The 71,453-nt window shown below is 33.3% G+C and overlaps 6 protein-coding genes and 1 pseudogene across 9 annotated transcripts; 3 read left to right on the forward strand and 4 right to left on the reverse strand.

The window, feature by feature from the left end:
* Positions 1-3,315: 3,315 nt before the first annotated feature.
* LOC146909552 (protein NRT1/ PTR FAMILY 3.1-like) lies at positions 3,316-8,145 on the reverse strand. Its single transcript, XM_085722421.1, has 4 exons — positions 7,948-8,145; positions 5,835-6,052; positions 4,879-5,438; positions 3,316-4,423 (listed from the first exon to the last, which is right to left on the reverse strand). Exons 1-4 carry the CDS (start codon positions 8,066-8,068, stop codon positions 3,481-3,483), a joined length of 1,842 nt encoding a protein of 613 aa, XP_085578547.1. The 5' UTR covers positions 8,069-8,145; the 3' UTR covers positions 3,316-3,480.
* Positions 8,146-15,230: 7,085 nt separating this feature from the next.
* Positions 15,231-20,180, reverse strand: LOC146909553 (protein NRT1/ PTR FAMILY 3.1-like). Its single transcript, XM_085727832.1, has 4 exons — positions 19,997-20,180; positions 17,732-17,949; positions 17,049-17,608; positions 15,231-16,302 (listed from the first exon to the last, which is right to left on the reverse strand). The coding sequence occupies exons 1-4, from the start codon at positions 20,121-20,123 to the stop codon at positions 15,399-15,401; spliced, it is 1,809 nt and encodes a 602-aa protein (XP_085583958.1). The 5' UTR covers positions 20,124-20,180; the 3' UTR covers positions 15,231-15,398.
* Positions 20,181-21,689: 1,509 nt separating this feature from the next.
* On the reverse strand, positions 21,690-26,140 carry LOC146909554 (protein NRT1/ PTR FAMILY 3.1-like; annotated as a pseudogene). Its single transcript, XR_015019877.1, has 4 exons — positions 26,015-26,140; positions 24,926-25,143; positions 23,304-23,863; positions 21,690-22,806 (listed from the first exon to the last, which is right to left on the reverse strand). The product of XR_015019877.1 is annotated as a protein NRT1/ PTR FAMILY 3.1-like (transcript).
* Positions 26,141-29,775: 3,635 nt separating this feature from the next.
* On the forward strand, positions 29,776-44,751 carry LOC146909555 (calmodulin-interacting protein 111-like). Of its 2 annotated transcripts, XM_085727834.1 has the most exons (11): positions 29,776-30,158; positions 30,475-30,642; positions 31,576-32,378; positions 35,184-35,379; positions 37,560-37,770; positions 41,361-41,633; positions 41,724-41,821; positions 42,498-42,924; positions 43,038-43,118; positions 43,730-43,920; positions 44,000-44,751. In XM_085727834.1, the coding sequence occupies exons 1-11, from the start codon at positions 29,844-29,846 to the stop codon at positions 44,234-44,236; spliced, it is 3,000 nt and encodes a 999-aa protein (XP_085583960.1). In that variant the 5' UTR covers positions 29,776-29,843; the 3' UTR covers positions 44,237-44,751. The 2 variants fall into 2 exon arrangements, with proteins under 2 accessions (XP_085583960.1, XP_085583959.1); XM_085727833.1 differs by having other exon boundaries at positions 41,361-41,821.
* Positions 44,752-47,827: 3,076 nt separating this feature from the next.
* Positions 47,828-53,241, forward strand: LOC146909556 (cell division control protein 48 homolog B-like). 2 transcript variants are annotated; one of them, XM_085727837.1, is made up of 12 exons: positions 47,828-48,082; positions 48,172-48,216; positions 49,142-49,197; positions 49,296-49,442; positions 49,779-49,880; positions 49,998-50,097; positions 50,480-50,761; positions 50,848-51,017; positions 51,819-51,947; positions 52,318-52,405; positions 52,534-52,611; positions 52,780-53,241. In XM_085727837.1, the coding sequence occupies exons 1-12, from the start codon at positions 47,927-47,929 to the stop codon at positions 53,122-53,124; spliced, it is 1,698 nt and encodes a 565-aa protein (XP_085583963.1). In that variant the 5' UTR covers positions 47,828-47,926; the 3' UTR covers positions 53,125-53,241. The 2 variants fall into 2 exon arrangements, with proteins under 2 accessions (XP_085583963.1, XP_085583964.1); XM_085727838.1 differs by lacking the exons at positions 47,828-48,082; positions 48,172-48,216 and adding an exon at positions 48,453-48,791.
* An 871-nt stretch (positions 53,242-54,112) lies between these two features.
* Positions 54,113-55,916, forward strand: PPD6 (thylakoid lumenal protein (Mog1/PsbP/DUF1795-like photosystem II reaction center PsbP family protein)). Its single transcript, XM_085727839.1, has 3 exons — positions 54,113-54,453; positions 54,536-54,852; positions 55,574-55,916. The coding sequence occupies exons 1-3, from the start codon at positions 54,138-54,140 to the stop codon at positions 55,742-55,744; spliced, it is 804 nt and encodes a 267-aa protein (XP_085583965.1). The 5' UTR covers positions 54,113-54,137; the 3' UTR covers positions 55,745-55,916.
* An 861-nt stretch (positions 55,917-56,777) lies between these two features.
* On the reverse strand, positions 56,778-60,078 carry LOC146909558 (bZIP transcription factor 17-like). The gene is made up of 2 exons (XM_085727836.1): positions 58,048-60,078; positions 56,778-57,449 (listed from the first exon to the last, which is right to left on the reverse strand). The coding sequence occupies exons 1-2, from the start codon at positions 59,912-59,914 to the stop codon at positions 57,016-57,018; spliced, it is 2,301 nt and encodes a 766-aa protein (XP_085583962.1). The 5' UTR covers positions 59,915-60,078; the 3' UTR covers positions 56,778-57,015.
* Positions 60,079-71,453: the final 11,375 nt, after the last annotated feature.

Here is a 71,453-nt window from a genome sequence, read left to right on the forward strand (position 1 = left end):
CAAAGTTAAGAAATCACTTTATGATTTGAAACTTCGAAAACATAGTATGATAGAGTGAGTAATTTCGTTCTTAAAAATTAATTTGAAAGAGATACTTTATTAAATTGGCTTACAAAGTTTACCAAAATATACTGGCAAGCGGAAGAGGAGTTCAACAACAAAATACGTCACAAATCTATTTCTCTAAAAGTTGCGGCAATTGTTTGGCGATTCGTCAAAATCAGATACTCCCTCTTTAATGAAATATGAACAAAAAATGTAGGTGATAAATTGATGTATATGAACTTATTTTTTAACCACATACATTGACTTTTCAACTATCACTTATGTTTATATTCATTAGAGGCGGTGGCTTTGAAGGATAATTTATTAACAAAAGGGGATAGGATCAAATGACACCAAGGTGTCAAATTAAATTTGACACCAAATCCTAGGCATGAATACAGTTTTAATCTAACGGCTCCCATCATTTCATTAAGTGCTCACATGCTTGATCAAGTGACCCACCTTTTATTTTTAGAAATAATTTATTCTTTCTTCTTTTGGTTAATTCCTTACCAAAAATTCTAATATTCTATAATTTTTTTTGAAGGATTCTATATCATTTATTCTTAGGGCTCTCTTGCACATGATTTACCTCTATTTCATTACTTCAAAACCTAATCGCCTTTTTTTTATGCTTCACTTACGGATTGAGGTCGTCACGCTATGAATTACTCACAACATTGCATAAAAAACTTAAATTAGAGAATTAGTCATTATTCACTTTGTTCATGTTTTTGGCCTCCCCGGCCCTTCTTTAAAACAATTTTTTAAGGCTCTTCTAAAAAATAGTTAATAGGAATAACCTCAATAAAGAAATAAGGTTGTTATAAGATGAGAAAAACGACAATTAAGTTTTGGACGGCGGCCACAAAATTTAAGTTTTCGACTAGTATAGGAAAAGAGAAGATGGAAGTTGTGATGGTGAATAGCTTGGGAAGTGAAGCATAAAATAGTGGTATAGCAAAAAAAAACGGCAATTAGGTTTTGGAGTAATGAAATAGGGTTAAGTCATGTGCGAGAGCCCTAAGAATAAACGATGTAGAATCCTTAAAAAAAATATAAATTATAATTTTTGGAAAGGAATTAACCAAAAGATGAAAAAATAAATCATTTCTAAAAATAAAAGGTGGGTCACTTGATCAAGCATGTGAGCACTTAATGAAATGATGGGAGCCATTAGATTAAAAGCTGTATTAATGGTTAGGATTTGGTGTCAAATTTAATTTGACACCATGGTGTCATTTGATCCTATCCCTAACAAAAGATATCATTGGGGTTAATGCTTTAGAATGTGTAGGCACCGGCAGTTATGGCGAGCAAGAGACACTGTGTCATTTATTCTTTGAATGTTTTATTTCTTTCTTCCCTAAAATATTGATAAACATCGCCAAAAGATCGAGGTATTTTAGTTCTCATCTCAATTATTTCTCCGGACTCTTAAAAAAGAAAAAGATAATTTGGTTTGCATGGTTGTGGAGCATTTGGAAATTTAGAAATGGGAAAAACTCCATGATAAAATTGTTTTGAACGAGATCATATATATTAAGACAAGGTGAAAATACTTTCTTAGAATTTGTTAAAGTCAAAATCAATACATTGAATGAATCCTCTTTGCTTGTTTAAGATTGGTAGTAAAAAAAGTGAGAGTGGTGGGTGTTTCTAAGCCTTTCTATTAGGCATGGCAATGGGGCGGGGTGGGGACGGGTTTTACCTTCCCCGTCCCCATACCCGATTCTCATATACTTACCCGTTATCCTACCCATACCCAACGGGGATGAGAAATTGAATCACATCCCCGTCCCCGACGGGTTCGGGTATCCCCACCCCATCTCCATCCCCGCATTGAATAATTTTCTTTATTAAAAAATAGAAGTTTTTTGGCATCCCCAAGAGCAATGTTGTAATACATTATCCAACAATGCGCTCACTTTAACATTTGTTAGACAAATGATTTAGTTGATCTTTAAATATCAATGGTAGTTTTTATTAACATGACAATTATCAAACAAAATAACATGACATATCAACATAAAGTAATTTTTTACATTTGGGACGGGTTTGGGTATGGGTTTGGGATGGGTACCTATATACCCGTTACCCATCCCATACCCGTGTTTTGAAATCGGGGAAAACCCATACCCATACCCAAACCCGGTCAAAACGGGGAAAACCCGTCAAATTGGGTTTGGTTCGGGCGGGTAACCGTGGGTATGGGTTTTGTTGCCATGCCTACTTTCTATTGATATATGTATTTCTGTTGGAGATTGATTTGGGGCTGTCATGGAGACAATGGGTGTGTTAAAATCAAAAAAATATATGAGCATTTTGTAATCCATCAATATCCTTAATAAGAACTCAACATATTGTCCACTTTACACATTGACCGTTCCTAGAGTTTTACGGGCCTTAGACATAATATGATAAAAGGGCCCTTTACATAATACATCGAAATTTTTTTAGTTCATTGTTGTGTTTTTATCGGCTATTCATTTTGTTTTTTTATTTCGCTTTTCACTACCAAATAAATGTTTTGTTAGACAACATCTGAAAACAAATCAAATACTTTATAGACACCAAAACAAAATATAGAAGTAGAGAACAATAGCACATGCGATATTTTTAACTAAAATAGAATTTGTTTTGTTATGAAAATTATCCCAATTTCTTGGATAATAAATATCACGGATATTTTTACTATTAGTGAGACACATTATTAGGAACAAAGGGTCCAAAAAAATATCATCAATATCTTCGATAATAAATTTTTGAGCACATTATTAACAACAACCAAAATTTTTATAGGAGGGCGTATGAAGAAATTTTTGTGATACATGAGGTATATATAGCAAATCAAGCCAAAAGGGCCAAAAACATTAACGATTTCAGCCAAGTCCTTCATCATGTCAATGTTTGAGGACTTTTTAGAGAATTTTGTTATATATATCCCGCAAAAACAATATATTTCTCTATACACCCTCCACCTTAAAAAAATTTATGGGCCCCTTACCGGCATGGGCCCTAGGCCTTCGCACTCCCGGCCTATGCCCTAGGGCCGGCCACTGTTTACACTCAAAAATGAGTTGTCCACTTTAGATGAGCCGGATCCCTTTTAATGAGTTGTACATTCCTTTATGGAGAATCCATTAATTTTATGGCATGGCAGGAAACTTTGATAATTAGAATTACCTTACCTAAAATAAGGGTAAGTTTTGATAACTTAAATATGTAAGCAAAGTGCTCTTTAATATCAAATGATGATAGAAGTAAATGTGAAAATAAAATAAAACTTCACACTATTTCCATTTCTTAAACATTTAACTTGCATATAGGAGTTGAACGAACATTCACTAGATTTTTTTTTAACAAAAGCTAAAAACATTCACTAAAGTTTAACCAAGCTTATTTATACTGAATAATATCAACCGCACCATAATTTCATTCATCTTTAGTAAACCCTTTCTTCTCTTCCTCCTTACCATCTTTTAAATTCTCAATTGATATGTTTGCACTTGCTAGTTCCAAATCTTCTTCCTTGCTCCTTTCACAAATTTCTCCAACTGGCTTGTAAGTGTAAAACCAAGCACATACTATATAATAAATGAGATTTATTACTTGAATGCCACTAATAAGATAATAATAGTAGTCCAATCTACCCCTATTAAGGTTTCTATCAGGAAGCCAATTATTTTCCTTACCAGTATACTTATGGACTATTGATACCAATAATGTACCAGAATAATTACCAATGGCTGTAGTTATGCAATACAAAGCAGTAGCACTACTTCTCATACTTTCAGGTGATTGATCAAAGAGAAATTCCAAATGTCCAACAGACATGAAAACTTCAGCCACACCATGAAGACAATATTGAGGTACTAACCAAAATACACTTATAGGGATTATTGCTTTTGGATCATCCAATAAGTTAAACTTTGCAGCAACTGTTTTTCTTTTCATTTCCACTAGTGCTGAAACTATAGTAGCTATAATGTTAACCACAAACCCTACTCCCATTCTTTGTAAACATGTGATTCCAGCAGGATTCTTTGTGAATCTACGGGCGAATGGGACGAAAAAGCGTTCGTATAGCATAACTCCTATCATCATGGTTAGGACACCAAAAATTGACATATTGGCTGGTGCAATTTGGAATGAATGAGTGAGGTGACGGTCCATCGAACGAGCTTGTTGAATGACAAAACTACCTAAATGTGATGAAGACATTATGAGCAAAATTCCTGAAGCCCAAATTGGAAGCATTCTAATGATAGCTTTCAGTTCCTCAACTCTATGGACAGTGACTAAATTCCAAAGGTTTGGTGGTGCATTTGAATCTTTGGCCTCTTCTTCTGTGACAATTGCAGCTTTGTCCAACCATCTACAGAGACACCATAGAGGAATTAAGGAATATAATAAACTTTATACGTTGAAATTGACACAAGGTACTATTGCAAGTATTGTGCAGTAATATATTTTATGTTAATTTGAAATTGATGCAGTCATTGTTAAACAGTTCATTAGATAGTTAAGCCTATTCATTCAAATAAAACAAGAAAGTGAAATAACCAACTCAACCCCTTTATTCAAATTCGAATTCTTTGTAGAAATTTGTCAAAAAGACTCGTCACACTCATGCACGCAGTTAGCATTTTGGAACTATTGGATTAAGATTAGATGACTAAATTTTCATTTTCATACCTCACCTAATTTTATGAGTTAAAAATCGAAGTCATCTGAACTTGATCCAATGGTTCTAAGATACTATATGCCTAAATGCGCGAAATATATAAAAAAAAAATTGGTTTGTAAAAAGAGAATTAAAATTTGACTTACTTATATTGATTTGAGTGTAAAAGACTTCCTTCTAAAGAAATAGCAGCATCAAGCTCCCTATTGTGGTATAGAAATTTAGGGTCATCAGGTAATGTCTCCTTCCTTTTCTTTACAGCAGCCACAACCACTTGAGCCAAACGAGTCAAAGGACTTCCTTCTGGTTTCACAGTCTTATACAATGGTGAGCCCAACACAAATGAAATTACTGATATCATCATAGCAATGGTTGGAATGCCAAGTCCCCAACCCCAACCCACATTATCTTGAACATAAACCACAATGGTCAAAGCACTTAGAGAAGCAAAACCCATGATGAAAAAGTACCAATTGAAGAGGTTCCATTTCCTAGAAGCTACACCGTCTTTTGTCATGTCGAATTGGTCTGCTGAAAAAGGAACAACACAAGGTCTAATGCCACCTGATCCAAGAGATGTGAGGAGGAGAGACATGTAGAGTGGTAATAATTGTGAAGATGTGGCTTCTTTGCAATTTACTTGTGTTGGACATGGTGGAGGACGGAAATGTGGTAGTATAGTTGATACAGTGATACTAATCAATCCCTGTTTCAAGCAAAATAACATGGTAACTTGATTAACAAGTAATGCAATACTATGTTATGTAGTATTAAAATGAAAACACTAATGTTTCAAATCAATTATTACAATTGACACTAATGATTATATTGCAGTTGTTCCAGTGGGATTCGAACTCTGTCCTTTCAAGTTATAAAGTCAAACCCTAACCACCGATTTGAAACCATTTATTTGGATTTAAAAGATTGGACAAATAAAGCAATCTTCGGGACATTGCCACATACAAGTAGAAAATGACAATCTTAGTTTGGACTTTGATTCATTTAAAATAGTTTTTGATCTTGAGGTTCATGAGTGTAATCAAATACAGTAAGTAAAATAAACTAGAGAAAAATTTAAAATATGAGAGAGAGGGTAAGAAACCAGTTCATAGATGAGGCATCCAACAGTGATGGTCCAAAATCGTCCAGCAAATGAGTCTGCAAATAGTGCCCCAATAAGAGGGGTGAAGCTAGATGTTCCACCAAAGTTTGTGAGTGTATTTGAAGCTGCTACCAATGGCATATTCAACTCTTGGGTTAGGTAACTTATCAAGTTACTGTGAAATCCAACGCCCGCAAATCTATCACATACTTCATTTGCTGCATGTACATAAAATATTTGTGATTGATTCATAATATAAAATAATTTACACTAACAGGACACTACAATTAAAGTGGTTAATTATTAAACTAATGAAGTTTGAATTTTTTTTAATTAATTATTTTTAGAAAATTTTTTAAAAAATAATTAATTATTTATATAGATTTGCGTGATACATAATTTGAAATATTTAGCAGCTTAATTAATAAAGTAATTTTTTTAAGGAATAATAAAGTAAATTATTTATAAATTATTTCGAAACTTCATCAAACAAACAAGGATTAAATATGTTTTTAGTCCATATAAATATCCAAACTTTTTGTTTTAGTTTTCCTAAAAAAAATTCCGACTTTTTGTTGCCACAAAAAAATTTGTCTACACTTTTGGTCTAATTTAATATGTTAAATTCATATTTAATTCATTCTTTTAAAAAATTCTAATATTTCGGATTCATTTTTATAATATTTTAATCATTGATGTAAAAAAAAAAATCAAAATTACAAATAATACACGTGAGTTTTCTTAAAAGCAGGAACTAAAAAATTATTGAGAGATTAAAAGTCAAATAAAATATTTAAAGGATCAAAATAAAAAGTTAAATTATTTATATAACTGGCAACTGGACAAAAACTATAAAATCGATGGCTACAATTAAGAGGCCCTGTGGCTGTGTGACTCGATTGACATGAACATAACCAACTCAAGTAGTAACAACTGGCAACTGGACAATGGACACCAGGGCAATTTTTGGGCACATCATTCATTTTTTTTAAGGAATTAATGATCTTCCCAATCAGTCAAGTGATATACACGTAGACACTGGCCAAACCACATTTTTTTTTTGGGTAGGATAGCCAAACCATTCTTTAATTTCTGTGGTTACGCAATGAATTTGCATTTGCAGTGTGGACACATTCTTTTTAACAATAGAACACCACTTCATTATACAGTATGGACAAACTATGTCGATACATATATGGACAAAAGTTACAGAATATTTGCACGTGGAAACTGTTCACCGCAAAATGTTACTCCCTTCACTTTTTCATTCTCTCGTTCTTTCAGCTCAGATTTTGGTTTGTCAAGAGTCTACATCTAGTTGGTTCACCTTCACTTACATATATGTCTCCTTTCACCAAGTTTGAGATGAGTATAACACTAAATATGTGTTTCAGCTCAGATTTTGGTTTGTCAAGAGTCTACATCTAGTTGGTTCCCTTCACTTATTTTTCTTTTTGCGTTAACTCTCTAATTCATAGGAAAATGAGTTTTGATAATGTGGAGTTTGGTTGGGAAGTAAATAAAGCATGATCACCAAGAATTGTGTATATTCTATATTGATACTTCAAAAAATATGCATTCTACAATGTTGTAATTTTGCATAAAAAGAGTATATTCTATAGTTATTTTCCATGCAAGTGAATGTATTAGAATTAGTCTTGGAATGACTCCATGATATGCAAGTTAAAACTCCATTGATTTTAACAATTTAAATGTACAATTTTCATTGATATTAGATATTAGTAGAGTCATTTATTTTTTATAAGCAGATCGATGTAGTACTTAAAATATACTATATGGCATAAGGTTATATGAGCAATCACAACCTTGTAATTATTTTGTGCACTTTACTATCTTACAATATTTATACATTAAATTTAAACTTTTTAATTTCAAGTAAGTAATTAAATACTTCCTTATAGTTTTAACACCTATAAAATATAAGTTAATAAAAAAAGTTGCTAAGGACATTGAAGCCTAAACTTTTTCAAAGCTATGAAAAAAAAACCATGAATGAGAAGGGGAATTAGGAGAAGTAATAGACAATAAATATGGGAAATGAATATGAAGAAATTAGTTCAACATAAAGAGATTAAGATGAAATTAAGCTCACCAAGAATGAAAGGTAATGTTCGGATTCCTCCTCGTCGAGGGTGGTTCATTTTCTTGCTGTCTGTCTCCACTTCTTTTTCTACCATTTCCATATTGTTCTTAATCCCCTTCTCTATCTCCATTTCTCCTCAATCATGGATACTTGACACTTTGTGGTAGTGTCTCTATATATACCACTCCTCCAACTATATCCTTAGCTGGTTTGTGATATAATTGGCACTCAATATATAGATAGAGATGGAATGATTTTCATCCGTCTAAGAATTTAATTTAATAATATTTATTTGAAGGATTAATTTAATAATAATCTTATAATAAGTCTTTTTTGACAATATATCTTTATCTTTAAGCTATAGTACAATTGATTCTAGTCAAAAATAAAAAGTTATACGATTATAATTTTTATTGACTGTTTTTGAAAGAAAAAAATATGCATTTATTTTAATGACAATGGGTGTGATTTCTTTTTTGTTGAGGGAAATGCGTGAGTTTTGTTAAACGGCTAAACAATAATTTTAATTAAATTTCTTCAAAAATTGGCATCCTTAACATTTTATTTCCATGGTTTAAAAAAATTGGCATCCTTAACAAAAAAATTCGCAAATGCCCCTCAGAGCATAACTTAGTTGGTATATATATACATTGCATAAGATATGCGGATGAGAGTTCGAAACCTGACACCATACATGTTCACTTTTAAAGAAGTGAATTTCTAGCCAATTAGCTTTTTTCTTTACAAGCCAAAATGATATATACTACCACAATAAAAACAACTCCCTAGCACAAGGTGTGCAAGGTAGAGCAAAACAGTATTTCAACAAAAGCATCCGAAAGAAACATAGACAGAATGATAGTCAACCGAGACCCAAACATGCAAAGGGTTGGAAAACCAGCATTTTGAGCTTTCAGCCATCAATAGGTAGAGACTTTTCACTTTTTTCATCAGTTGTGGAATTAATTTTGCTTTATTATTAAAGAGCCTATTATTCCTTTCAGTTCACAACACCCAAACACAACAAAGGCAAATTAGTTGCAGAAAGGATTGATGACGCTTTAAACCTCTTGTAGAATGAGCAAACTTAGTAAAATGATTGAAAATATTTCCTGGAGGATACATCAATCCAATCCTTAACAACCTACTTGACAAAAAAAAATTGGCGGACTATATAAACATTCTAGCAAAACTCCAAATTATTAAGGATTCATTCCTTAAAAACTAGAGGATTAAGGAAAAAGAATACAGCGAATGTCCTACCACTCATTTGATAGTGTTTAACAACAAACATACTATATTGGTAAAACAAACAAACATGCATTGAATGAATGGAGAACATTTTTCAGAGTCACTATCTATTTTATGATGTTATATAACGTTTTCTAGAAAATGTGCTATACAATATTAGCCAAAAATAAAATAAAGTAATGCATAATATACATTATTATGGAGTTTTTTCATATGCAAACTTTTATTAAGATAACTAGCACAAGATGTGCAAAGTCACTCCAAAATTAACCAACGTATAACCAAAGTTTACAAAGAAATTAGTGCCACAGCCAAATTAGAATTCATAATGGACAAAACTAAGTATTCTGCTCTTTACCTAAATAGATTTGCTCATTCCCAAAGTAAATGATCAAAATGCCCCTGCGTGAGTTAACTTCCGCAACATGAGTTAACTCACGCTAGTGCAAATCTCTGCGTGACTTAACTCACATAGCGTGAATTAACTCATGCGGGGGCATTTTGATCATTTACTTTAGGAATGAGCAAATCCATTTGAGTAAAGAGCAGAATTCCAAAACTAATTGGCAGCCGCATCATTGCTCCCATCCAACATATAACAGAACCAGAAAAGCATAATGATACCCCCATTGTTACTAACAACGATAAAATCTGAGAGTCCACAAATTTTGAGTGGTTGATTGATATGATGTATTCCAATCCCACCTGACCAATATGGTTTCTATGAACAAAAAATATTTTGATTGTTAGTTTTTAAAATCCATTTACGAATCAAGTTTAAAAAAAAAGAGAGAGAAAAAACAAATATGAATATTGTGTTACGAGGATTGATTTTGTCATCTAAAAGTCTAACGACACGGTTGTTGTCCGCGTGTCTTCTATTATGTGTAATTATTCATTAATATATAAAATAAGATTAGTATGATGATCCAAAATCTAATTTTTGGAAACTTCTAAAGCGATGCAAGAGAATGAAACCTTTTTTTGTTAAATTTATTTCAAAATATGGGTGATTCTAGGGTGAGGGTTCAGTTAAGTCCCTCACCGGTGTACCACTTTATTTAACCATTGGATTTAATTAGGCCATATGATATCATTATTTGTGACCTTGCTTTGTATCTAATCCCTCTTCTACGCAACCAATTCTATCTCGCCTAACAAATCTACTTTCACCGAAGCACAACCACGATGCGGAGATCTGTTTGCTCCTCCGCTACATCTAAATATTTACTCCGAGTTCACACAATAAACCCCACAAATGCCTATCGTTTTGTATGATTCATCATTAAAAGCCATCAAAAAGACTTAATTGATTATTTAACAACGATTCTCCTTGGCCATTGGTAACCATGCTCTGGTAGTGTGTATCAATTTCACGTGATAAACAACAACAATTCATATGGGACTAATACTCAAAAACTACACTGGAATTATTTACTCTTATCGCTAATTCTTACAAACACTCATTTCAAATTAAATTCCTACTTGAATTCGTGTTATGTCAAAATCCTTTTCCTTCCTCAAATTTTTTCTTTTCTTAACATTTCCCTAAACTTGTTTTAATTTTATTTTCGATTCGGTGTGCGGCGGTGAAATAATCGCGCAAGAGAGATAATTGGTTGGAGAGAGGAGTTATTAAATTTAGATCATGTGTAGTCAAGTATAATGAAACAATATGATCTAATTAAATCCAACGGTTAAATAAAGTGGTACACCGGTGAGGGACTTAAATGAACCCTCACCCTAGAATCCACCTCAAAATATATATGTTTTGAAAACTAATTTTTTTTTTTGTTCAATATATAAATTTGAAAAGGACTGCAGTTGTAATAACACTCTTAAAATATCAATCCATTGAACGACTAATTTGATAAAAAAAAAAAAAAAACTATATATGTGACTACTTTTGATAGAACATATAAATGATATGTAATAAATGTTGTGTATGTCTTCCTGGTTTTAACTCTTTTCTTTTAGTGGATCTCCATCTATTTGATGATCATCCCTCTAATAATCATTGTTGATTGAGGAAATAATATTATGATGATGATGACGTCGCCGCTTACGTGAAGTGAATTGGAATTAATATGGGTGTCAATATCAACATGGTGGTGTTGCTAATTGCAATGGTTCAAAGTTAACAAGTTTGAATCCCCAACCCAACCATCCATCAAGGACAGTAGTGTATCACAGCCTCACAGGAGACATCAATTTTGTACTGTACTGCTTTCGGCATACTCATGCCCGTGACACTCAGCAGCTACACTTTCATTTCTTTATATAAATTATAAACTTTTTTTAATGAATATTTTTTTGAATTACTATGTTCCTCAATATAGTTTTATCGTCATCATTTAATGATGATTAATCTTTATTAAAAAACATGTAAACACATAAGATGAGTCATCTTCTTTCAATCGAATATTCTTTATTTGCAAAAGATAAATATCAAAATTCTCACCACTTTTTAATTTTAATAAGTCCATTTCTCTTACCATCTAAAAACTAACCTTTAAAAATGACTGAAATCTATTTAAATAGTTGATACATTCAAACAAATATTTTTATGCACCTAAAAAAATTATATTCTTCGAATATGAATCAAACTCTTAATTCAAATAGTTAAGAGATAAGTTTGTAGTACGCATTGCCACTAACACTTGACTTAGCAAGTAGCTAGCTAGTCTCCTCCACTTTTCTACACCCACCACGTCACACACAGAGCTTACATTCTATCCGCGTGAGTGGGTCTTCTTATGCATAACGAACAACATTCGGTTAAATTGCTTAGTATTACTCTATTCGTCTCAAAAGAAGAAAAAGATTGTCCAAAATTATAAGTTAATAAAACGTGTAAAATGTCCAAAACGTCATATATTACTACTGTTAATGTACCATATAGTTTCTCCTATACTATATTTTCCCCCTTAACTACTAGTATTATTAGTTTTTTTTTGTTACCATGATATTTGTACAAAGTTTCCACTGTCGCTTATCTTCGTCGAAAACATATGGGACACACAAGGGAGATTCTCCCCTTTCAATCGGAGTTTTTTCATAAGCATGAATCAAAAATCGAACCCATTTTCCCAGAATCCAAATCCCTTACCACTTGGACCAATCTATTTGTTGTTGGTTTAATTTTATTATTAGTACTCAATTCGGTTATTTTTATAAGAAGCAAAAATGTCAAACTTTTTTGTCCTTTTTAAAAGAAACATTGGTCATTTTTCAAGAGTGTTAGCTGTTAAGTTTCATTTGTACCCCTATTTACTATGAGAGAGAATATTAAAACTAAGCAAATTAGTTGAATTATGAGTAATTAATATATGGGTATGCAGATAATACTTTTAAATTTATAGAAATATTAAATGTGAATAACCATTTTCAAGATGTTTCTCCAGTTTTGATGAATAATGTGTTTTGTTTCTCATAATTAATTTGTTTTATTAGTATTGGGAAATACCTGATAAACGAGTCACATATAAGGACGAAACATTAAAATTGTGTATTTTTAGTTATTTCAATATTATTTATTTATTTTTTTTGCAAAAAATTCATTTATAATCAAAGTTATCTAAAAATATATTTTCAATAGAATTAATCAAAACGAATTTAAAAAAAATATGGTGCCCTGGGTGCCGCACCTCCCGCCCATGTTAGGGCCACCCCCTGCATATAAGAGCGGGGTGTTGTACATCCATATACTTAGCGATACAACCACCTCCCCCTGCAGTAAAGTGGTTATATGACATTTTGATTTAGTCAAATATATGCTGCAGCCACTTGGACCACGATTAAACATTATCATGACTCTAATAAGACCAATAACAAACGGCATCCAAGCTTACTAAGCATATTCAAACTTCGTGATCATGTTTAGCCATAAGTCGATAGCTGATTTAGCTTTCACCCGATTTTAAATGATCGGTTGATTAGACGTCAACTAATTTTGATGCAATTGATATGCAATCACTTTCAATAAGGCATGTAAGACCATCCACAATGGAGCTCCCTATTCGGGTGCTTAAGTGGGTTCCACATGTACACATCATTCATTTTACAATTTTTTAATGTCAATACCTAATAAGCACCCAATATTGTGGATGGTCTAACATCCCATAAGTTTATTTAAATTTAGTAGCCATGATCAACCATCGGTTGACAAGCAATTAAGTTGTTGGTTGATTTTTCATCAACTGGTTTCAACATGTGTTGATTGTGATGCAACCGATAGCAGTGACGGTTCTTGGTGGGAGCCCATGGTAGCCAGAACCCCCCACCAAAAAAATAAAATATAGAGGAAATGATCAAAATGTCCCCTGATATATTTGGATATTTTATCTCTGCCAACCCCGGTCTCACATGACACCCCACCCCAGTACTCTCTTTTCAGTTAGGTTGGTTTTGATTCTATAAGGCTAAGATAGACCATCTAGTTGGTAGATAGTACTTCACTCCGGTCATTAATATAGCGAAAATCAACTTTTTAGGTTCATTCATTAAATGATGTATTTTGTCAATATTATTGACTAGATACATCATTTAATGAATAAACCTAAAAAGTTAATTTTTGCTTATATTAGTGACCGGAGGAGTAATTTGAAGCGTTAGTCTTATGTTGGAGTTGTTGCGGTGACGCTTTTTAGATGAAATTTTATATGACTTTCATGAATTTCAATTATAATATTTAGTTAATACTCATCCGTCCCATATTACTTGGACCTATTTAGAATATTTGAATTATTCATGTAACATGCTTTAACTCTATTTTTCTAATAATATATAAAAACAAAATATAGCATATAAGATGTTAGATTCGTCTCGATTAATATTTTCAAAATATCAAATTTTCGTAATTTTTTCTACTAGATTATTAAAGAAATTTAAGTTTAAAATTGTACGTTGGCGTACGTGACGAGTATTAAGTCAAGTAATATGGGACGGATGAAGTATTAAGCTGCTCCCCCAATATTTTGGGTTAGATATGCTACTCGATAGCCAAATCATTACCTTAATAATTGCTTTAACTACTTATTTTGTTGGTATAAACATATCTAACCGCAAATCTTATATATAATATTGTTTTGACAAAACAGTATGTGAATATGAATTGTGTTCATATTGAATCCATGCAATCACTCAATTGGTCGTAGAGTTGTGAAAGGCCGTCGCATATATATGGACCATGAATATTTACATCATTACAATGGTCAACATCCCAAGGACCAGTTGCTGGACAATTCAACTTCGCATGAATAAAATTCAAATCATTAATGCATTGAATGGGACATTGTTACCCTACTTAACCATAAAATATTTATCGCATTAAATTAAATCAACTAGTACTTCAAGAGACGGACAAAGATAGGGACCATAAACTGTGTTGTGGTGTAGCATGCGGATTGTTGATGTATGTATCCACCCATTTTTGACTTGTGGGCAAACAGTAACAGATTTAATAACACTGCCACGTATAAGCTAATTTGTTTACGAGTCTTGGTTGTTGTCCCACCTTAGACACCTTCATAATTCCACTACATGAATTTTTAGGTGAGATAGGTCTCGCAAACTCATCGACATTAGTAGAATCCAAAAGCTTTTGTTAGGATTGTCTCTATTTGCTCAAAATAACGGAAGATGTAATTTAAAGAGTTATGAACACAGAAAATAGATGGTGGTTTATCTATATAAGTGGACTTCGTTTACACCGTGACAATCATAGTGTATCACGTCAAATCAAACATATTGATATTATATTTCAAAAGAACAAAGAGTTTCTTGTATTTGCACATATATTTACTTGAAAACATTTGAACATGATAAGCTAAGAAAAAAATTGATCATAGACATGTTCTCTTTCTCAAGGTTTTAAACTTTTGTCTGCTTTGCACTTTTTTTTATCTTCACAAGAGTTTTTGTCTTTGGCCTAGTCCTCCAATATTTGTAATTTCTCTTATTTTATTTTGATTAAATAAAAATACCCTTGGAGCCACACAAGAAAGATAATGTTCATTGATGCAAGAATATAGAATGTTGTATTTAAGAAAATAAAACCACTCATTAAATTTGAATTAAAAAAGGACATATGAAAATAAAAAAAACAAATACTCTCGACTCTAGCATGTTCTTCTTATTACAGAGGCATTGAACATTCAAAGAGTCCAATAATACAAATCAACCACTCTTACAATTTTTTTCTAAACTTTCTATTCTAAATTGGCAGCGAAGTTTTTTGTATCAACTTGTTCCAAATCTTCTTCTTCCTTGTTAATTTCAGCAATTTCTTCCAAGGGCTTGTAAGTGTAAAACCAAAAACAAATTCCAAAATAAATGAGATTTAGAACTTGAACACCACTAACAAGATAATAATAATATTCCAATTTACCCCTATTAAGGTTCCTATCAGGTAACCAATTATTTTCCTTGCCACTATATTTATGCACAAGTGTCACTATAAATGTACCAACATAGCTCCCAATAGCTATAATTATGCAATAGATAGCTGTAGCAGTACTTCTCATACTTTCAGGTGCTTGATCAAAGAGAAATTCAAAAAGTCCAACAGACATAAAAACATCAGCAAGTCCATGAAAGAAATATTGAGGTACCAACCAAAATACACTTATAGGAATAATTGCTTTTGGATCATCCAATAAATTGTACTTAGCAGCAACTTCTTTTCTTTTGATTTCTACAGGTGCTGAAATTAATGTAGCTATAATGTTGATTATAAATCCAATTCCCATTCTTTGTATGCATGTGATTCCGACGGGATTATTTGTGAATTTACGGACGATGGGGACAAATACGCGTTCATAAAGAATGACTCCTGTCATCATGGTTATAACACTGAAAACGGACATATTGGCCGGTGAAATTTGAAATGTAGGTGAAAGGTGACGGTCCATTGTTCGAGCTTGTTCGATGACGAAGCTAGGAAGGTGAGCTGAAGCAGCTATAAGTAAAATTCCTGATGCTGAAATTGGAAGGATTCTGATGATGGATTTTAACTCCTCAACCCTATGGACAGTTGCTAATTTCCAAAAGTTTGGTGGTGCATTTGGTTCTGTGCTTTCTTCCCCTGTGATGATTGCAGCCTTGTCCAACCATCTGTAGATATAACTCAAGAGAAACAAAATAAATATTAGAGGCAAATGAAAGTTCAACCCATTAGCCACTAAATTATGAAATTATACTTACAAATATGACATAGATGAATCCAACTTACTTCATGGTATGTTTGTGGTTCAGGCAAGTAATCTTAAATCAAGTAGAATGTGTTTGAGTAAAATAATTACAAAATTAGTGAATTAGAATTAGGCAATCCTTGCTTCAATTGATTTCTCTTTATTTTCTAAAAAATATTTTTGTTTCATCGGAGCGATTAAATTCTTCATTCTTAAATTTTGTCGAACTATTTTCATGGAATATCAAAAGTTGAAGACCAATTTAAAATAAGGACCAATATGAAAACTTTGAAAGTTTAGGAACCAATCTGCCATTTTTGAAATTTTACAAGGACCAATTTGTAAAATTTGAGAAATATAGAGACAAATTTGCAAAATTTGAAACAATTATTAAGATCAATTTGAGATTCACATTGTTTATATATAGTAAGGAAGGAATTTAAAATTTTTAGTTTTTAAGTGGTATTTGAAATCCCCTAAATTTAACTTTGACAAAATACTTCACAAAACCCTTTCATTTTAAAAATTCTTCAAATTTGTCATTCAAACAATGAATTTCAAATATAAGAATTTAGAACACCATCTAAAATTGCATTACCTAAAAAATAATCATTCACTAAGAGTTTCAAAAGAAGTATAAAAAAAAAAAAACCTAAATATTTGACTTACTTGTAGTCATTTGTGTGTAAAAGCCTTCCTTCCAAGGCAATAGCGGCATCAATCTCCCTATTTTGGTACAAAAATTTGGGATCATTTGGTAAAGTATGTTTCCTCTTTTTCACGGCTGCCACAATCACTTGTGCCAAACGAACCATAGGGCTCCCTTTAGGTTTTTCAGTCTTATAGAATGGTGAACCAAACACAAAGGCCACAATGGACAATAGCATGACAATTGTTGGTATGCCAAATCCCCATCCCCAACCAGTATTGTCTTGAATGTAAACCACAATGGTCAAAGCACTTAGAGAAGCTATACCCATGAAGAAAAAATACCAATTGAAAATGTTCCATTTTCTTGATGCTACACCTTTTTTTGACATATCAAATTGTTCTCCTAAAAATGGCACAACACAAGGTCTAATACCACCTGATCCAAGAGATATGAGAACAAGAGAGATGAAAAATATTGATAATTGTGAGGAGTTGGCTTTTTGGCAATTCACTTGTGTAGGACATGGTGGAGGACGCATGTGTGGGAGTATAGTTGATAATGTTATGCTTATCATTCCCTATATTGAGCAAAGTAGGGCAAAATATTTAGCATGATATATGAAATATGCTAAGTATTAAAATCATAATCTAATTTGGATATGCTAAGTAGTATGAGTGAAAGAGTATAGAGAGAAATGAACCAGTTCATAAATGATGGAAGCAATGGTAATGGTCCAGAAGTGACCAGCAAAGGACTCTGAAATGAGAGCACCAATGAGAGGTGTGAAGCTAGCAGTTCCACCAAAGATTGTGAGTGTGTTTGCAGCTGATACCAATGGCATATTCAACTCTTGAGTTAGGTAACTTATCAAGTTACCATTAAAACCAGTCACCGCAAATCTATCACATACCTCATTAGCTGCACATATGATGAATGCACTCCCAATTAGTTAGACTACATAATAGTAAAATAGTATATAATATGAAAATGAATAGTTTTTTTAAACCTATTTTCTAAGGTTGAAGAGTATCGAACTTAGGTCACTAAGGTTGAAGAGCAGGGCCGGATGCATGTTGTTCCGTGTGTGGGTTTGTGCCCACACAAATTTTTTAGAAACTTATTTTAGTAGTATAATGTTTCAATAGTTGACATTTTGATCATATGACCCACACTTACCATAAATCATTTCTCTCTTGACCCACACCTATCATTATATATAAATTTTTTAATATTATCAATAATTAGATGCGAAATCGAATAAGAGAAAACCAATATATTTTATGTCAAACTCGAACTAACCCAACCCATTGATGAGAATGTTAGTTTAGGTTGCTCCGAAGAGTTGTTAAACAATTAAAATAAATCAAAAATATTATGTAATTAAATTAAAGGACAACTAATAGTGAAGAATCATAAAATTGTATATGAAATCTGTATTAGTAGACGTACAAGTCAAAGGTCACACAATTAATCATAAGATTGCTGAGTCATTTTGTGAATTACTTAGGTCACAACTTGTGACTTACAAATTAAAGTAATGGCTAATTAATATTAGTTTTTTTCTAGGAATATTGGCCAAACTATTACCAGTTCATGATTCATGGTCATCTATAATAAAATACAATTCACTTGGCTTACACTATAAGATATTGTTTTAGAGGAATTACCCAATAACATATTAACATTGATGAGTCATTCTGATAATTAATTAAGTCACAACTTGACTTACAAAGAAATGGCTAAAGTATTACTCCTACTTGCACATGGTTCATAGTGTTTTTTATTTTAAAAACTAAAATGTCTTTTATGTGCATTTTGTGGAGATTAATTTTTTAAAATTATTGAGATTTATTTAAAAAGTTGATCTCACAAAAGATATGTTTTCCATGCACACCGACCAAATATTAACTTATAAACCAAATAATTAATATACTCAAATATCTACTACTTCTGTCACATTATATTGGTATTATTCATGGTCTTCTATATAACATACTATTTCCACCGTGTCCCACAATATAAATCATTCTTCTAAAAAATGTGTCATTTATATGTCCTTTTAACTATAAATCAAATATTAATTTTGTTTTCTCGTTTTATCCCTAATTATTTATTGCTCACTTTTTTCTTAATTCTTGTAATTAAATTTTGTTAACATTGGCTTAAGAGGAGGGACGGATGCATGTGCACAAGTCTGTAGGTTGGCGCCTGCACTAAATTTTGAGGAATTTTTTTAGGTGGTAGAAATATAGTAATATATAGTAATAGTTGAAATGTTGACTAAATGGCCCACACAAACCACACAACACTTTTATCTTAGCCCACACATAAACACACACCTTGACACAACATCACAGCCTTTTCCAAATATAAATGGTTAAACAATTGTATAGTTACTTATATAGAAAAAGATACTTTTGTTGGTATTGAAAATGAGAAAATCATTCAATGTTTAATTACTTATATTTATGCTTTGAAATTTATATATATATATATGGTGCCCCCACTTTCCAAAATTTCTGGATCCGTCATGTTAAGAGCACTTGTTATTATTTGTCATTGCAGTATTATTTTTATATTATTAATAATGAATATATATTTTGTAAAAGAAGTCATGATTTTTTTTACATAAGATTATTAGTACTCTAGTAAAGGGAACTCATTTTATGATAGAAATTAGTGCACTCAATATTTGACTTGAAAATAATTCTTCAAAATAAACTTTCACAAAGCTAGAAAGTCAACTCATTGTGAATTACTGTAATATAATATCTCTCTCCAACAAATTCATCATCGAACGTAACTAAGGAATAAGCCCAAGACAAAAAGGAGAAGGATATGGTTAAGGAGAAGATTCAAAAGGAAGTCATAACTCTAAGAAAACGAAAAAGCAAGCAAATAAATTGCAGAAACTACATAATAATGAGAATAAAAATGAAAGTGAATAGAAAGTGAGAACACTGACCAAGGATGAAAGGCAGTGTCCGGATACCTCCTCGTCGCCGCGGGGGTTTGCTCTTGTTGTCGAGTAGTTCTTCTTTCACCATCACCACTTCCTCACTTCCCATGGCCATACACTTCCCTATCTCCATACGCAGATCTTAAATGTGCTACATATACTTCTATTATGTCTCTAGCTTAATTAGTATCCATTTGCATTTTTGAACTTACCAATATATAGATACTATGACATAATGATTATATTAATAACAGTTGCAATAAAAAAATCAGTACAGAGTGGCTTCAATTCACACTAATTGGCTTTAGTGAGGTAAACGTTTAAATATGGTTTTAGTCTTTAAAAAATATTATTTTATTTTCATCCCTAAAAATGTATCATTTTTTTTAATTTGTCATTTATGTTTTGTTTTAGTCTTGTAAGTTTTGTTCATATTGGTTTATGTAATTTTAATTTTAATCCTTATTTTGAAAGACTAAAATTAAATATTCTACGTATCTTCGTATTACATAGACCAATTTCATTTTTTTTCAAGTACTAAACAAAGAGTGACATTTTCTTATAATCGATTATAAGAGATACTCAACTCGCGAACAAAAGATTTTCCATAAAAAAGACTGATATATATAGAAGCTTACATAAATTCCCTAAAAAAGAAAGTACTAAAACAAATAAATTTTTAAATGATCTTGCTAACAAGTATTTTTAGAAATTTCAGAGTTAGACCCTTAATTATAAAATTTAGCTCACTAACCCGAAATATTGCAATAGGGAACACTAGAACAAGATGCTAAAGTCTCCTCAATCATAATCTAAGAAGCAACTGATGCAGACAGATAACATCGTACAAGTAGATGTTCTGTTAAACACCAAATAAGGATGACATGTTTTTTTATTTCAGAGAAGCAACTAGCCATTATTTCATTAAGAAAATCAAAATCCATATACCCCAGTGAAAGCTGGCATTGAATTATGTGAATCCCACACAAGTCAAGTAGAAAGTACTAGTATTTTGCATAATTATTAACGCACCAGTTGTTTCCATTAATTATTAAGACCATTTAGTTTGATTTGAAGCATATACACAGGGGAGGTTTAACCAGCAATATGAGTTATTTTACAATGGACACCAGTTTGGCAGTTCATGACATAAAGAGCAATCAACTCATATAGTTTGCTTTACAAACACTGATTGGGAGGTGTTGGAAAATACACAGTTGAGAGAGTGTTAAATGTAAGATTTTTCATCAGATCCGTAGCAAATTAGGATCTAGGGTCTCGAAATTTTAATTTTTTATGAGAAAATTTGAATCAGCATGGTCGGAATCATCAATCATCTGAGACGGTTATAATGTGATTGTACACGTGATTGAAGATCATGCCTCAATGGTGGTGCGATGCCATTGTGGAGGCTAGCGCAACAACAATATTGTGGCCGCAATTTGAAACCATACTCATTAGTACCAAGAACATCCTTATTGTGAAAATCAGGTTGAGAGGGCTAAAGCTCATACTCAATTGCAAGGTAATAGCTATTTCTAACCAATATATGTAACCAACTCCAATTGACACTAAATAATTTTTTTCTAACTAACTTTAAACTGATATTCGTAACACTTTTCACCATATAAATCAGAAGAGAATTGCTCTTTGAGGTTATTCTTGGACATCATTTTTAGCTAATGCAAGTAGATCAAAATTTAGACTTATAATCATAACTTTATTCATATATTTTCTAATAATAGTTCTTTATGTTTAAGAAAATGAAATCACTTATTGGCATCAAAAGACTAAAGTTAATTTAAAAATGAATAATAAACTATGACATGTACTTACATTTTCATCTAAGTACAATACTAATACCAACAAGATCATAATTCATTCATCCTTTGCAAATTCTCTTTTCTCGTCCACCTTACTCTCTTTCAAACTAACCAATGAGACTTCTCCATTGATCTGTTCCAAATCTCCTTGATTATTTTCACTAATTTCTTCCAAGGGCTTGTAATTGTAAATCCATGCACATATTACATAATAAATGAAATTTATGACTTGAATCCCACCAACAAGAAAATAATAGTACTCCAATCTACCCCTATTCAGGTTCCTATCAGGTAACCAATTCCTCTCCTTACCAGTATACTTATGCACAAGTGATACCAGTAATGTACCAATAAAGTGTCCAATAGCTATAGCTATGCAGTACAATGCAGTAGCACTACTTCTCATACTTTCAGGTGATTGATCATAGAGAAATTCTAAATGTCCAACATTCATGAAAACTTCAGCCACTCCATGCAAAAATACTGAGGTACCAACCAAAACACACTTATAGGGATAATTGCTTTTGGACTATCCAATAAGTGGTATTTGGAAGCAACTTTTTTCTTTTGATTTCCACCAATGCTGAAACTATAGTGGCTATAATGTTAATCACAAAGCCTATTCCCATTCTTTGCAAACATGTGATTCCAGCAGGATTCTTTGTGAATCTACGGATGAATGGAACAAATAAGCGTTCGTATAGAATAACACCTGTCATCATGGTTAGCACGCTGAAAATTGCCATACTGGCCGGTGAAATTTCGAATGAGTGAGAGAGATGACGATCCATTGTGCGAGCTTGTACAATCACAAAACTATGTTGAGATGATGATGCAGTTATGAGTAAAATTCCTGATGCCCAAATTGGAAGCATTCTAACCAGGCATTTTAACTCTTCAACTCTATGAACAGTGGCTAAGTTCCATAAGTTTGGTAGTTTATTCGAATTTTTGGCTTCTTCGTCTGTTACAATTGCAGCCTTGTCTAGCCACCTACAAATATAAATTAACTTGAGAATAATCAATTTACTGGTATTAAGTTTGCATATGCAAATTCCTCTTCCACCATTGATTTTTATCAAGAATATACTTGCAAATATGTGTCAATAGAACCTAATCGTCTCAAAATAAGTGTCTCATTTCTGATATGCGTACTTTTTAAGAAAATGATTTCTTATATCATCTTGCAAAACAAAATAATGTGTTAAAATTAAAATATCCTAGTACTTGAGTTTAAATCTACTCTTGTTTGAGTAAGAAATGCACAATTTTGCTGGAAAGTTCGAAGGAAAGCAACAACGACCTAATGCTCTAAGATCACAAAAAAGGGAAACGCCACATTTTTACTCAAAACATAAATGCATTAGGTATATGACTCAAATCTTTTATATAGTCAATATTTAATCCATTCATAATCAATGCGAGACAAATCATTCACACTTGAATTGGACGAGTTTTTCTCAAACAAAAAAATTGTGAGTTAGACTTACTTAAATTGATCTGTGTGGGAAAGCCTTCCTTCCAAAGATATAGAAGAATCAAGTTCCACATTATGGTACAAAAGCTTAGGATCATTTGGCAAAACCTCATTCCTCTTTCTAAATGCTGCCACAATCACTTGTGCCAATCTTAGAAATGGACTTCCACTTGGTTTCAAAGTCTTGTAGAGTCTTGATCCCAACAGAAAAGCAATGATAGCTATAAACATAGCAATGGTTGGAATACCAAGACCCCAACCCCATCCCATATGATCTTGAATGTAAACCACAATGGTCAAAGCACTTAATGAAGCAAATCCCATACAAAAAAAGTACCAATTGAAGAGGTTCCATTTTCTAGATTCAACACCTTTTTTGGTCATGTCAAATTGATCTCCTGAAAAAGGTACAACACATGATCTAATGCCACCTGATCCAAGAGATGTGAGAAAGAGTGCTAGATAGAGTATCCATAGTTGTGAGGATTTGGCTTCTTGACAGTTCACTTGTGTTGGGCAGGGTGGAGGACGAAAATGAGGCACTATAGCTGATGTTGTTATAGTGATTAGTCCCTGCAATAATCAGAAAAGTACTTTTAGTCTTTTAGTAGGAATTGGTGTAGAACTGAAATGAAAAGGTTCATCCTTTTACTTATGCTTAATTACTATAAAATATCAAATTAGTGATACAAATTTGAGATAATGAAATGAAGGTTTAAATTTGTGACTTGCATAAATAAAATTTTACTCATTTGCCACGTGGATGTCATGCCAATAAAATGTATAAGTGACAGTGCTAATTAGGACTAGGACTTTTGTTAGTCCGGTCAACAAAAAATCAACATTATATAATATATAATTGAAGTTTTTGTTTTATAGAAAGGTTTCAATTTTACGAGGACTAATAATATATTTAATCAAAAAATTGAATATGTCTCTACTTTTATTTTATATACTTTTTTCATCTCTATATTTCTTTGCTCATTCATTTTTTTCTTTCTATTGTCATTTGGATTGAAATTGTTTCAAATCAAAATGATCAATTAGTGTCTGAAACAAAAAATTAGTTTAATCTTGAAGACAGTTTTTTTAAAAAACAAAAAAATACTTGTTAGAGACATTATATTAAATTATTAATGTGTAGTCACGGGTCACCTAACACCTTAGACTTTGGGAATAATTCAATGCAAGCACACAGATATATATTACTAGTATGGACACTGTGCCAAACACGGGCTAGAATATCGTTATACTTTATGGAGAGAATATTATGATATATCATGTGTCTAGTAAAGTCTAGCATTGGATAAAAGAGTCGAGGTTAACCAACAAATAATCCACTCCATCTAGAATGAAATATATGTAAAGATCTAAAAAGTTTAATGTATTCGGTTTAAGATTCAAATCAAATAGTACATTTGACTGTTTGAATTATTTTCTTAAATTTCATTCCAGAAGAAGTAACTGTTATATTTGTTTTATATAACATCAGTTATTTAGAAAAAAAGTAGTATATTTATGTACTAAAAAAAGTATATTTTGACCAACAAATTGAAAAGGCTTTTATTTTGAACAGTAGGTAACTAGGAAAGTGATGACATGGAGTTTGATAAGTGGAGAGTGTAAAAAATGAACCAGTTCATAGATGAGAGTTGCAAAAACAATAGTCCAAAATCTTCCTGCAAAAGAATCAGCAATGAAAGCACCAAGAAGAGGAGTCAAGCTAGACAATCCACTAAAGTTGCTGAGAGTGTTGGAAGCTGAAACCAATGGCATATTCAATTGTTGTGTAAGGTAGGTTATCATGTTTGCATGAAAACCAGCGCTCGCAAATCTATCACACACTTCATTTGCTGCATTTCAAATAATCATCCAAATTAACTTTATTACTTTATGCAGAATACTATGCAACTAGACAGCAATATACTACTAACTCATATGATTAGTATTAAATTAAGATTAGAGTAAAAGTACAAAATGATCCTTGAGAATAAGAAATACACGGACTTATAATTGGTCTCTGAGAAATAAAAATATTAACTTATTAGTCCTCAAAAATATCAAATACGTATCAGTCAAATTAATTCCTTTTAGGACAACTTTTAGAAATATTTTTGACTCAAAAAACTATTTTAATTGAGATTTGAAATATTTGATGACTCAAAATCTTTTTAAATAATGCTAGCAACGCACTTTTAGACACACATTCAACACACTAATTTTTAGAGTATTGGTTAAAATTTATCTTGATCCCATCATATACACACATGATTTCGTGAGTGTTTGGAAAAACGCAAAGTCACGTTTATGATGTGCGTTTTTTCGAACTCTATTGTTACTAGCTTCTGAAAAGAAAAAATAACGTTTATGACGTGCTTTTTCAAAAATAACATCAAAATAAAATGTGTCTAGGGACATGTTATATTTCCCCTTTCACTGCGAAACCAAACAAGCTATTAGTGTGTGTTAAAGAGTGTTTGCTAGCACTCTTCAATCTCATTGACATATCTAATTTCAGCCAAACAAACTGATTGAACAGCTAACACAAGATCGTTGGTTGGACAATAAAGGGGAGAAAATGAATCTGCAGAAGTTAAAAGCTACTGGTAGCAACTAAGTTTTTTTTTTTTTTTTTTGAGGGATGGTAGCAACTAAGTTTATAAGCAGAAGTATATACAATAATTAATGGAAATTAAGAGTTTAATATTGTGAGGGAGGACTGACCAAGGATGAAAGGTAATGTTCGGATGCCTCCTCGTTGCTGCCGCTTGCTCTCTTTCTCCACCATCTTGCCATTCCCTCTAATGCCTTTCTCTTCCTCCATATCTAACATGTCTTAAATCTAATAATGCTACACACCGATATTGTCTATGTATATATATACATCTTGCACTATGCTAATTAATCATACTTTCATATATAAATAAAATTCACATTTATATAAAATAAAAAATAAAAAAATGGTCTTACTCGGAAATCTCAAGAGTTTGACTTTTTTGATTAATTATATAGTTGATCAATATTAATAGTATTATTTTTGGGACATAAACTTTATATGAAAATGGTAAAAAAAATTATACGAAATATTTTTAAGGAATATGAAAACTTAATAAAAATACTTGGTACATCATAAGAAATGTTCACACTAAATTTCGACGGACTAAAATTTGGAGCAAACATTATGAAACTTATTAATATACTAATAGAAATATTTAGCATAGGGAAAAATATATTTGTTCAACTCAATAACATTTTTTTTAAGGAACAACCCAATAACATTTGAATGATATATTCTGTAAAAAAAAAATTGAATGATATATAAACAATATCTTACGACTTAACTAGAGGGTTTAGGTTTAAATCTAACCTTGAAAACGCAGCGGTGTAAAAATTTGGAGGGAGAGTTTTTTCAGCCGTATTTGACTTAAAGGGTTGATCTATATAGTTGCACGTAAAATATATTTTGACCACAAAAGCACGAGAAGTCACGGATGCGATAAATCAACCTATAGTAAGACTTTACTTACGCCTCATAGTCGAACTTCGGATGTATGACTTCTCGACTTTAGCTCCTAAAATTATAGGAAACTAACTTTTTCCACTAGAACTAACTTTCTTGATTAAAATTCTAGGAAACTCGTAAAGAAAAAAATCCTCTTGATTAAAATTCACCTAAGTTAATAATGCCAAATATGATGACGCCCTCCGTTACGCCATGCGAGAACTTTTATTGTAATCAATACTAAGTTGTTTAGCCATGGCTCTCTCAAGGGGACGAATCCAACAAAAAAAATCCTCAAATCTTCACATAAAAGGACAGGTTTTTCTACTATACACACACACTATACACAGCACAATCTTGTAGGTCCTTCGGCATAGTGTGATGTCCGTGACACTTAGCTGATTAATTTATAGTTTATTTTATTCATGCCATATTTTATATCATTAGATTTCCAGTAGATAAGGATTCCAGTTAATTACTGGACGATCGGTCGATTTTCAATGATAAATTTAGGAACGAGATTTTCAATGATAAATTATTCTCACGATGTCAGTGTTCATTACAATTAACATGCCACAGCCATATGAGTACCAATGAAAGAATGTGAATTATAACAGCTACCATCATAGTGTGTTTGAATAAAGCAAATTATTTTTTATATTACAGAATACCATATAACAATGTTTTTTTTTTCTAAAAAAAATCAAACTAGTCCACCAAAATTGACATCGGTAAAAATCGGGTATTAAGAAGAACTCACTCCAAGATCTCAAACTAATACCAACGAACCAACCCAAATAGATTACCATAAAGCAATTAATGAGAAATTTTATTCAAAGTAAGCCGATCTCTTTTCGAATAACCACCTAAAGCACCAAAATACACGAGATGCTCATAAAGAAAACTGTGAGACACTATTTCAAGTCCTAACCAATTTGCCACCAAAGACCATAACCTACCAAACAAATCGCATCGAAGAAATAAGTGACCCCTATCTTTATTCATATCACACCCTCTTGTACAAGTTTGGTCGTTGTTATTAATAACCCCTCCTCATCCTGCAAGTTGTCTTTAGTAGGAATGCGGTTGAGAAGCGTACGCCAACATAAAAAGAGAAACTTTCAACAATGAAGGAAGGGATCGGTTTGGTGGCGAATATCAATAAGATCGGAGAGGGTGTTGTAAAGGGAGTGGGGAGTTGGTTGGTTGGTTGATAGTATCAAGCGTGTGGTGGGAGATTGGTCTTCTACCTTGTTTTAGAAGGACCCTTGGTTGGAGGGAATTCTATTTTATGATAGGTACAACAAGTTATATGAGTTGGTAGAGAGCAAAATGACGACGATGGCTAATCTGCATTCTTTCGGTTGAGGAGTGAATGGTGAGGCGCATAAGTGGCGTAGGCGTCTGTTTGATTAGGAGGAAGAACAAGTGGGAGAACTTAGTGGGTTGGTAACGTCTTTTGTTTTACGGGATGTAGAGGAGGATAGGTGGATTTGGCCGTTAATTTCTTCCAAACGTTATTCGATGAGCGGCGCTTATCACCAAGGCCGTCCATAAGAATTCGGAGGCTCGGCTGCAGGAATGAAAAGAGGTCAATGATAAAATCAAAACGTATTTTTTTTTAAAAGAGCAATGTTCTATTTATATTTTTTAAAAAATAAATATAAGGTGCCGTATATATACGGTACACCCAAAGTGAAAATGACTACCGTATACATGAGGAACCCCCACCTAACACCAAAAGCAAGAGGACTTAATTCTAATAGGCCTAAAAGGCTAAAACAAGGGGACGAGAAAATGGCTGGGGGTATTAAAAAAAAATTGGAGGGCAGTAGTACTAGTGGGTATTAATTTTTTTGAGGCCCATGACTGAGGGAGGCCCAGCTCTGTTGAGCTGTTTGCACCCCCTCAGGGGCCGGGCCTGCTTATCACTACTTGATATATGCGAACCTTAATACTACTTTGGACATCAGTTACATTGTTGGGTTAAAGGCAGTTTCGTTGAAAGTTTCTCTTTTTGTTTGTCATCTGCTTCTCAACCGCATCCCTGCTAAATACAACTTACACAAAAGGGGAGTTACTAATAACAACGACCAAACTTGTGGAGGAAGGTGTGATATGAATGAAGATAGGGATCACTTATTTATCTGATGCAATTTTTTTGGCAGGTTATGGTCTTAAGTAGCAAATTGGTTAGGATTTGAAATAATGTCTCACGGTTTTCTTTATGAGCATCTCATGCATTTTGGTGTTTTAGGTGGTTATTTGAAAAAAGATCGGCGTTCTTTGAATATTATTTGGTTTTCGACTGTGTGAATAATTTGGAAAGTGCGCAATGCATGTATTTTTAAGCACAAAGAGGAAAGTTTGCAAACTTTATGTTCAATCTTTTTTGTGGTTGAAAAAAATCGAAATACATTATATTTGTCACTTATTTCTATTTGTTGATCCATTGAGTCATGGTCACAAAGTTGTTGTGCACATGGATGTTAAAATCAACAAATGAAATTACACTTTTGGTTCAACGTTATGTCTTAGTGGTCCTCAAATTGATTGAAAATCATTCTTTTATTGATTATAAGTGTGATTTTTTTAACTGAAACATTATATGGCTACTAGAATTAATATCGATATTGTCCCATGATTAAACAAGTTTGTTAATTAATTATTTTTCAAAAAAAAAAAAGAGTTTATATATTTGTGATTTGTGTTAGGATCAATCTAATTTTTTCTTGATATTGTCTCGTCATAATTGAACCCGAACCTCATCGACTTCGATCAAAAATTTAGAGTCAAATTTAGGTCTAAAAATTGGCTCAAATTAATGTTAAAGTCGACTTTGAGTCACATACAACATGTCCTAACGCGTCATTAGGACACCCTACTATAAGAAAAAGTCACATATAAACATTTGCGAGCCAAATCTAGTTGAATCCAGTTAGTTGTTGGGTTTTATAAAACCCTAACTTGGGAGTAAAGACTCACCTCACTAACATATACCTCTCTCTCTCTCTCTCTCCAAAATTCTCTGTAAAAAACGCACACTCAACCATGCCTTCTTTGAGTTCAAATCACAGTAGCAGCAACAAGAAGCAATCAAAAACAAATTCAAAGTTATCATCATCGTCAATTCCGGACGATGCCACCGCCGCTCCACCATGCACCACCGCCGCCGAACCACAACATTTCGCCTCTCTCTGCCAACAAGCTTCCCGAATCTTCCCTTCTTTCATTTCACAATCTGCTTTCGTCGCCAAAATCACCGATATCGAATCCACCGATTCTCTTTCCAAAGGCGCCGCCAAAATTTGGCTTTCTGAGTCTTCTATGGTTGCTTCTTCACTCGCTCCGGGTTCACTTGTCTCTGTAATCAACTTTCCCTTTTTTCCTCAACTTCTTTTGTTTTTTGTCTCATTTGATTAGGGTTTGTTTGAATTAACTTAGTTTAACTTATTTACTAGTACAACAGCTTATTTCCATAAGTTCTCACATATAGCTTATAAAAACAACCTATAGCTTATACGAAAATAACTTAACTTTATTTCATCTTTTGCTATAGAAATAGCCTGTACATAAGCGCTTATGTATAAGCTGAAAATTAACCTGTTTACCCAAAGAGGTCCTTATGCTACTATGGTGATTTATGATATGCCTGTTTCATATATTTTGATCGATTTTGTAGGTTTCTATTCCTTCTTCAAGTAAAGGGATTGCGGAATCGCATAACTTTCCTCTCACTTCATTGACTGCTGAGTGTGTCAAATGCTACGGGTTGGAAACTTGTAAGGCATTGGGTGATGGTGCCGCAGGAAACTACTTTGCTATTGCAACGGTTTTTCCTGCCAAAAAGGTTAGTCTCTCCTCTCCTACTGTTTTTATTTTGTTATTTTATTCATTGTGTTTAACGGATATGTACTTTGACCGTGGAAAAAAGTGTTACATTGTGTAAATGTTTTAGGAAGTAATATAATGAAGTGACATAACTGTGAAATATGATTGGGCGACACTATCAATGTATATTCATTAAACTCGTATTCATTTCGTATTGTGGAGGGGAATTTAGAAGGGGAAAAAGAATGATAGATACATTATTAGTAATACTATAATTGTTGTTGTAGTAGGAGTAGTAACACCAGTAGTGAGGACATGTCAATAATCAGATTTTATTTCACCACAATAGAACAAGCAGGAACTGACCTACTAATAGTATAAGCAATAGGCAGGAAATGGAAAAATGATATAAGATGATTTTGCTTATGTAGATACCTTAGTTGGGAGTCCCAATTAATTGGAAAGTCACAATTTTCACTCACAATAGAATAATGGAGTACCACGAGTACCGTACGTGTACTCGGTACGGACAAGTACACAGTACTAGTATGCTTCAGAGGTTGGTTGGGACTTTGGAACTTTTTTTTCCTTTCATTAATCACATTTGGTTCTTTAATCAAAACTGGAAGTAGCACGATATACTGTACACATTGTAGACTAAACTTGCTGAAGAACAAAAAACAAAAGAAAACTACCTCATACACCCTCAACAAAGGATGCTTTCTCAAACACCCTTACCTTCTAGTTCTAATTCGGTCTCAATTTAGAATACTACTATGAAAACTTGTAATTGACATAAGGCTAAGATTAACAAATAGCTCATTGAAGCAGATGCTATTTTGCTCATTTGAAATACGATTGATTGATACTAGATAATGACTTCTTTTTTATAATCATGTATAACAATTTATCTATCATTACCAAAATCCTATATTTTATGACATTTGTGTAGGTATTGAAGAATGCTGCACGTCTGTCATCAATTCTTTCCTTTTCTATGGGATGTCCTCCTTTGGGCACATGTGTGTTTGTTCACCCATTACGGAAACAATCATTAGTAGATAATTGCAAAGAATTATATCTTCAACTGGCTCCTTGTAAGATTGAACCAACGTTGAAAGTTAATAATTTCCCCTCGTTGGATTTGTCTAATTCAAAATCTCGTGCCCAATCTGAGAATGATATTGTTGCATCTCCTAAGACACCTTCTTATGGATCAAATTTTTCAAATGACAGTGTTTATTCTTCCCCCGTAATAAAAGATTTAGCATCAAGTGTAGCCAATTACAATGGGCAATCGGTTGTTTCATGTGATGTTAGCAAGGCATTAGGAAATGAATCTTCCAAAAAATTACTAGAAACTTGTGCAACTGCATTGTTACGCTCTCGTTGTTTATTGTTAGGGAATCTTGTCACTGTCCCAATGTTGTCTGAGTTTTTCGTTTTCCACGTGACGGACATTAGAATGTCAACTACCATACCTGACTATTGTCCATTAAACGGGCGCAGTTATTTGAATTTTGATGATTCTGATATGGTAGAGAATGTGAATGTGGCTTTCACTGTCAATTGGGAAACAAAGGTATTTTTATCTTTGCCATCGAATTCAGCATTTGAAGAGTCAATTCAAAAGGATTTATCGTGTCTGAAATTTGATAACAGACATGATAAAATTTCTAAACTAGGTGGTCTATCTAAAGAAGAAATGGTTTTAAAGGACTTAATATTTTGTTCAAAGAACAATATTTTATCAAGGTATGTCTTTTTTGAATATTTTTACTTGTATGTCATGCAAAGTTGAAGAGTTATATTTATTAATTTCCTTGCCATATATTTTGAGTTGTTTAATGCACCATTTTATGTTTACTGAATTCAAGCAGTGTTGACTGTAGACTATGGTTCTTACAGCAAACTCCATCTAGTGTTTGAGATGAAGGCTTGACATATTCTTTATCTGGGTTTTGTGTTTTATATGTCACATTAATATGTATCCTTTGTAATTTCATAAGGATGTGGCTTAGACTAGTGTACTGTTGGATGTTAGGTAGCACTAGCGTCCTTACGTGTTGGCACCACTCCACACAAAATCTCAGCTCTCTATTCATGTATGTTGGGCGTAAAGCAAATACCCAATAATATCCCCCACCTCCAAACACAGTAACTCTATTGACTAAATCGCTGGAATTAAGAAAATTGGTAATAATATTAAAATTATGGATTAAGTGTGTTTTTAATCCCTATAAAATTATGGCTTTGTAAGTAGTCCCGACATAAATTTTAGCCCATATTTTTATTATTTTTTATAAAGAAAAAATAGTGCTTTTATTCCCTGCGCTTTGTTTGTCTCTATAGGCCAACCTGGTGCACTAAAGTTCCCGCATACGGAGAATCCGGGAAGGGATTTGGTATATTATACGCAGTCGACCTGTTTTACACAAGAGGTTGTTTCCGGGACTTGAACCCGTGACCTTTCGGTCACATGACAACAACTTTACCGTTGCGCCAATGCTCCCCCTCATTTTGTCCCGATAAAAGAAAAATAAATACTACATTGGACAAAATTTATGTAGGTACTACACTTTAAAAATCATGAATTTTGTAGGGACTAGAAACACATTTAACCCTAAACTTATCAACAATTGACATTATTTATCCAAGTTTGCCTTTTAGAAGTCATGAATTTTATAGGGACTAGAAACACATTTAACTCTAAACTTATCAACAATTGATATTATTTATCCAAGTTTACCTTTTAGGAGAGAAGATTAATTTATTTTCATCATCATAATATTTATTGGTGGTTATGAAAATGTTGTAAAATAATTCGGGGTATTATGGTAAAAAAAAATAATGTACTTGTTTGAAGGGGGTCTTAGAAAAAGCACAACGAAATTTCTTAAGGTCACATATTTAGAGATGAGGTAGCATGATTATTTTGCATTGACTTTCAATGTAATCTAATAACTCGAGCATAATATTCGTAGTAAAAAAATTGATTAGAATGTGCAGAATTCCAAAGACAGACTAGTGCCAGTTATTTTCCAACGGTCTAACTATCTTAGCCATTAAGCTTCCCAATATTGTCAATCCTCATAAATTTTCCAAGAGAGATATCCAAGGCACGCTTCACCTGAATTAAGCTACATTTGGGAGTTTGGAAGGAAAGAAAGGGGATAGTTTTGAGAATAAAGGAAAGGGTAAAGGGAATGAGAAGGATTGTAGCCCCGTCTTGCATGATATTTTATTTTATTTTCATTGGACGAGAAACTAAAAAATGCATTGGGGGAGTGTTTTGGAGGATTTTAAATAAAGGAAAGAGAGGGGAGAATTTCTGAGGATAAAGGAAAGGGTAAAGGGAATGAGAAGGATGGGTAGCCCCCCATCTTGCATGAGATTTTATTCTATTTTCATTGGAGGAGAAACTAAAAAAATGCATTAGGGGAGTGTTTTGGATGATTTTATTAAATTTTCAAATTAATTAATTCTGTTGATAATACTCAAAACAAAAAACAAAAAAAATACTATCAAGTATTTTCATCTTATTTCCATCAAAACACTCAAAGAAGTGAAGGATGGCTCTACTTTTTCATTTCTCCCATTCCCTCCAAAACCCTCTCCTCCTTTCCCTTATATCTCCCGAACAAACTCTTAAGACACAAAGGCATGCTCATCACCAAAGGTGCTGCATCTCAACTAGAAAGTGGTATTGAGCACCTTATAGAAACTCTGTGCCTTTTGGCTCCTTTTACTGCACTGATTTACATGCTTTTCATTTCATATTCCCATGGAAGAGAGTATTTAACACTTCTGCTTCAGAACACTATGGAATATCTTCTTGTTATGTATTTGTTTGCTTATATTTTCTAATGGATTATTTCATAGAAAATCTGGTTGGAAAGGGTCATTTAATTTATGGTTGTGCATTTAGATATTTTACCCTTTTTTTGTTTAAATATTTGAGATTTTTTACTCTTTTAAAATTAAATATAAAAGAATTTTCTAAGTATTTCCCTTCTCCGCCATTTTTGTTAATTTTTAGTATGATTTAAGTAATCTCTGACTGGAAATGAAGAACAATCCTTTGTCATTTATCATCTTTCTCTCTGCTAATGGATGGTCATTAGATTTGTACTCGTAAGTGGAAAGGCAAGCCCTCCGAGTAGGGACCAGTGCCTCATCTATATATATATATATATTGGTAATTTTTATGAATATAAGGTTCAGGTAGTATATCTGGTGATCTTATCAGAAATAATTTGCAAATGTTATGCCTTTTTTTTTCTTTTTCTTGTAAACATGACATCATTCGGTAAATTTTTTGTTAAATGTCAAAATGAGTTGAACTGCATGTTTGGTCTTAACATGGTCACTTTATTATAAGTATGGATGTTGAGATAATTTTTTTTGGAAAGCAATTATATAAGTTTCTGCAAGTCAATTATTGAATTTGTAGTAAAAACCTCAAATCTCATGGCAATGTGTCCTCGGATACTTCTATGCACATGTGTAAACAATTCCACACATTTATGTGCTTATGTTTCTTGTTTTCGCAATATGTAGATTTAGTCAACAGAATACCGGAGTCCTTCTTCATGGTCCACCAGGTACGGGAAAGACCTCCCTGGCTCGATTATCTGCTCATGATGCCGGGGTCAATTTTTTCTCTATTGGACCTGAAATTGTTACCCAGTATGAGGAAAATGAGAACGCATTGCATGAAGTTTTTGATTCCGCCCTTCAAGCTGCACCTGCCGTGGTTAGATATTTTGTCAAGAGAATGTGTTTTAGTGTTTTCATATTTTGTGTTCAAATGAATAATTTATGCTCTTAGTGTTTTCACATTTTGTGTTTAAATGAATAATTTATGCTCTTACATTGGTGTATCACGAGTTACATATCACAACAAAAATAGTTGATTAAGTTTCTCATTGAAGTTGAAGTGTTTTAATATTAACCTTAATATTGGACTTGACAAACTAGGTAGTTTTACTTATGTAGGAAACACTCGCATGATACTCACTTCTATTAAAACACATAATTCCCCTCAACTTCTCACACAACATTCATTTAAGTTACTCTCTTTAACTCCCTATTTACATGCATAATTAAATCCAGAGCGTCGTTTCGTTCATCTGATATAAACTTTTGACGGGTTTGGGTTCCGGCCACACAAAGGCTAGTCTCGTCATATTGGACTGCCCTATCACTGCCACGTGGCTCAAGGCTGAAGTGAGGAAATTGATCCTTGATCATTGCCACATTTCCCAAGTAACCTCAATAACTGGTTGAGAGGTTTGTTTAAGAAGAGCTTGCAACATGTGCTGACCATATCCAAAGACTGGTTCATCACTTTAAGGTCATTTGCTAATTGGATGAACAATATGTTGTCCAAACAGCTCTCTTTAAGTGAGACACACGGAAAATGGGATGAGTTCTCGTCCTCTCCTCTTGGCCAAGCTTTGAACAGTTCCAAAATATCTGCAGGCTCGCAGCTACTTTAGGATTTATATGTTGGACCTCTTACTAGAGAACAATATAAGAGGAGAGGGCCGAAATAAAATACAACAGTTATGGTCATTTATGTTATTGCCTGTTATGTTATGTATTTTTAGGAATAAATAGAGAAAAGAAAAGGGAAAGTGGTTATTGTGTGGTTATGTGAGGGAGAGACCAAGCTCTCTAATTCTTGGAAGGGGATATTCTGGTAACCGCAGACCAATCTGTTTTTAGTCTCTGTCAGTTGTCTGTGTCAGTATCTGGTGATAATGTCTGATTGTAATATCACTTCTATCTCTTTCATACATGTTCTCACATGTATGATTCCATCAACATATTTACAATGAGATCTTTTGTGAAAGCATCATGTCATAAGAATCGTGGTATACGTGTGGTGCTTGCTTGTAGAATTACTGAAACACCCAACATTTTGAAGCTTCATGACAGATATAAGAATTGTTCAGCTGCCATGTTTGGTCTTGATTAATCAAGAGAAGCCTAAAAGTGGTTTACACTGGATGGCTGAGGAATATTAGGTATTTAATAAAAAATATTGTTAATTGTGAAAATGAATAAAATTTGAAGGCATTATTAGTACTGTATAAAATGAAAATGTAAGCATTTTATCGTCAGTCAATGACCCTGTTTTTGTATTTCAAATTCTGATTTGATTTAAGAGGTAAAAATGCTAAAAAAGTATTGAAAGAATGTTTTGTTTGATTCTCTTGTATGATTCAAAAGTCCTTGAACTTGCCTGAATTATCTTGAAATTTATTCCAAACAAATTCTTTATTTCCTTTAACTTTTGGGAGTGATGGTAGAAGATTTCAATTCTTTCAATGTAAAAAGACAGTCTATTGTTGTCTTGTACTCCCTCCGGTCCTATATATAAGAGAAAGTTGGGTCAACAAAAGTTCATGTATCTGGTCCGAATTTTGTTCCACATACATCAATTTTTGTTGACCGAACTTTCTCTTACATGTAGAACCGGAGGGAGTTCTTATATTTTTTCTGCTGTGAGTATTAGACAAAACATAGAGGTGAGACTTAGGAGTTTTTATATTTTTTCTGCTGTGAGTATTAGACAAAACATAGAGGTGAGACTTACATTTTTAAGCAGATGTAATTTAAATGAATGATAATTTCCTTTTGACCATCATTAGAATTTCTTAAACTAAACTTAGAACAAAAAAAAAAAAAAATTCTTAAACTGGCTAGTGTGACCTATAGGAGGACTGCTCTCTATCAATGTTCCTACAATCTTGACATTTTTCTTCAAGATTTCATTGCTTTAGGTTGCATAGTTAATTATTTTCAAGGCTTTGCACCTGATTTGCTGGGAATAGTCTCACTTATACCGAAATTTATATTCTTATGTTCTAAGTTCTTCTAAGTTGCTGAACCTCAATGATTGGATTACTTTCACTGTGTCACATACAGATATTTATTGATAAAATAGATAAAATTGCCCCTACAAGGAAAGATGGTGGGGGTGAAGAGCTATATAAAAGATTGGTTGTAACTTTATTGGATCTGATGGATGGAATTAGAAGAAATGGAGGGTTACTTGTAATTGCTGCTACTAATAAGCTTGACCTTATTGATCCAGCTCTCAGACAACCTGGAAGATTTGACGAGGAAATTGACTTTGGTAAGGTTTGAATTAATAGATCCTTATGAAAAGTATGTTTATCTTGAAATGCATACCTATTCTTGTAACTGTGATTTCTCTCCTAACTTCTGCCCGCATATTTTACTATTGTAAAAAATACTCCCTCCGTTTCAAAATGAGTGACGCTTTAGCCAAAAAAATTTGTTTCAAAATGAGTGTCGCTTTCAGTTTCCAATGCAATAATAACTTTTTCTTTTCAATTGTACCCTCCAATTAATACTTTGCACACTACTTCCAAAATATTACTTTTAAAACTAACCAATAGTTAATAAGGATAATTTGGTAAAATAACTATTCTCTTTCTCTTAATCATTGCATTTCTTAATATGTGTGTAAACACCTAAAACGACACTCATTTTGAAACGGAGGGAGTATTACCTATATCACACCCTATGGGTTCATAAGCTCTAGATACTAAACTCTCCTTTGTTGTGTTCTATTATAATGTATCTAAATTATTATTGTAAAATACTACTCCGGTCCGAACTCAATTATAAAGATAAAGTGTCTAAATTCAAGAGGCCTAGAAGAGGTAGTTAATGTTATTTTAGCTTATCCTTCGTTCTTGAATTTCAATATTTCATTAAATTGGAGCTCATTTCTCTTGGTTAACAAAGCAACAAGATCATTTCCATTTTTTTAGACCGGACCATAGAATTTCTTACTTTAGAATACAATTTCATATTCTGAATTTTATCTTCATTTTCTCTCTCTCACTCTCATTACTTATGTTAGAATATATAAAATATCTTTGATATTATGTTAGAGTTTCTTAGTTTATCCTTTAGTGTCATTATCTAGTCTTAGATCATCTCCAAGGACTTATTACTTTATTACTATCATGTTTATTTTTCCTGTTTGTTCAATTTATTTAGGATTAGGATTCGTGCATCCCTATGCATAGGAGGTTAGTGTTTAGTCTTTTGTATCAAGTTAATATCGAGTCATTGTTATTTTAATCATATTAGATATTTCAAAGGTCTCGGTACTTTCCTTTCTCCTTTATCTAGACCGCATAATTTCAACATCGTATCATCCTCTGTGACATATCCCATCACTATTCGGCTGCCAAGTTACCGAAATTTGGAACTCCAATTAGTCACATCTATTAGCTCATCATGTAGATGCAGTCATTTCTAGTCATCCGCTGTCTGGTCAAGTACGACTCTGTCACACGTGTTGTTGTCTGTACCCCTCGCTGTTGTCACCTCCGTTCGCCACCTCAATGTGGTTGTTTGGTTCTCTTGGGGTTATGTTTTACCATGTCGAAGCTCAAATATGATAATTATGTTTGCTTCTTTGGTGATTTTCCTGCATTTTTTTTCTCCCTAATGGATCATATCAGTGGCTTCTACTCCCACCAATCATGTTTTGGTGGTGACTCTTCTCACAAATGAATAATATTAGTGTGGATTTTTCTTCTTTTCTTGTTGACGAACAATCCGATGGTAACTTATGTTGGTTATGGACTTACACTAGCTTAGATCTCTGACTTAGGTGCTCTGGCCCCAACCTTTCCCTAGCTGTGCACTGCCTTGTCTTTGTCCCAGGTGCACTGACCTGGCCTCATCTTCATCCCTGAGCACTAAGATCCTGTTAGGATAAACAGTTCATTTGCCGCTTATAGCACAAGTGCTTATCATGATAAGCGCTTATGCATAAACTTGCATAAGCTATTTTTATAAGCCATATTGTAAAATTTATGAAAATAAGCTGAAAAAAGCTTATGAGAATTTTGATAAGTTGTTTACATAAATCCTCTCAAACAGACTCACAACTTATGTCAGTAGGTAAGCTCAAATAAGTCAATCCAAACATGCCCTAAGTTTGGTGTTTGTCCTATAAGCAGTTACGAAACTAGTATAAATTTTAAATATTTCAGGGTCTCCAATATTATTGGTTTGAAGTTTTTAAATGCGACTTTAAGAAGGATATACATTGCTTTTCTTGATTGCTTGCCAAGAAAATTCTCATATGCTGATGGTAGTTCAAGTTACTTGGATAGCTTATCTTTCTACCAAATCTCTTCAGCTTCTCCAACATCTCTTAGTTGTCTTCCCAACGATTTTATAGCTATAGCTAGTTTTTTATTTGATTTCCTATTTATTTTTTATTTGCGCGGAAAATGCATTGTTTTTGTAACAAGCAAAAGCCTAGTATGTGTTATTTGGAGGGGGAGTCTTAGAATATATGAAATATCTCATAATATATTTGATGTTGTTAATTTCTAATCTTAGAGTTTCTTAGCTTACATCAAAAGATCAGTTTCTATTTTACTTATTTATTAGTTAAATAATCGGTATAGCACCACTATACCGCTATCACATATCAGGATTTGGAGCAACTGCGATGAAAGCCGATACACTATCACGATTCCGCTACCACTGCAATAGTGGTTGCCTTTTGTATATCGGTGATAACATTAAAAACCTCATGTGAGCTGCACGCAGCATATTTTTTGAAAAGAGTAAAAATAAAATAATGCTGAGTCGGTCATGAGATGGGGTCTTATATAACCCCTAAACCTAAACCCCACGACTCATCACTAAACCGCCTATGTCTCTCCAACTTCATGTCCTTCAAGACATTGATTCTGAGGATTCATTGAAGAAGTTGAAGGATATGCCTCAATATCTAATATGAGGATAATGATTATGCTGGGGATGAGGAGAATAAATAGATATTTTATATCTTTTATCACTAGTTAGAATATCAGTTATTTGTCGTTTTGAACTATTTAGATTTTGAGTGTTAAGTCACTTTTAATTTCTGTTCCTGGTTTCTCTGCAGCAAATGTAAGATTTTGATATTTTGAGTTTTATGTCGTCACTTTTTTAATTTCTGTTAATGCTTTATTTTAGGTATAATTATTCATATCAACCGATATGTGGCTTCCGGTGTTTTCCCGCTCCGCTATTTCTCATAGCGGATCCATTATTTTCTGTGATCCCTTATTAATAACACCGATAATGATTTGTTTAATGATTTTCCAATTTATGTAGTCTTTTGAATGAAATAGTGTCGAAGTCATTACTAATCATGTTACATTTTTGAAGGCCTTGGTACTTCCTTTCCTCCTTTTTATCTAAGCCCCATAACTTCAACGTGGAAATAAAATATTTTATTCAGAACAAAGAAACTTCATAATAAAATATAACTTATGTGATCTGACTAATCTGGTAATAATTTGTTGTTTGTTGATACCATTCCAATATAAGGCAGTCTTTTTGCATTGGGGATATTACCAAACTTACAACAATTCACTAATACTTGGCCATAAATTAAGCTTCTTTTTGTAGTGTTGGGTTTTTGATGTTATAAGCTTGTTTTTATGTAATCATACTTACAGTGTGTAATCATACTTATAGTGTGTGAATATATACTCTCTTATGCAATCCTTCGATCAACATGGTATTGGAGGCTTTTCAAAATACTTCGTCAAAGAAAATGCGCACTATTTGTGGCATCTAAAATTATCATAATTATTTTTCCTTTTTAACTTGTTTTAACTACGCTGATGGTTCATAGGATTCATTTACCACTAACTTTGAATTCCATGTCCATTGCAGGTGTGCCATCAAAAGCGCAACGAGAAGATATTTTGCACACTATTCTCTGTGAAATAGATCACTCTCTTTCTGAGACACAAATTAAAGAGCTTGCTTCACTAACTCATGGATTTGTTGGTGCTGATTTAGTTGGCCTTCGCAATTGCGCAACTTCTATTTGTCTACAACATTTTGTTGAACTTAAACGTGAGAAGACTTGCAATGGTAATTTAGATGACATAAAAAAGCAACCCACTCCGATGAATAGTGCAACAAACTTGAGAGACCCTTCAGGTATTGTAACTTTGTCTGTTTCAGATATGTTGGTGGCCTCCAGTCTTTTATTGCCTTCCTTCCTAATGGTAGAAACTTCTGGAATTATAGAAAAGATGCCTGATAGCGGGGAAGAACATATTTCGAAAGTGACTTATGAGGATTTTCAAAAAGCTAAGCTCAAAATAAAACCCAGTGCCATGAGAGAGGTATGGTTGATGCCATAATTAGTATTTGGGGTAATTTATTTATTGTTTAAATAAAAATATCTCTCATCGGGGATATGCCTATTTGATTTGGGTTCATTTTCATTTCCTGAATTTTTCTATAATCCCTTTCAATTTTTAGATAATGAAATACACAAGCTTCCAATATGTATAACCTATCTATTTGAAATTACTTTTACAGGTGATGCCACTTCTAATTAATGCCTCCATCCAACGGAAGTCTACGTGGATTTTTTTGTTGGCATTGCGACACATTAAAAAAATAATTTATCTATGGTTAAATATGTTTTAGTTCCATCAAAATCTACAGTTTTCGAATTTAATCCCTGCAAAAAAAGTATTCAATTAGGGAGAGAGAAGGGGGAGCAGCAAAATAAGTTCATGTGGCAGTGCCACTTTAAATTTCATTAGTCAAATGTGGGTTGACCTAATAGCAGTGACCAAAAGTGCAGATGAAATTTTTTAAGAAACATGATTTTTTTTGGTAGAGATTAAACCGAAAAAACAAAATTTTATTGGGATCAAAACATATTTAATCCCAAAGGGAAACAATAGTCTATTTTTGTATGATAAACAAGGATTTTTTAAATCAATTTTTTTTTTCAAAAATGAAAAGTGAAATAATACTGGTGATATTTTTCTTTTTTTGTCTATCTAGGTGACCCTTGAGGTTCCAAAGGTTAAATGGGAAGATATTGGCGGCCAACAGCAAGTCAAAAACCAGTTGTTGGAAGCACTAGTTTGGCCCCAAAAGCACCAGGATGCATTCGCCCGTATTGGGACTGATCCTCCAATAGATATATTGATGTATGGGCCTCCAGGTTGTAGCAAAACCCTATTGGCACGTGCAGTTGCTTCTGAAGCTGGACTGAACTTTCTAGCAGTCAAGGGTCCTGAACTCTTCAGCAAATGGCTTGGTGAATCTGAAAAGAATGTCAAATCATTGTTTGATAAAGCAAGGGCCAATGCCCCATCGGTTATATTTTTCGATGAAATTGATAGTCTTGCTGTAACTCGTGGGAAAGATGGTGATGGTGTTTCAGTGTCCGATAGGGTCACGAGTCAACTTCTTATTCAATTGGATGGTTAGTAAAGAACCTTGAGTTAGTTGAAATGTGAATGGTTGCTTATTTAGCTGTTAACCCTAAAACGGCATTAATCACAGTTTTTCTTTCAACAAAAAAATTGTGTTCTACAGGTGTGCGTAAAAGAGTTGATGTTGCAGTCATAGCTGCTACAAATAGGCCACAAAATATGGACCCTGCTCTTTTAAGACTAGGTATTGTCCTTTTTTTTTAGTATGTCTCTCTCATTTGCATGCACGCCTAAATACACTAAGGCTTTGTTTGGGAGTTTTGTAGGGGAGGAGAAGCGAGGGTTTTGGGGGGTGGAAAATATAGGGGAAAATGGAGAAATCTTTCCCTTTTTTTGAAAGAGTGTTTTGTTAGAGAATGATAAATTAATCCTTATGATTAATATATTTTTTATTTTAAGAATATTATAAAAACATAGATTAAGTTTGAAGAATTCATATAAATCCTCCAAAACCGTCCTTCATTACATTTTCGGAGTTCCCCAAATAAGGTGGGTTTTGTTTCATGAAGAAAAATAAACCCCCCAAATCCCTCGCATCCCAATGTCATCTATCTCTTCCGCTTGCTCTTTTTTTTTTTTTTTTTTTTTTTTTGCTTTTCAAAATCCTCCCCTAGTCTCAAGATATCTGCAGAAAAGAAGTAAAAAATAAAAAACCCTAAGGTTTAGAACTGAGCAACTGCATCAGAGTCTTCAGATTAGAATTGGTTTCATCCCTTTCCCTCCAAAATCACAAACAAAGCCTCAGGAGGATGAGTTGGTATGGACTTTGATCATCTTGAATATCATTATTTACAGGACGCTTTGACCGTCGGCTATATGTTGGACCTCCAAATGAGCCGGACAGAGAAGAGATTTTTAGAATTCATTTGCGCAACACTCCATGTGATTCCGATGTTAGCATGAAAGAACTGGCTCAACTGACAGATGGTTATACTGGGGCAGATATATCAGCTATATGTCAACGAGCAGCTCGTGCAGCATTGGAGGTTAGTCATTCAATGTGATTTCTGATGCATGTGTTATCAAAAATATGTATTAATATGTAAATCTTTGTGACATTATTAGGAAAGCTTTGATGCTTCCGTTGTAACAATGAAGCACTTTAAGATGGCAATCAAACAAGTTCAGCCCACAGAAACTCAGTCCTATCAAAAGTTGTCAGCAAAATTTCAAAGGGCCGTGCTCGCTGATCACGGCCGGCCCAGAGCAAGTGCTACCAAGCCCGTTGCACAAGGCCTCAAATTTTTTTTGGCCCTAACAATTTTTAGTTTTACGTTTTTATATAAGGCCCAAAAACATTGATTGTATATTATCAACGTAGAAAATTATCAAATATGTCGCAATAGCCCGGTGGCAGAAATGGAGGGATTGGATGTGTGTGGTCCTTTGATCGATTCCTTGCATTTGCTTTTTTCTGCTTAGATTTTTCATTTTTTCCAGCATGGGCGCAGAACTGGGTTTAAGGCGCAATCTGTCCTGATTTCCAGCATGGGCGTAGGACTGGATTTGAGGCGCAATCTGTCCTGAATTTGAGGCCCTACTCTCCTTAATACTCTCCCTAGGATTCAAGATAATCATGTCATATTTAATAATTGAATTATTTAATTTATCTATATGGAAATTGAATATTGACTCTAAGGCTTTGTTTGGATTAACGGAATATGATGGAATGGAGTTGTATAGAGTTATGCTTTATTGTTTGGATTTGTAAATAATGAATGGAATACAATGAAATTCATTTCATCCCATACCACATCCTTCTATTTTTCTTTCCACCCAAGGTGTATGCAATGGAATGAAGTATTTTAATTTAAAAATTACTATTTATCCCTATTATTTTTCATGAGTGAAACAATTCATTATGTTTCTTCGATGTCTCATTGCTTGTATTCTTCTTGATGCTTTTCGTGTTCATACCGGTGCCTTGTTCCAGTTTTTAAATTTTACTCTCCTTGATTATTTTCATGTATGCGTTCTTGTTTCTTATGTGTCTTCATAAAAAAAGAAATATGTTGATAAAGTTGACGGTACAGACCAATGACCCCGTGGGAAAACCCCCTGCATAACGTCAAAATCCAAAATGTGAATTTTCAATCAAGTTAACTCATACTTCAATCAAAAAAATAGAAAAACTTCATACATACCAAGCTAGTTAAATTCTATATCCAGAAGCTAGTTAAATTCAAAAGACACTAATAAGTGTAAAAACCAAAGACAAGAAGACAATTAAGATTTAATTATTCTAAGATTAATCTAATTGAATAGAGTAAGGATTCACCAAGGATTAGTAGATTTTTGAAATATTTTTCTAACTAAATTGATTCAAGCAAGTTATGAATTAATTCAAAACAACATTAAATATTATGAGGGCTAGTTTTTGGAAATTTTACCCTATACCCTTACATCTATACTTTCACCCCTACATTTTACACAAACTTCCTATTCTACCCTCCTATATAAACATAAGAGCATCCAGTTTAATAATTTTTTTCTCAACTTTTTCAAGCTTTCCGGTTTGCTACGGATCTTCTTTGATATTCCAACATTCATCATTCATTTTTTTTCTTTTCGATTTCTACTTTTCATGTAACAATCTTTTTGAATCTCTCGTTTTCTTGTTGTTCATAATCATATTTATTATCTATTAAATCTAATTATTTTCCAATTCCAATTCTCATAAACGCTTAATTTCTTTTCTTATTTTCAATTGATTTCTCTTTTAAAATTATTCATTCAGATCAAAACAAATTCTGCAGGAATAATGTTCACGATTTCAATTTGAATATGGTAAAATTCATTCACACTTTGTTTTTCAGATTTTACAATCCACTCACTCACTCACTCTTCCAATTGAATTGATAAAACAACTTTTAGGTTTTTGTGTGTCTTTCGTTACTGGAAAAAGGCAAACAACATAACCGCTTAAGTTTGTGTTTGGAAACGTTCAGAAACTCATAGCCTTCTTTTCCCGAAAAAAATGGTAGGTAGGGGTGAACTGAAGTTGGAAAATTGGAAAAAGGGCAAAATTGGAATTTTTGGTAAATTGTAGGGTGAAGGTATAGATGTAAGGGTATAGGGTAAAATTTCCCTAGTTTTTTTAGTAGGATTAAAGTTATTCACTTTTTTGTCATTATTCTTTACGAGTGATATTGTTTATTTATTTTTAAGGAACTAGTGATATTTTTTTGGAACGGAAGGAACTAGTGATATTGTTTATTGGAGTTAGTTTTTATTTGTTTACTGATGCATTTGTCTTTTTATTAATATTTTTAAAAAAAATGTAAATTAATTTTTTTGTATGATTAGTTTTTATGGTGGGTCTCAAAAAATAAATTTCTTTAAATTCTTCCATAGTCAAATGCTTTTCAAAGAAGGGAAAAGACTCAGAAAATTATGTTTTCTCTTCCTTTACTTTTTCTTTTAGATACTACCGAACACAAATTTAAAGAGGTGAAAACTATGTTGTTGTGATTTATTTATTTTGAAGACTATTTTCCGGTCATATTATTATAGCGAAAACTACTTTTAGATTCATTCATTAAATGATGTATGTGATCTATAATAAAGACCACATACATCATTTAATGAATGAATCTAAAAGTAGCTTTTTGCTTATAATAGTGACCGTGTACATGTTTTTTTCCTGAATCAAATTGGATCTCACATCTTTTACGAGACTAAAATGATCTTCTCTCGATGTGGAATTGGAGAAACAAAATGGTTCATGATGAGACTTTTGTCTTGTCCATTAAAACGTGGATGGAAAATTAGCAAAAGAGTTTACATACATGGCTCAGTTTTCCACAAGCAACAAGTGATGGATAATAGCACTTTGGTAAGTGAGAATATTAGGTGGCAACCTCCGGCGATGGGAGGGTTTGGCTAAATTAAATAGGATGGAGCTACTAAAGGTAATGGTGTTATCTGGTTGTTGAGGAATTTTGCGAAATGATAAAGATGAGTGGATTTGTGGATTTTCGAAGTGTCTCAAGTGGGTAGCGAGTTTGTATTATGTGGAGTTTTTTGAGGTTTGAAGATAGTTAGTGTGGCTTTTATAAATTGGAGTTTCATGTAGATTCAAGAGTAGTGGTGTCTAATCATGAGTATGGTAAAGGTGAGTCGGTTGTTGAGTGAAGTTTGTTGATCAATATTAGAAGATTATTGGAGCTAAATTGGGAAGTTTAAATATGTCATATTTTTAGAGAAACATTCTTGTGTGATTGCTCTAACAAATTTGACGTGTGATGGTAGCTTCTTCTTGATTATTTATAAACGGTGCCATGTTTAGATTAATTTGTATATTTTAATTGATTATGTTGGTGTGACAACACCTCGTTTAATTAGATGTTAGTTGGGGTTTGAACCCGAACAACTCACTTATTCACCTTAAACAAACTAAATTTTTAGTCATTAGGCTACATTACAAAAAAAAATAATCTTATTTTTACCATTTATTACTTAACTAACATAATATAACATTAAAATATATTTTTTTAGTAGATAGATGAAATGACAAATAATTATACAAGTGAGGACTTAAAAAAAATCATACAAATGAGGGGTTGGGGTTCGAGTCATAATCATGGTGTTCGACCTAACAATTTTAATTGAGTTGAGACTTGTGGGCAAAAATAATTAAAAAAATAATCTCTACGATTTTATGTTTGTACATGACTCATACAAGAAATCTCCATATAATAAGTATTAATTGAATTATAAGTATGACATGTTAAAGTTTTATGTTACAACATTGCATATTTTTTTCTTGATAATTTAATAATCAAACCGATTTTTTTCTGGTTTTTGAGCCTATGTCCGGTTCAACCAGCCGAACCAGTTTTAATACAAACTTGACCTCCACGTAACCTATTTATTTCGAGAGAGCTTCATAGTCTCATTTCTCAAAAGCCCGTTTCTTCTCGGCTCCTCCCGTTCACTCCATCGACTCACCAACCACCGCCTTGGTTTTCGTGGTTTAGCAACTGTGGTACTATGTGTGCAGAGTTTGAAAGCCGTTGCACAAGCAGCGGCAGCAACAACAGCCAAACGAAGAAAGTGGAGGAAGTGATTGTTGGCAATTCCGAAGCTATTAAAATCCTCAGAGATCTCATCACACAATATCGTCTCTTCCGGAGTATGGCAAATAAGGTCGGTGGGTTCACTTGTTTTTCCTTCTTTACGGGTTATATTATTATTATTATTATTCCTTCTTACTTTCTTTTTTTCGTTGCTTTCAGTTGCCAACAGGTTTGTTGCTCTATGGTCCACCTGGGACTGGAAAGGTATTTTTTTTTTATTTTTTTATATTTAGGGTGCGTTTGATTGTAAAAGTGTGATAGTGGTTGATTCTCATACATAAATACAACTTTATGAGTGTGATAATGACATAGTTTTTGTAAAGCAAAGAGGTAGGAAGATGGGATAATTTTGTGGTGTTAGGATCATTGAAGTGTTTGCATGCACTAAGTAGAGGCTAGTATAGTTTAAGGCCATAAATTAATATACCATTTGATGCGGAGCTTTGGACATCGGGTTTTAGTTCGAGTGTTGAGATATGGGGTAGTTTGTTCTGCGTCTAATTTATATGGATTTGGTTGGAAGTAACTGTTGTAGCATTGGTTTTGATTGGAAAATGCAAGTTTGTTGAATCTATCTTTCAATAGCAACAAGTATTTTAACATAGATATGATTGTGTAATTATGTGATGTGCTTACTTCTTAGAAGTGGTGTGATTAATGACTACGCTATGAACCAATGTAGTAAGTATCCTAAGATACGTATCATGATACGATACGAAAACACCCTTCATAAATACATATCTTACTATGTATCCCGAAACACCCTGTTGGTGAATATGGTAAGGATCTAAAACCATCTAGCTATCATGGAGTTTTGTTTGATTTTGATTGAATTAAGGATGCTTTATTTATTTATTTATTTATTTATTTTTGTTTATGACTTGAGTTTTGAAGTATCTTGAAGTTTATATATGACATTTGAAGTATTTTGTAGTTTATATATGATATTTTAAGTCATATTTTTTTTTGTTAATGTATCTTATGATACACGATTCAAAAAAGTGGTCGAACGATACACGATATGTATCCCGGTTTGACTACCATGCTATGAACAATGCTTATAGTTTGCTTTGCCTATTCATTTAAAATTAGTTATATCTACCTATCTTGTATGTGAATGTGATTGCAGACCAGTTTGGTACGGGCAATTGTTGAGGAATGTGGAGCAAATTTGATAGTTATCAGGTACTTGTATCTTGAATATCTAGTTTTGTAAATCTTGTGTTCCTAAGTTCTATGACCTGAGTCAATTACTTGGCCTTATTTGTCTGTTTGTTTTGCAGCCCAAACACTGTTAACACCGCACATGCTGGTGAAAGTGAGAGAACTCTCTGTGAGGCTTTTTCAGAGGCCTCATCTCATGTAGCCTTGGGCAAGTCGTCAGTTATCTTTATTGACAACATAGATGCACTTTGTCCTCGAGATTCCAAGTATGGCACAATTGATGTTTTTATGCTGAATAATACTTTTTGTGGTTTGCTGTGGCTTTTACTACTTATTGATTAGGATGCATTTTCTGCTATAGCCTTGTTAATATATGCTTTTGGTGAAAATTCTTCATTGATTTTCTCGATAAATCTTTAGCACCGCTTACTGAATAAAGGGTTAAAATCCTTAAATTTTCTGAATGGAAGTTCTTAATGATGTTTTCTAAGTGGTCATTAACCTTCACTGGGGATAGAGTCGGTTATTTTAAATTTAGAAAGAATTTGTATATGCATTCAGCAGGCTTATTGATCCCACTATTTTACATTGTCTACATGCAGAAGAGAGAAAGATGTCCGAATTGCTTCCCAACTTTGTACTTTGATGGACAGCAAAGTAACCTCTTCTACGCCAGGGGTAGTTGTGGTTGCATCAACTAACAGGTTACATATTAAATTACTGTTGAAATAGTGAGTTTTTTTTATAAAAGGAGGAGCGAAAATAATAAGAACTTTGAATACTTTTGATTAGTTTTTTATATCTGATTTTTGCTTGCACAGGGTGTACGCAATTGACCCTGAATTAAGAAGGTGTGGACGTTTTGATATTGAAACTGAAGTTACAGTCCCAAATGAAAAGGAGCGCCTTGAAATTCTAGAGGTAACTGTGAGAAACACTGTTTTTGGGCCTTCAACTAATATCTGAATCTTTTAGAATGATTTGATTCTTGAGATGATGATATAAAGGCTTATGGAAGCAAGAAGATAGGAGATCAAACCTTGAGATGTGAAGGGTGTTTCTTGTGTGTGTGTGTGGGTGTGTGTGTGTGGGTGTGTGTGTGTGTGTGTGTGTGTGTGCATATAGAACCATTCACGGGTCTCTACTAACACATTAAGCAGTTAGAATGATTAACTTCCTGGTAGTAGTATAACCTTTTCAGATTTGTTTATGCAATTTCTATGACTAATTGTTTAGTGAGAAAAGTCAATTTGTCAGGTTACAACCATGAATTTATGTTATTTTTATGTTGAACTTATTTTAGCTGTACACAAGGGATATCCCTCGGAATTCATGCGACTTAGAATCCATTGCTGCATCATGCAATGGATATGTCGGAGCTGATTTATGGGCTTTGTGTAATAAAGCTGTCAAATCTGCAGCTAGAAGGTCTTTAAATGCAAAGAAAGATGTTAATGACTTCAGTTTAACGATGGAAGATTGGGAGAATGCAAGGTCTCGTGTTCAACCAAGTATAACAAGAGGCATTACTCTGGAAATTCCCAAAGTGACTTGGAAAGATATCGGGGGATTGAAAGACGTGAAGGTTGTACTTTGTAAATTTTGCATTTGATTTTTACTTTTGAAAATATCACTTTTCAGCAATGTCTGAGTGTATCCTCCCTTGGACAGAAAGAGCTCAAGCAAGTTGTTGAGTGGCCTATGAAGTATCCTGATAAGCTTTCAAGATTGGGAATAACCCCTATTCGTGGAATTCTCCTCCATGGGCCTCCAGGATGTTCCAAAACTACTCTTGCTAAAGCTATTGCAAATGCTGCTAATGTTCCTTTCATTTCCTTGAGGTTTGAATAATTTTAATTTTTTAAGTAGGGCTTATCATTGCAGTGTGGAGAGCCTAGACATATTTAGGACTGAAGTTTACGACGAAGATAGAATAGATTCTTTCATTTTCCCTAAAGTGACAATCATGCTATAAAGATGCAAATCCCCCTGTACCAGGACTATTTTATTGTCAATGTTCCACAAACCCTCCACACAATCAGCGTTTTCAAATGCCGGCCTAGGTGGAGTTTGTGGAGGATTTTTGGACATCCACTATAAGCAATTTGTGAAGGGATGTCCTCCAAGGCCGCAATGGCATGTTTATATGGCAATTTTTTCGCCGTCATACGCCATCGATAACACTACTCACAATTGTTTTGTATCTATTGTGAATGTGATGTCCTTTTCAAGCCGTGTTTTGGGATCATGGCTCTTGGGGAGAGGGTGAAAAGTAAAAAGCACTTGTAAGTTCATGTATTCTAAGCAAGAAAGTTGGTTTGAGAAATTGAGATTCAACATAATATGCCATCATAAATGGGTAAATAATGTGACTAAATTCTTAGTTGTTACTTTGAAACCATTAGTTCAGCCCTTTTTCCAGTATTATTACTCTCCTGTATAAAATGGCATTCTTATTATTCTCTATAGCGGCGATGTTATGTTTCGATATGTTCCACATTTCAAGTTGTGCAATTTTATGACATTCAGATCTCTGATTATGTTTTTATTGTTCACATAATTTTCTTTCTTTGCAATTCAGTTCTTATAGAAACTGATTTCCACATTAAGGAAATACTTTGAAGTAATAAATTACAAATTAGTTGTGCAGAAATGATTTCGAAGTTTGTCGGAGAAGGAGAAGGCTATCTTCGTGAAATATTTCACAAAGCACGGCTTGCCGGAAAATGTATAATATTTTTTGATGAAGTTGATGCAGTAGCTTGCAAAGGGTTAGTAAGTTTTTTTTTTTTTTTTGTTTCTGTATGTGCTATGGAAAATAATCCAAAGAATATAATTGTTGTGTTGTTGTGGGCCTTTTACATATTGTGATAGGCTGATGGCATTTCATGATTAGTTTTCAATTATTGACATAAGAAAATGTATTTTATTATTGATTTTTTTATGCTGAACGACGCACTGAATAGGACCTTGCATGTAATCTGAATTGTGGTTTTGGCAATCTGCCTGCTTAACATTTATGATATAGTATTTCCCTGAATAATATGATGGAAAGAGTGTTAGATAGTACATTGATGAAACTTTGATAAATTCCATGTTTCTGTCAAAAAAGAAGTAATCTTAAGTTTTCCTTAATTTTAGGGGTGATAGTTCAAGTGGTAATTCCACAGCTGAAGAGAGGGTTTTAAAAACTCTGCTAACTGAGATGGATGGTTTAGAAGAAGCCAAAGTAAGTTTACTTTTTTGGGGACATTTTGTCCTCCCACCATTGTGTACTCGAATTCTTTTATCAAGAGATTGGTGGACAGCATGCCATTTTTTTCTCGTCCTTTAACCATATTCACATATTTTTTCCAGGGAGTCCTTGTTTTGGCAGCTACAAATCGCCCTGAATTAATTGATGCTGCACTTACGCGTCCTGGACGATTTGATCGGGTATGAATATTTACAAGCATACTTGTGATTCATGTTGTTATAACTACAACACAAGTTTGTCAATAACTTGAATCATGGCCAATGATTTCTGCTTGCACAAAAGAGACTATTTCTCAAATCATATTTTAATCATTTGTCTCATTCTATTGTATTTTTATCTAATTATAGAAATTGTATGTGCCACCACCTGATTTGGAGGGTCGCTTTGAGATACTTAAAGTACTTACGCGTAGGATGACATTAGGGAGTGATGTTGATCTCAGAAAACTAGCAGAAGATACCGAGCTCTTCACAGGTGCTGATCTAGCGGGATTATGTAGAGAAGTTGGAACAGTAGCTCTAAGGGAAAACATGAAAGCCAGTGTTGTTTTTGACCGCCATTTTCAGATTGCAAAGAATTCTTTAAAACCAGCATTAACAGCAGAAACAGAGAGTTGGTTGTTTCCTTTTTCTTTTGCTGATATGTTACTTGCTACTGCAGTACTGTTTTCTATTTATTCATTTATTTATTGAAGCTAGTGCAGCAATGCTAAATACTATTATCATGCACAAATTTTCATTTTTACATTAGATAATAACTTTAGATGACAAATGACTTGTTTCTCTATATGGATGTCGTTTTAACGGTTACTTTGAAAGTTTTTAACAATATCCTTATCATGTTTGTTTCATTAGTTAGCCTCAAGGAAGAGTTTCAGATTTCTCTTCATGCACATTTTAAAGAAAAATAGAAAGTTTTAATTATGTTAAATTTTAAGTTTGAGTATATGTTTAAATAAGTGGTGAGTATGACAAACTCATCGTGGCACCATAAATTTTATTGAAGGTCTAAAATATAATTTTTTTTTGACAAAATCGTAATTTTAGTCTCACCCACGCATTTTTGACCAACCTTTGATTTTGATAATCCAATTTGATGATGTGACAATAAATTATTTACTTCCAGTTCGAGAATCTCTCAACAAAATATACTCTCACTTATTTAGAATGGATTGAGCAGATAACTAACTAATTTCAAGAATGGGGCTAAGAATTATATTTCATGTGAAACTATTTCTCTAATTCACGTAGAGTGTGGAGTTTCTACGTTGACAAGGTTTGTTATAAGTTAATTAAGGCAGCTGCATTGTGGATTAGTTTTCAAATTCTGTTCGATATGAATTATATCGAATACACGTTGATTATTGAATACGTGTTAACCAATGCCTAAAGCATTGGTTAAACATCCAAAATAAGTAAGTTTTTATGAAAAAGTTGTGCAATCATTACTTGATTAAAAGTAACATCTTATATTTTCAAGACAAAATTTATATTTGTAAATTCTTTAATCATTGTCTTGAGAGCACTTGTTAACAACACCTTAATTATAATTACATTGTAGTCCAAAAAAGAATCATATGACATGTGTAGCAAAGTGTGATCCACGTATCACATCATATTTTCACAATGGATAAGGTAGTAACCAAAAAATCAACATTGAACCTTGTCCCTTCCTTCCTTCACACATTCCACTGATCAATCAGAAAATGGCAACTTCTCCATTCACCTCCCTTTTCCCATTCACAACTTCATCAACTACATCCCATTCAAAGCTCTCACCATTTCGTGCATTCATAAAAGCCTCTGCTTCTGTCTCAGTTCCTGAAACTCACTTCCAAAGCACACCAAGAAGAGAATTCTTGAAGGGTATTGCTCTTTCACTACCACTTATTGCTCTCACAGAACCACCACAGTCACAAGCTAGAGAAGTTTCAGTTGGCTCTTTCCTCCCTCCTTCATCATCAGACCCTTCTTTTGTTCTCTTCAAAGCTTCTCCTAAAGATACTCCTGCCCTTCGTGCTGGTACATTGATTGATCTTTCAATTTTCAACAGTTTTGTTCTTTTGTTCTTTACAATTGATAGTCTAGATTTAGTTCTTTGCAGGAAATGTGCAGCCATACCAGTTCATCCTTCCCCCAACATGGAAACAGCTTCGGATAGCTAACATACTATCAGGAAACTACTGTCAACCAAAATGTGCAGAGCCATGGGTCGAGGTTAAATTTGAAGATGAAAAACAAGGAAAAATTCAGGTTGTGGCTTCACCTTTGATACGCCTAACCAACAAACCAAATGCAACAATTGAGGACATCGGGAGCCCAGAAAAGCTTATCGCTTCTCTCGGTCCATTTGTCACCGGAAACACTTTAGATCCGGATGAGCTTCTTGAGGCTTCAGTTGAAAAGATTGATGATCAGACAGTATGTTTGCTCTCTATAGCCTATGTTGTCTAAACATTTATGATTTTTTTGTTTTAACTTGTTAGAAAATGAAGAAACTAGATAAAGTACTCTTTTCAACATAGTCTGATAGAAATCAAGTGGTATTATTATAGAAAATGGGAAAGAAGAGAATTACCTATCATAGTTTCAGATATATAAAATTGAGTTTCATCCTCCTACCATAGGTTATGCTGAGGGAATTAGAATGTTTAGTTGTAGCATTTCACTGAAATGTGCAATGTAGAAGAGATTCAAACACACGCATATACACTAGTTGCTCGTTGAATATGATTAGCTATGGAAATTGTTAGAATAGCAAATATGATTATAAAATAAGAAGATAAATAAACGCACAAGAGCACAACGGTTAATCACGAAATTCGGTCAATTATGTTATGTCTCCGACAACAGAGTGACTGTTGTAATTTTCTATTATGCAATGAATTAGAATTTCAGAGTACAAAACTTAGTTCAAATATAACGGTCTCCAATCCTCCTAATTTACAAGTTTACCCCTGAACTGTACGTCAGGGGTTCACCCACTATGTTCGAGTGTTTGTCCACTTATTAGCGAATATGAATCATACTCAACAGCCCTGCTCTCATCATTTTTTTGGGTCCAAACTGCTGCTTGAAATGTAAATGTTATCTGTTGTTGGCAACTATTAGTGACTAACATGACTGAAAATGGTGTCTGCAGTACTACAAATATGTGCTTGAAACTCCATATGCTCTTACTGGTTCACACAATCTTGCAAAAGCAACAGCAAAGGGAAACACTGTTGTTTTGTTTGTGGCTAGTGCCAATGACAAGCAGTGGCAAACTTCTGAGAAGATTCTAAAGACCATGCTTGATTCCTTTAAAGTTTAGTTTTCTGTTATTAAAGGTAAATAAGATAACTTTACCTTCTGTTTTTTTCCTTGTAGTTTTTTGTTTATACAGGATTATTAAGCAAGAGTTGTATTGGTCCCCATTTGAATTTTTTTTATCTGAAGTTGCAATCATATCTTCATGTTTTAATAGAACAACTTGTCTTTGTAAATATCTGATTAAGTCAATGTCTTATGTTTTTATTGTCTTAATTTATTTTCTGTGTAACCAATATCACAAAAAAGTAGAAATAAAAAAAATAACTAGAAGATGATGATTATGATCTTCATAACTGTTCTTAATGTTTTCAATTTTCAGCGTTAATAAGCGCTTTACAACTTTTTATTTTAGATCCAAAACTTGGTTCTTGTCAATGCTCTATCCAGATAGCATCCAACAATCTTCTAGCCATTTTATTTTATTACCTTTGGTGAGGAAATACACCTTTCGATACAGTTGTACAAAATTTCAGTTATAAAAAAGAAGTGCAAAATCTCAATGACCTCCTTATATGTATTCTCTTCACCCTAATCATTGAAAGGTATCCTTTTTGCGGCAGTTTTTTATTTTCATCTGTTGAATCTGAGATATTGTTTGTCGTAAGAGCCAAACAAGGACCAAAACAAGATAAACGCTCCTTGTATTAACAAGAAAGAAACGCCAGTGTTTTTACAAAACAAGTTGATTTCGGAAGGAGAATTCAAAATAGTACTTAAGAGCCAAACAAAGACCAAAAAGATAATCACTCCTTGTATTGACACGGAAGAAATAGTGTTTTTACAAAACAACCAAACAAAACAAGTTGATTTCAAAAGGAGAATTCAAAATAGTTTTAAAAACAATCTCAGTAATAAAAAAAATAGTTGTTTCGGCTTTTAGTTTTGGTCTTTTCCGTCTTCCAAAAACAATGACGACGAAAAAGAAAGCTCAGAAGCTCTTCTCCTCCCTATTGATCTCCCAGACTTTTACAAGAACACGTTTAAAGTTCAAACACACTGCAATATGAATTCAACAACAAATGAAAGGGATCAACTTGTAAATTATAAGCGAGCATATATTATTATTATTTATTAAGTTTCTAAGAAATGTCTTAACTCAGTACATAGACAGTTGATCAATGCCAGCTTCTAAAGTACAACTCAGTTTAGTACACAAGGCCTGCTATTTTAAATATGTTATGTACAAAACTGGAGCCTCGTTTCTTTCCCTCCCATTCCCCCACATCTATAACTCTAGGGTTAGATAAGCTTGTATCAAAATGGGAAAGGTTGTCAAACATAAGCTGTCACCAAAGGAGAAACACGGGGAAGACCACATGAGTAAGTCACATACTTGACACTGTCGATTAAAACAACCACGAAAATCCGAGAGAGCGACTTCGGAGCCATCATGCCATCAACATCGCCATCTCCTACCTCTTTGGGATCAACAAGCACAGAAACGACCATAGATGATTTATTGCCGGGCAGGTGGTCTTTTGGCAAATTTCTTGCACGTTCTTCAGTTATGTTCAGACGGGTTCCAGGAAGTGGATCTGGGAGGGTGTGGAGGATTCTTCTGTTCCTGCTCTTGTTGACAGTTGTGGAATTTTGGCGGGTTTCAGAAGAAATATTGGCCACTGCTGCTGCTGGAACTATTGCTCCAGGAGTTGGAGAAACATCAAACTGAAAAACTTCAGTACACATGCCAGAACTTAGCATTGGACCTGCATCATTGGACGAGAAAATTCAAAATAACTTCAATCTTTAATGTGCTTTAAAATAGTCAAGCAGGTAATTATGTCAGGCATAAAACTTGTACAACAAGCAAAAGATGCTCAAGCATGATTGAGAGGTGGACAACATTGGATGATGATTGTAATTATGGCATAAGAAAAGCTATTTCATAAATGCAACAATGAACCAAAAGTGCAATCAAATCAAATTAAGCACAATTAAAACCAAGTTAGTGATATAGTTTGAGACTCTCAAGGAATTCAAGAAGTCTATCTGACCAAGTGTGGAAGACATCTGACCAAATATTTTTAATTACCAAACAGCAAGATGGTTTCTTAACGACGGGAAACCAAGGAACAACCAACACAAAACATGTGAGCTTAATATAAAAAGCATCTCAAACACTGAAATATCCCCAAAATTGAAAACACTGAACCTATAAAATGTGCTACCCAATCACAAAAACGTGATTAGTGATTCAACAGCAACAACCAAAACATGATATAATCACCACAAGAGAATGTATCATTCCTACCAAACCATCTATAGCGTAAAATTAGAGGACATGCATAATTAAAGGATATTCACCTGCAATTCCTTCACGAAACCACTGTTGCATTTTACCATCAGTTGCAGAAGACTTCATATGGTCCTTCAAGGTTTTAGTTGAACCAGAGCCAATAGCCCTTCTTTGTTCAGCAGAAACCCTGTACACATTCGGATGTTGACCTCTATTTCTTCCAACTTCGGGAATAGCCAATGCGGAATTATCTTTAGGAATTGCAAGACCAGTTTCACTCTTCTCCTTCTTCCCCTGAGCATCTTGAGATGCCATGGCTTTCTCACTAGCCATAATAGAATGGATTATCAAGTTTCCATCGATCTTCACCAGCTTATCATTCCTAGGAACATACAAAGAAGCAAGCAATGGCTCGCTAGCATTGTCTCGATGACCAAAACAACTTGAGTCTTTCGGCTCATTCATTTCTTCACCTAGTATCCTCCCTCTTTCATAATTATTCCTATCAGAAATACCAAACCTTCCATTCGGAAACCCCGCTTCCCCATTCCTTCCAGATTCATTCATATGACCATTTACAGGCCAAATCTTCCCTCCACCATGACCATAAAACCATCTATCACTAACATAACTAGACCTACCAGAAACATTATCCACTAAACCTCCAAACTTAAAATCTACCAAAGGAACAAGTCCACCAAAAAGCATGATACAGAAAAACAAACCCAACAAACTAATACTAGCAACTTTCTTAGTTTTCACCTCACTCTTCTTACTCTCACTCTTTTTACTCTTCGAAGCCGCAGCAGTTGGCTGAGGCTTCAACCTCGGAATCGGAACCAAAGGAACCTGAGAACCTTGAGGTTTAACAACATAAGGAGCACAGGGCATCCATGCATAAGGCATAGGTGCCATTCCTGGATGCGGTGGGTACATCGGGGCACCAGGTGGTGGTGGTGGTGGACACATCACACCACCACTCAATTGTTGCCTAAGTGTAGCATTCTCAGCCATTACATAAGTAATCTTACTACTTAAATCAGTAATTGTTGAATGCATTGATCTCACTTTCTCCTCAAGCTCCTCCACATAATGCTTCTTCCTCTGCCTTGAAAGCTGTGCACTTTCTCTATTCCTCATCAACCTTGCTTTCCTCTTCTCATCCTCATCTTCAATTCCATCAAAACCAGATTGAGCTTGTTGTTGAAACTGTTGTTGTTCCGTCCTCTCCATCGACAACGACCTCCTACTACATTTCGAGGTTCGATTCTCAGCACTTTCATAGCTATTCTCTTTCTTCCTCTTCAGATCACAGCCTTTAACAACACTTCCCTCCAATTTCACATCCTCTTTCACATTTTCATTTTCATGAAAAGATGAAACATCCCTCTCCGGCGAATTCATGGCTTCATACACACCCGATCCACCGTTCCCCGATCCCTGAGACGAAACAGGTCCATTCGAAGACTCTTCCCTTTCCCTGTAAGAATTTTCAGTATTTTCATTTTCAGTCTCCGGTGACGGAAAGCTCAAAACTTTCACATCAACTGAATTCTCTTTCTCATCATCATCCGCAACTGAATCCAAATTCAAAAACCTAGAAACACCAGGACTCTGATCACCGGAAACCACAGAAGCACCTGATTCCGGCGAATTATCAATCACATGCGAAATCGGAACACCATCAGCGTTATCATGAAAAAGATAATCATCAGTCTCCGACGGGATAGGGAGATTATCTAGATCATCAAACGTGATTTCGAAATCGCCAAGGAAATCGAGATCGGGATCTGAATCATTGAAGAAAGAGTCAAATGAAGGAAGAGCGGTGTTGTTGAATTCGCCACCGTAGTCGTTGAAATCGAGATCAGACGACGGTGGTTGTTCAGGTGGTTGTTCCGGCGGTGGTTGAACGGTGGGAATTGAATCAGCCATGAATTAGGGTTTTGGAGAATGACGAAGATTTCAGAAATTGAGAATTTGGGTCGTTATTTGATTGAAGTCGTGTGCGTGAACACACGCGTTTTAGAATCAGTAGTTTCTGCGAATGTTTCTGCGAAAAACTGATAGTGATTTTTTGTTTATTGTTTCAGAGGAGTGAAGAAGAGATTACACATACGGACATATTAATAGGAGTAAGAATAATGATGGATAAGATTCCCATTATTAATTTTATCTGCCAATATAAACAAATATTAATTTTGTTACTTTATAAAAAAAATATTATACTTTTTTTAATAAAGAATGTAAATATTATATTCTTTTACTTTAATTATTTTTAAGAAAGTTTATTAAAAAATAGAATTAAAATAGAGTGAGAGTCAAGTAAAGATAATGTTGTATTTATGTGGTCAAAGTTTATAATAAAATCAGTCAATGAAAACAAAAAAAGAAAAGCATGTGTTTAATTTATATGTGTGTTTTTTCTATTTTTCACTATTTTGATTATAAAAATATTACTTAGTATTTACAATTGTAGTATTTTATTAAATTTTTATTTTTTATAATAAAGGTGACTTTTAAGAAAGTTATAATTAAATACAAATAATTTTAATGACTTTTTAAGGACGGAGTTGATGAACGAGAGTAAATTTATGGACCTTTTAGATTATGGGTTAAATATTTTTTTAGTTTCTATAAAATTACAAACTTTTAATTTTAGTCCTTAAAAAAAATCGCTTTTAGTCCCTATTTGCATTTTATAGGGACTATTTTGGAGGACTAAAAGTATCAATTTTTTATAAAAAGGTTTTAAAATAAGCACTATTTTTACAAACTATAATATTTTGGATGGCTAAAATTACCATTAAAATTTTATAGGGACTAAACTTAAAAACCCATAATTTTGTAAGGACTAAAAACATATTTAACTCTTGCAAATTGATGAGAGATCAATAGTTTATGTATTAAATCGAGTGTTTATTTTTTTCAATACAAAATTTTTGAGGTGTTTATAATTAATGTCGGATAATTTTAATGATATATTATTTATTTTTTGACCAAATGATATAAAATTTTTATTTTTGACCAAATGATATATTAATTATGACTGAGTAAATGTGTAAATAATATAGAGTCAGAGTCAAGTAAAGATAATGTGGTATTTATGTGGTCAAAAATTTTAATAAAAATGGTCAATGAAAACAAAAATTGAAAAAGCATGTGTTGAATTTATATAGGTATTTTTTCTATTTTTCACTATTTTGATCATAAAAATATTACTTAGTATCTACATGTTTTTTTCCTTCTATTTTTCACTATTTTGATTCTAAAAATATTACTTAGTTTCAATGCAAAATTTTTGAGGTGTTTATAATTAATGTCAGATAATTTTAATGATATATTATTTTATTTTTTTTACCAAACGATATATAAATTTTTATTTTTGACCAAATGATATATTAATTATGACTGAGTAAATGTGTAAATAATATAGAGTAAGAGTCAAGTAAAGATAATGTGGTATTTATGTGGTCAAAAATTTTAATAAAAATGGTCAATGAAAACAAAAAATGAAAAAGCATATGTTGAATTTATATAGGTATTTTTTCTATTTTTCACTATTTTGATCATAAAAATATTACTTAGTATCTACATGTTTTTTTTTCTTTCTATTTTTCACTATTTTGATTCTAAAAATATTACTTAGTATTTACAATTGTAATATTTTTTTATCAAATTTTTTTTTTTTTGTGGTGGCTGGGGTTCGAACCCGGACCTTACATATATTATGCATTGTTCATACCAACCGAGTTAAGCTCACGAGGACGTTAAATTTAAATTTTTTATAATAAAGGTGACTTTTAAGAAATTTATAATTAAATACAAATAATTTTAATGACTTTTTTTAAGGACAAATTTGATGGACGAGGGTAAATTTAGGGACCTTTTAGATTATTTTAATAGTTTATAGAACAGATTGATGAGAGATTGATAGTTTTATATATTAAATCGAGAGTTTTTTTTAATACCAAATTTTTAAGATGTTTATAATTAATGTCGAATAATTTTAATGATATATTAATTTTGACGAATTAAATGTCTAAATATTATTCTGTTTGTTTTTTTCTATTCTTTTCATGTTCTTTTTTGCTTCGTTAGCTCTTTTGTAACCAAAAAAAAAATCAATTGAATCCTAGTTTAATGTACCTCGTACAGATTTGATAACGACATATGAGATATGCATTATATTTTTACAAATTAAAAAAATAGGGTAATAATCATTTTGATCCATGAATTTATAACTTATAAACGGTAGTTACAATAGTTCATTAATATATCAAATTTTAAAATAATCTCAACTGTGTACTTCGTTAATCAAAATAGTCTCTAACATTAAAATTTACGTTAATATTGTCATATTAGTCTTTCAATATACTTACTTATTGTTATATCAATCATTATAAATACTTATTTATTATCATTTCAATTCGAAATGAAAAGAGTTATTGTCGGTATTAAAAGATTATTTTATCGTCAAAGACTATTTTGATTAACAAATTGCACAATTAAGGACTACTTTGAAATTTGAATACATTGAAAGCCTAATGTGACTACTCCTCATACATTCGAGGACCAAAACGATTGTTACCCCTAAAAAAGTACTCTGTAAAAATAATCAGAAATTATAATTATATAATTTTAACAAAAAAAATGCATCGGGACTATTAAATAAATAAGTAATTTTAACTAATTTTGTAAAAAGTCATAAGAAAATAAAATAATTTTGGTATATGTGAATTAAAAAACTTCTTTCTAACAAAAAAAAGAGAGAATGAAAAAGCTTCCCTTATAATAAAAACTATATTAATCCTTCAAATAAAGTATATTACATTTTTTTTAAAAGAAAGTATATTAAGCTGTTAAATATTTAAATTAATATTCATATTTTTGTTATTATCTAAACAAATTAAAATATCTATTAAAGATTTGTCAAATAAATATAATTTATAACTATGTTTTTCATTTAATATTGAATGAAAGAAATTGAAATACCTAAACACTTGCTCTCAACTTCTCCCTAAGACATATCAAACCGCCTCCCTCCATCCAAATCGTAAAGTCCAAGATGTAGAGAGGGGTTGTTGGTGGTGCGACGATAGGCCGAGCCATCTGCATCGCCTCTCCTCCCGGCTCTCTCGTCAAATGACCAGACTTGTGTTGGTGTTGCTCACGGCGGTCGCCACCGGAGAGTTTCGTTGGGGTCTTTTTCGTCGTGTGTTGGTGTTGCTCACGGCGATCGCCACCGCACCGAGAGTTTCGTTGGGGTCTTTTTCGTCGTTCGTTTTGCTCTTCTCCTTCGGTGACTGTTCTCTTTGTTTAATCTTCCTTTCGATGCTTGGGTGCTGCTGATTGCAAGGAACAAGGAGGATAGTGTGGGTGTCGATTTCATATCCGGTTTTGGTTAGCCGGTTCGATTCGTGCCTCACGGGAGGTTTTGTGCAAGCTTCGCCGTTGATGATCCTCGGTACACCGCCGTTTTGTTTTCAAGCCGGTTTTTGCGTTATTTTTTTTGTAGGTTTGCTGGTTGTTTTGTTCATGCTTGCCGGATTCTGGGTGGTTTGTTCGTTCAAGTCTCCGGTGGTTTCGTGTTTGTTTTCAAAGACTGGCGGTTCGGGATTTTGTCCTTTTTGGTGGTACGAAAGTGATTAGCGGCTGCTTGTTGCGGTGTTGGTTCTAAAACCCGAAAGGATCGGTTTCAAAAACCCAAAAGGGTCGATTACTATAACCCGAAAGGGTTTGGTTACCGACGTATTGGACTCATCCCTAAATGCAGGTTCTTACGCGTTGCTTGCTAGAAAGAGCTCTTATACTTGCTGTTATACATGGAGTTGTTGGCACTTGGATTTTGTTACCGTGTTGCCGGTCGATCCATTCGCCATAACTGCACTTTAACTGTTCTTTACAGATGTTCACTTTTCATTCTTTTTGTAACCCGGTTTCACGCTCGTACGCGGGTTCGGCGGGTTGGGCATGTGATTAGTGAACTTTTGTTAGGATTGATTAGAGTAGATCCACTTAGGCTAATTTATCAAGTTGTATTCCCGTTTGGGTTTTCCCTGGGTCAGGTCCTAGTCTTTGTATCTTTCTCTTTTTATTTAATATATTTTCTTTTTGCTTAAAAAAATACCTATTAAAGATTCTTTTTGGACTCGTTTGATCGTCTTGGGCGATATGACAACGATAAATAAAATAATAGAGTTGAAAAAAGATATGACATAAATATGATAAATTCATGTGTATCTTTCAAAATTTCAATTTTTTCGGCGATCATGTTTAGAAATATTATAAGAATCTATCCAAAAAAATTTGAATTTTTTAACAAAACATAAATTAAATATAAATTTTCATGTTTTTAACACTTAAAAATTCATATTTAATTCATGCTATGTTAAAAATTCTAATTTTTTTGTGAAAGATATTGATATTATTATTAAAATTCCTACAAAAATTCATAAAAAAACTTAATAAATACATATGAGTTGACTTAAAAAGATAAATCAAAAGTGATGACCGAAATATTTTAAAAGACGAAAAGGTAAAGAATTTTTTTAAACTAAAATGAAAAATTAAAATATCTCCATTAAAAAAAACATATTTAGCCATTCTTTTCATCTTTTGTTTTTAACTCACTACTATCGCGAGGCAATATTTAAACTAGAACCACTTGTCACGAGGATTTAAACTAGAATAAACGAAACGAGGGTGTGGTTATGGTGCATAAGGAAACCCTTATGCACCGTGCATAATTGCTTTCTACACCCAACATAATTGCTTTCTACACTCCAAGTGAAAGCTTAATTCTAATAAGTCCGCATAAGTCCAGCCAATTAACACCTAGCCCAACAAAATTCCTTTCTACACCCCATGACGTTGTTTTTTTTACTTGTATAGTTGAAAATCTGCTAGGTTATCTCGCTAGGTTTAAACTTGTTCGAAGCGTAAACTTGTTCCTCTGCATAAACTTGTTCTCATTCCACTTTCATAATCTATTTGCTTCAGCTCACATAAAAATTATAAAAAATAAAACATGAAAAAAACCTAGAAATAATTGTTGCCGCATAATTGCTCTCGGCACTTCTCAAAGAGTTGGTGTTGAAAGGTAACAGAAGATGGAATAAAAAGTCTGCTAAAAAATGATGATGATTGCTTGAGTTCGGATTTGTTGTGTTATTCTAGATGATGATGATTTGAAAAGGTTGTTGTTATTTGTGAGATAAAGAAATAATATTGATGGAGATAGTGTTGTTCTTGAAATCAAAAGAAAAAGATTGTTCTTTGAAATTTTTATCCGATGATTGTTTGCTTTGGAAAAGTGTTTGATGGATTTGTAGTGAAAGCTCAAAAAATGAATTGCCGGAAAATATTGTTCGTGTTGTTCTTGATGGAAACCATTCCCACAAAGCAAAATGGTTTTGGGGTACAACTCACGTAAACCATTTCCACGGCAAAATGGTTTTGAAGTACAACTCACATAAACCATACCCATAGCAAAACCATTAGACAATTATTTTGGTTTCTCATAGAAGACTATCAAAACCATTAAACCATAATTATGGTTTCGGTAATAATTTCAGTGTATAACATCTTAATCATTATTCAAAACCATCTAACAATAATAATTTCATTAAAAACCATTACACAATTATCTTGGTTTCACATACATGACTATCAAAACCATTAAACCATACTTATGATTTCAGTAAATCCATACTTCATATCAATCATTTCATTTGGAATCCTATATAGCATTTTTCATTTTCTTACTCTTCTAATTCTACCGCCGACAATATCAACAACCGGTTTCAATGACACGGGGCATAAAAAGGCCTCGCGTAATTGCATTACCCACATAAAGATGCATGTTCTGAAATCTAGTTGAAAACAAGCGACTCTCAAACCGGAGAAAACAAACAATTTCAGCTGGCACAATCTCAAAACAACGTATCGAAAACACTCCATAAAACATATGACACTTGAACATCATTATAGTTCACAAGTTGCTTAAACAAATAGTACCAAGTATATAACATCAGCACAATCAAGGACCCAAAATTTCTTAAGAATAATTAAATACTTTAAAGAGGAACAAAAACCCAAAAACAATTGCACAACCGCACTTTGCCAACAAAATTAAATCGACTAGTGGATATGTAAGTGCAGGTGTGGGTTGTTTTCCAAATACTCAACCATAACTGTTGGCATCTTGTTAAATTCAACGTTGTTCCATCACTATTCAGCCATCACAAATCTCTTGTACGGCGACGGTGGCGGCTTCAATGACGAACTTGGATAGGTGGAAAAGCGGCGGAGAAGCGGTGATGATGGGTTCGATCATACATAGATGATTTGGGACTATTTGCCGCATAGTGGATTTCGTGAAAACCGAGAAATATGGGATGATATTTGGTCATGTTCTTCTTCTCTCGGCCGTTGGATCAATCCAACTGTTCGCATAGACGATGGCGGTCCGCTTGCCTTCGTACGAGTGTGCGGTTGCAATGCATTTCGGTGTGATGCACAAATAAAGAGCTGAAGCACAAGATTATAACACGTGTCCCCGATCCGAGAGTTGTGATATGTTTATGCATGGTGCATAAGTAAAGGACTTATGCACCATAACTTTTGCCCGTAAACGACGGTATGTGGTATTTTTAAACTATCAAGAATGAATTATCAAATACTTGTGTAACACGTGATATGATAATTTATTTTGTAAGCTCTTCCTTTTCATAGTCCTAGTTAAAATGGTTGTAATTTATATATGCATCGTTATTAGAAAGAGAAAGAAAAATGTGTTCCTACTAGACAGGGACATCATATTATATATGTGGAGGTTGGAGTTAAAAATCCTCCTTATTTATTTTAAAAGTGAATTTTTAACCATAAATTTTTTAACAAAAAATTATTTTTTACATCATTTTACACTTATCATTCTTTAACTTTAGAGTTAAATATATTTTTTATCCCTATAAATATATCAACTTTTTGTTTTAATACCTCTAAAATTTTCCGTCAACTTTTAGTTCCTATAAAATTTTCAATCACTATTTTTGGTTCCTATTTTTAATGAAATTGTGCATAAATGTGTAGAATATTGTAAAAAAATATTTTTTTTAACAAAACATAAATTAAATAGGAATTTTTAACCGTAAAAAATATAAAAATTCATATTAACTTCATGTTTTGTTAAAAAACTCTAATTTTTTTGGGAGAGATTCTTATAATATTATGAATTATTCTGCAAAATTTTATTCAAAAATATGTATTCTACATATGAGTTTACTTTAAAGGATGGATCAAAAGTGAAGATGAAATTTTTTTGAGGGATTAAAAGTTGAATGAAAATTTTAGAAAGACTAAAACGAAAAGTTTATATATTTATAAGGACCAAAAACATATTTAACTCTTAACTTAATTTCAAATAATGATTTCGTCTTTTTTTCACAACATTTTTATTCTTGGGTTAAATATACTGTTGATACCTATAAATATACCAACTTTTTGTTTTAGTCCTTCTAAAATTTTCCTTCAACTTTTAGTCTTTATAAATTTTTCAATCACTACTTTTGGTCCCTATTTTAATTTATTTCTTAATAAAATAATGTATGAATGTGTAAAATATTCTAAAAGAAATTACAAAAAAAAATTATTATTTTTTGAGAAAACACAAATTAAATATGAATTTTTAATCGTAAAAAATATAAAAATTCATATTGAATTCATGTTATGTTAAAAAATTCTGATTTTTTTTTAGAGATTCTTATAATATTATGAATTTTTTTACAAAATTTTATTCAAAAATAAAAATTCTACATATGAGTTTACTTTAAAGAAGGGACCAAAAGTGAAGATAAATTTTTTATAGGGACTAAAAGTTGAAGAAATTTTTTAGAAATACTAAAACGAAACGATATATTTTTAGGGACCAAACACATATTTAACTCTTTATACTTTTAAGCCATTTGCTCATGAATTTTCAAATATCAAATAAAACAATCATATAAAAACATGAGTAATCTTTAAAATTCACATGAAAATTGATTAAATACGTCAATTATTTAATAGATTTCTTTTGACAAAATTATTTAACATTTTTTGTTATAACCGGGACCCGAAGTCGTTGAATTAGTCTCCGTAGTCCGTACTGTTTTCAAGGGGCGGCTTAGCGCGTTGTGAAGGGCGCGTGTGGATTTTGTGGAAAGCATCTTATCTTACCACTCCTTACTTGGATCAAACGAGAATGACACGTTTTCCGTAAGTCACGCGCACCTGTAATAACCAAAAGTGTCTCTCGAAACTTCCTTGTAAATGCATGCACTTACTTACACATAATGGCAGTGCTAACAAAATCGTTATTTTAAGGTCAAAGTGCAATCCCAAAACTTTGAGTTACGTTTCCGCTACGATATGCTTTAACTTGTTGCCTTCTAAGGTACGCTTCAACTTCGGTTTTCTTTTGGAATTGGAAGCCCAGCTCAAAAGAGTAAGCCCATGTATCTAAATTGTTAGGGAATTACTTTTTCCACCCTACTCCTCGCGCGCCCTATAAAAATTTCAAAAATACCCCTATTTCGGATTATGTTTTCCGGACCAGATTGTTAGTTACTTCCATAACATAAAATCCGGACCAAATGTTGTGCGCTTTTTTGTGTCTTTCTTTGATGTCAATGATCTCTGCCGACCGTTATATGAACCCCACACAAGCCGCAATGCAATTGCAGTGGTTCATATGAACGGTCAACAATGACCATGACACCACCGACACCCCTAAAAACTAAAAACATTTGAAGAGAATTGAAGAAAAGAGATGAAGAGATTTCCGGAAAATTAAATCCGAACAAAAACGATATGAATATTTTGTGTCTTTCTTTGATGTCAATGGTCTTTGTTGGACTTATATGAACCCCACACAAGCCGCAATGCAATTGCGGGGTTCATAGGAACGGTCAACAATGACCATGACACCACAAACACTCCTACAAAACTTAAAAAATTTGAAGAGAATGGAAGAAAAGAGGTGAAGTGAAGAATGAAGATATTTGTTGAGGATGGAAGCCTATTTATAGCCTAAAACAAGTCCTAGGTCATTAATACAAATAATGAAAACGTGTTAGTGGTTGTAACCGTCCAAACCCACATTGATGGCTCTCTTTCAAAAGTGCCGAATCATTCCGGATTATACCTTCCGTAATGTCCTTAGCCCTACAAAAAGTGCCAACTTTTCCCTCGTTCACCATAATCGCATAAATCCGGAAAGTATATTCCGGAAACCAAAGGTGCATTCCGGATTGTATATTCTCGGGAACGCATCGGTGCCATGGCCGGTGGTCCGCACCACACGTTTTTGACAAGGTCAAGTCGAAAAACGTGTTTTACCACGTTTTTGACCGCATTTATGGCTTCCCAACCATTTTTCACCCACCCCTCCCTATAAATACCCTTCCAAACCCCACCATTTCTCACACCATCCCTCTCCTCCTCTTCTTCCTTCTACAACCATGGTTTTCCATCGTTGGCCTTTCATAGATAAGGGCCTCGTTGAAAACTTTCGGGGTTTGTATGAACGGTCAATGAGGATGGAACCGCGCCGCAACGAATGGCGGTTCATCCGAGGGTCATATGGGTCGGTGTGGTTCTTAGCTTCGCCCTGTCTGGGCGTAAGTCCGAGCACCCCCCACCTCCCTCGGGGGCATTTGTTTCTTCTTCCCGCCCTCCTCTTCCCTCCTCCTCCGGTTTTCCTCCAATAGCCAAGCTACCGCTATGTCCTATCACATAGGCTCTTAGGAGATTAGAATTAGGCTCTTAGGAGATTAGAAATAGATTTAGGATCTTATGTAATAAGCTTGAAAAGCTTGAAAATTATTGTAATGTATTGTTCATATATTAATAAAATGAGTTGTTTTTATGTTTGTGTCTTTTTATTTCGTTTTTTATTTTATTAGCATTTTATTTTACGAATTGTAGAGCTTAAAATTGCAAAAGTTCTGCTAAAATACTATTCCAGATTTTAAAATCCGGAATCATCTGAAAAATACAAACAATTCATTCCGAATATGAAATCCGGACCAGGGGTAAAATTGGAAAAAAATAGGGCGCGCGAGGAAAGACATAGGGTGGGAAAAGTAATACTCAAATTGTTAAGTGCTTATCAAACAATCTTAAATAAGTACTTAGTTTGCAAAATTGAGTTTGAAAGTATGTTGGTCTAGATTTGGTATTGTAACATAGGTTATAGCTATGTTTGAACATGTGTACTGTGATGGAAATAGTTTGATATAGATTTAGACTTAGTACAGTTTTTGAACCTGCTGTAAAAAATGTTTTATCACTTTCACTCAAATTGAGAGTTAAAGATAAAATCGAATTTTATTAAAAAAAATTAAATATTAAAACTACATTTGTTCAATAAAAAACCGTAAGTCCAAACACTCGCTTAAATGCGGACTTAATTTGGGGAAAATTGTTGTTGACACATTGCATAAGGCCGTGTCACACATGTAAAATATGATTTTGCCCCCTCGGCGGTTAGCTCAGGAATTCAAAACATTTGCAGATAGCCGAGAAAATCTTCGGTAGTTAATCGCCGAGAAATATGTTTCATCGGATGAAACGGTCACCGCTCCCCCTACACACTATTTTCTCATCAACTCCCATACCACTTCCATCCAATCCCAAATCCAACAATTTTTTTTCATCAAATCTTGCTCCAAAATGATTCAAGCATCAAGCATAGGAGCTATCAACACGCTTTTGACGTGAAAAAACAGTATTGTGCATTTTATTCGGTTGATTTTTTGGTTATGTTATGGGTTTCTACGTCGCTTACGTAGAACACCGTCATGGGGAATCTCGGTAGTTTCTTGCCGAGGAAACTTCGGTAGCTTACTACCGAGGAAAACCTCGGTAGTTAACTACCGAGGAATACTTGTGAAAAATTTTCACAACGAAAAAATGGCAAACTCTTTGCCATTTTTTTCAAATTTTTTTTGTTTGTTTTTTTGTTTTAATTCATTATGGCATTGATGTTTATGCATTAGTTAGTTGTTAATTCATATTTTTGTGTTGTTTAATTATAGTAATGGTAGAGAACGTGGAAGATGTTCGGGAGAGACAAAACCAAATTTTGTCCAAATTTCCGAGATGTCAAACCGCTTAAGGTTGAAGCCAAACCAAACATTGATGGAGCTTCCGTTCATGTTGAAGCTTCTAAATATGTTGGCCCCGGTGTCCTCCCACTTAAAGCCCACGAAGTTGACACGGCTAGGTTTTTTTCGGATGACGTTAAGTGGAAAGATAGAGAAGAATTGCTTGAGTGGGCACGTCGTCAAGCAAATAATTCCAATTTAAATGCATGTTTGAATTGACATTGAGTTTAGTAAAATCAATGTGAGACTATCATTTCACTAAAGCTCCAAATTGTGTCAAAATCACGGTGTCGTGTTTAGCAAAATAATAACTCATCTTCCCCGCA

The sequence above is a fragment of the Medicago sativa genome, chromosome 7 (assembly GCF_051527215.1).
Source record: "Medicago sativa cultivar Bolivia chromosome 7, Bolivia_mono, whole genome shotgun sequence".
Taxonomy (NCBI): domain Eukaryota; kingdom Viridiplantae; phylum Streptophyta; class Magnoliopsida; order Fabales; family Fabaceae; genus Medicago; species Medicago sativa.

Coding starts and splice junctions, on each gene's coding strand:
- LOC146909552 (XM_085722421.1), bottom strand. CDS start 8,068: ATGGAGATAGAGAAGGGGATTAAGAACAATATGGAAATGGTAGAAAAA. Junction 5,439..5,834: donor GATGCCTCATCTATGAACTG/GTTTCTTACCCT, acceptor TGCTTGAAACAG/GGATTGATTAGTATCACTGT. Junction 4,424..4,878: donor TTACACTCAAATCAATATAA/GTAAGTCAAATT, acceptor GTGTCTCTGTAG/ATGGTTGGACAAAGCTGCAA.
- LOC146909553 (XM_085727832.1), bottom strand. CDS start 20,123: ATGGAGATAGGGAAGTGTATGGCCATGGGAAGTGAGGAAGTGGTGATG. Junction 17,950..19,996: donor GACACTGCCTTTCATCCTTG/GTCAGTGTTCTC, acceptor TCATATGTGCAG/CTAATGAGGTATGTGATAGA. Junction 16,303..17,048: donor TTACACACAAATGACTACAA/GTAAGTCAAATA, acceptor TTATATCTACAG/ATGGTTGGACAAGGCTGCAA.
- LOC146909555 (XM_085727833.1), top strand. CDS start 29,844: ATGCCTTCTTTGAGTTCAAATCACAGTAGCAGCAACAAGAAGCAATCA. Junction 32,379..35,183: donor AAGAACAATATTTTATCAAG/GTATGTCTTTTT, acceptor CGCAATATGTAG/ATTTAGTCAACAGAATACCG. Junction 43,119..43,729: donor CCCTGCTCTTTTAAGACTAG/GTATTGTCCTTT, acceptor CATTATTTACAG/GACGCTTTGACCGTCGGCTA.
- LOC146909556 (XM_085727837.1), top strand. CDS start 47,927: ATGTGTGCAGAGTTTGAAAGCCGTTGCACAAGCAGCGGCAGCAACAAC. Junction 48,083..48,171: donor TCCGGAGTATGGCAAATAAG/GTCGGTGGGTTC, acceptor CGTTGCTTTCAG/TTGCCAACAGGTTTGTTGCT. Junction 48,217..49,141: donor GTCCACCTGGGACTGGAAAG/GTATTTTTTTTT, acceptor ATGTGATTGCAG/ACCAGTTTGGTACGGGCAAT.
- PPD6 (XM_085727839.1), top strand. CDS start 54,138: ATGGCAACTTCTCCATTCACCTCCCTTTTCCCATTCACAACTTCATCA. Junction 54,454..54,535: donor TACTCCTGCCCTTCGTGCTG/GTACATTGATTG, acceptor AGTTCTTTGCAG/GAAATGTGCAGCCATACCAG. Junction 54,853..55,573: donor AAAAGATTGATGATCAGACA/GTATGTTTGCTC, acceptor TGGTGTCTGCAG/TACTACAAATATGTGCTTGA.
- LOC146909558 (XM_085727836.1), bottom strand. CDS start 59,914: ATGGCTGATTCAATTCCCACCGTTCAACCACCGCCGGAACAACCACCT. Junction 57,450..58,047: donor GTTTCGTGAAGGAATTGCAG/GTGAATATCCTT, acceptor CCAATGATGCAG/GTCCAATGCTAAGTTCTGGC.